At 38.4% G+C, this 72,089-nt stretch overlaps 1 protein-coding gene and 2 long non-coding RNA genes across 3 annotated transcripts in view; 2 read left to right on the top strand and 1 right to left on the bottom strand.

Annotated features, from left to right (window-relative positions):
- The first annotated feature begins 17,987 nt into the window (after positions 1 to 17,987).
- On the top strand, positions 17,988 to 22,132 carry LOC127515011 (uncharacterized). Its single transcript, XR_007930749.1, has 2 exons — positions 17,988 to 18,350; positions 21,037 to 22,132. It is a non-coding gene; the product is annotated as an uncharacterized LOC127515011 (long non-coding RNA).
- A 12,141-nt stretch (positions 22,133 to 34,273) lies between these two features.
- On the bottom strand, positions 34,274 to 38,942 carry LOC127515003 (uncharacterized). The gene is made up of 3 exons (XR_007930747.1): positions 38,357 to 38,942; positions 38,021 to 38,056; positions 34,274 to 36,401 (listed from the first exon to the last, which is right to left on the bottom strand). It is a non-coding gene; the product is annotated as an uncharacterized LOC127515003 (long non-coding RNA).
- A 33,064-nt stretch (positions 38,943 to 72,006) lies between these two features.
- Positions 72,007 to 72,089, top strand: part of her6 (hairy-related 6) — a 1,768-nt gene continuing 1,685 nt past the window's right edge. Inside the window, exon 1 of the mRNA XM_051897797.1 lies at positions 72,007 to 72,089. This exon is cut by the window's right edge and continues 246 nt beyond it. The gene's annotated coding sequence lies outside the window, so the exon portion shown is untranslated.

Genomic DNA, 72,089 nt, shown 5'->3' with positions numbered 1-72,089 from the left:
CTGTTGTAATTGCTCAGTCAATTATTATTCCTAATGGCCTATGGCCTAAACATGCTCGAAAACTAATGAAACTTTGCACATGCATCATGCATGTCACCCACTATTCACTGTTTTCCTAAGGCCACCGGGTGGTGGTGGCCCCGGGTGCGAGGGTCCTTTCATTGCTGCTTGCAGCTTTAATTTAAAATGTAATTCATTTCTGTGATGGAAAAGCTGAATTTTAAGCATAATTACTCCAGTCTTCAGTATCACATGATCATTCAGAAATCATTCTAATATGCTGATATGCTGCTCAAGAAACATTTCTTAGTATTATCAATGTTAAAAATCGTTGTTCTGGTTAATAGTTTTGTGGAAACCATTATATATATATATTTTTTAGGATTCTTTGATAAGTAGAAAGTTCTAAAGAACAGCAATTGTTTGAAATAGAAGACTTTTATAACATTATAAATGCCTTTACTATCACTTTTGTTCACTTTAATGTGTCCTTGCTAAATAAAAGTGTTAGTTTAAAAAAAAAGAAAAAAAAGTAAAATATTTGTTTTCTAAGTGGTTAGACTTTTTGGCTGATTATATATATATAAAAAAAAAAAAAAAAAAAAAAAAAAAATCAGAATATAACGGAGGCTTGAGGGATGGTTATTTTGACTTGGGTCAGTAAGTAACCACTAGTAACAGTCCAGCAACACAACCCTAACACTGTAAAAAAAAAAAAAAAAAAAATAATAATAATAATAAAAAAAATGATATGATCAATAAGTTATGACAACATATGTTTTTACATTAATTTAACTCATCAAAAAAAGTTAAGCAATTTTCATCTTTTTTTTATTAGTTATAAAAGATTCAACTAAGACTAAACTAAGATTCAATAAAGTAATTTAAGTTGATTGTACTTAAAAACTTAAGGCAGCAACATTTTTTTAATGCTTTGGATCTAGTTGTTCGTTGTATTTGCACATTTGGCAGACACTTTTTACACTAACATTGTATTTAATTTATCAAATGCATTTAACATCAATAGTATACAAGTTCATGCATTCTTTGGGAGTTAAACCGACCTTGGTGTTGTTACTGCTACGCTACTGTTATTATACTAAGAGCTACGCAGTGCTGCACTCTTCTTGGTGAAACAGAAGACATATGCTTTGAACTCCTGAAATTCAGACATGTCTGTCTGCCAGTGAACTGCTCTCTGATAAACTCTATTCCTGCTGCTCCAGCAGAGGACAAATGGAGATGAGAAATGTGCATGCTTTTAGATCTAACCCAGGCCCGTGTCCAGAGGGCAAGAGCGAGTGAGTAAAGACACGAATCCCCTAACATGATACAGATGGTGAAGGAGGATAGCCAGGGCTATGAGGGATCTCACCGTCGAGTGTGATCGGTACAACCTGTTGGCCCTGCTGAGATAGCTGTGAAGATCTGGGATTCCACGCTGTCATTCAGGTTCATAGAGCCATCCCTTCTCATAAGCTCTCCATATGTATAGGCCTTTCATCCAAGATAGCACATTTATAATATAGTGACATTTCTGTTTCTCTGCGGTTCAGGAGTGAGCTTCTTATGAAAGCACACTTGTTTTTATCATCTGAACTGATCAATATCTTTAAAAAAAAGTTTAAAATTGTATTTTTTTAGTGTTAAAATATTGTGTCACTTTAAATAATGCTGTTTTTGAGAAGCTAATGAATTCTGTGCATTGACAGAATGGATATAGACAGGTCTTTTGTAATACGACATGACATCATCTGTTTCCCAGCGGTGTGCTTTATTAGGTAGTGAGTCATTTTAGAATAAACTGTGCTTTGCTTTATAGCAGTGTCTAATGGGAGTGAGGGTGGATGTTGGGTGCAGCCAGGCTGCTGCTTCTGGAGCCCCAGATTTAATGAATGGCTGGGAGGAGGAACGAAAGTGAGGCAAACAAGTTGCCTGGATGCCTGGCTCCGGCCCCTGGCTCCTGCAGACAAGATGTGGGATTGTAGCAGACAGCCAAAACTCAGCATGCCGTGTGCCGGGTACCTCAAGAAATTGTAGGAGCATGGAACTGTGATGTATGAGAAAGTACTGTGTGTAAGAGAGAAATTATGCATGGTTGTGTCCAGCACACTCCTCCATTATAATTTGCAGCAGCTGTATTCTCAAGTATAGCCTACTGCTGGGCTGCTAACCCACTGGAACATGAACTCAAAGAGTAAAATGCTGATATCCCACATTGTGTACACATTCTTTTTAAGGCTAAAGTGATAGTTCACTCAAAAATTGTTCATGTTTCAAACCTGTATTACTTCTATGGAACAGACTATATATACTATATTGGATTATTATCGTTAACACAGAATTAAACGGAAAAAGTGAAATAATTTATCTTTTATTTTTATTTATTTTTTGTTTAAGATGAAGTACTAAAATAACTAAAACTAAACAAACAAAAACTAAAACTGTCAACAAAAAACCAATATAGATAAATTACAATACAAAACAAAAATATATAGACTTTTTTTAAAACATAAATTGTTTTAAATATTAACACAAACTTTAATAGTATGTCAATGGTACTAGAATAGTAGAATAACACACTACACCGATCAGGCATAACATTATGACCACCTTCCTAATATTGTGTTGGTCCCCCTTTTGCTGCCAAAACAGCCCTGACCCTCGAGGCATGGACTCCACTAGACCCCTGAAGGTGTGCTGTGGTATTTGGCACCATGATGTTAGCAGCAGATCCTTTAAGTTCTGTGTATTACGAGATGGGGCCTCCATGGATCGGACTTGTTTGTTCAGCACATCCCACAGATGCTCCATTGGATTGAGATCTGGGGAACTTAGAGGCCAAGTCAACACCTCAAACTCGTTGTGCTCCTCAAACCATTCCTGAACCACTTTTGAACCATTCTGTGGCAAGACGCATTATCCTGCTGAAAGAGGCCACAGCCACCATGGAATACTGTTTCCATGAAAGGGTGTACATGGTCTGCAACAATGCTTAGGTAGGTGGTACGTGTCAAAGTGACATCCACATGGATGGCTGGACCCAAGGTTTCCCAGCAGAACCCAAAGCAAAGTAAAAGAAAATGTGATTCATCAGACCAGGCCACCTTCTTCCATTGCTCCATGGTCCAGTTCTGATGCTCACATGACCACTGTTGGCGCTTTTGGCGGTGGACAGGGGTCAGCATGGGCACCCTGACTGGTCTGCTGCTATGGAACCCCATACGCAACAAACTGCGATGCACTGTGTATTCTGACACCTTTCTATCAGAACCAGCATTAACTTCTTGAGCAATTTGAGCTACAGTAGCTCGTCTGTTGGATCGGACCACATGGGCCAGCCTTCGCTCCCCACATGCATAAATGAGCCTCGTCTAGCATCACAATTTGACCCTTGTCAAACTCGCTCAAATCCTTACGCTTGCCCATTTTTCCTGCTTCTAACACATCAACTTTGAGGACAAAATGTTCACTTGCTGCCTAATATATCCCACCCACTAACAGGTGCCGTGATGAAGAGATAATCAGTGTTATTCACTTCACCTGTCAGTGGTCATAATGTTATGCCTGATCGGTGTATATATATCAATGGTTTTTGACCAAATAATAAAAGTCATTGGGGTTTAATGCTGTTTTGGACCCCACTGACTTTCATTGTATGGACAAAAATACACAAACAACAAACAAAATACAAATACTGAGATAACTGTGCATTAAACATCAAATATTTTAACTGACTGGCTCTGATTGTGTCTTGTTGAGTAGCATTTTTGCTTTCATTGCGGATAGACAAATGATTTGCCTGCAAACTTGTCACACACCTGGTTAGGACACCCTGTAACACATTTCTACTTTGCCCTGGCCTGTAAACATGCTATTTAAAGATAAAATAATCCTTTTGTATTGTAATCACATGTGCCTCAAAGTAAAGACTAACTATTTTTTGCTAGCGCATCTTGAGGATAACACGGATCAACACAGAGAGAAAGAGATAGAGAAAGCCTATGTACGTGAGGGGGTCATTTAACTCTTCTTACTTGAGCAAATTGCTGCCTTCCTCTGCCTGACAGCTCTTTTCCCTTTACTTGTTAAAAGGCCTGCCATTGTTAGCCGTAGCTCCTCTGACAAGTCGCTGCTGGTCATGATGTCAGGGGGAGACTAATAAGGGCTAATTCACAAGCTGTCCTAAGAGCTCTGCTGGACTGTTAGCTAGGTTCCCAGGATACTTCCAGCCCACTTGAGATGGAGAGAGAGTGAGAGGAGAGAGTTTGCCCAAAAGAGAACAAAAAGGCACGGGGGGAAGCAGCAGCGGGCAAGACGGTGAAGTCAGTCAGGGACTGCATTCAGAGCCCACGCAGGTAGTCTGACTAAAGGGCCCAATTTGTTATAAATGACACAGACTCATTGAGCAAGGACAGGATGTCGTCTGCTGGAGGCTCCGTCCCTTTCTCTCTCTGCTGTCAGCAGAGGCGAGGTCCCGTCTGCCTTTTGTTGACACAGTGATGGTTATAGGAGGGGGAGCTTTGGATATGTCGAAAGCAATTTTCTGTGTGTCCAGGAAAGCCACGAAACATTTACAACCAAATCCAGTTAGCGAGAATCCAGCAATAAAGCACATGCCAATGGGAACAAAAGACTTCTATTTTAACATGTAAATTACCCCTGATTAATTCCTTAATCTAGACATCTAGACGTATCCTGTCTTCAGTTCATCACATGTCATACCAAGCTTGCTTTCTCAGCCTGAATAAATCAGTAAAAACCCAGAACAAATTTTAATTATTTAATTGAAATTTTATTTAATTTATTTTAAATTTTATTTTATTTAATTGAAATTTTATTTAATTGAAATTATATTTTATTTTATATTTTAACAACAACACAAAAAAATCACATTTTTCTTGAGTGGGACTATATTGTATATTTATGTATTATTTACTGATAATATTTCTCTTTTCCACACCAAGAGCAAATTTCAAAATAAACATAGTGCCTGTGCCACAAGTTTGACATCATAAGAGTTGATTATAAGATCTAATGAAAACAGATAATATGGCCTAATGGTTAGAAAGTCAGACTGGTAACTTGAAGGTTGTGGGTTCGATTTTCAATACCAACAGGAAAAGACTGAGGCGCTCTTGAGCAAGGCATCTAACCCCCAATCGCTCGCCGGGCGCCACAGCAAAAATGGCTGCCCACTGCTCCGTGTGTGTGTGTTCACTACTCACTACTCCGGATAGGTTAAATGCATAGGACAAAATCCGAGTATGTGTTACCATACTTGGCCTTCGTGTGTCACTTTCACTTTCTCATAGAGGTCATATTTTAGAAGACTGTGAATATTATATTTCAGTTCATGCATTCCCTGGATATCAAACCCATGACCTTGGCTTTGCTAACACTATGATCTACTGTTTGAGCTACATGAATGGTGTTATTAAGAAGATAAAAAAATCAAACAATATTATGTGACAGCATCATTATTAATGATCAAAAGCACTGTGATGAATCTGTATCATATGACTGTGAGCGTGTATTACAGAATAGTATTATTTGACAATGTTATTGCTCTTGAGGAGTCCCTGCATTCAGTTAAATTGTATGTCTTGCCTTGTTCCGGAGAAACCTTTTATAATATAAAAAACACAATGGCATCATGTCCCATTCCCCATCTGTGCCTGTGTAACTCCTGCTGAGACACTTGATGAACAGTTTTTATGCTTTATGATGTGACTACTGAGTTATACTTTAGACCTTCCCCTCTTCAGGCCATGAAACATAAAGCATTTCACCTCAGTCCAACCCCTCCCCATTAAAGAAACATACTGTTCCAAGTTCATATTTCAAAGCGCAGGTGGTGAAAGAAGCAACTTTAGTAGATATTCAGTCATGTCCGATATAAAGGCCAGAAGAATGAATTTATGTCATCTAAAATGTGTAAGAAAAAAAAAAGCAAGAGCAGGAATTAGAATTACCATGACAACAAGGATGAAAACATGCACTTCCCTAAGCATAAGCGCCATGTAAGGGTGCATTCAAGTATGGAGAAGTTCACAAAACCTTTAATGTCATACACTGGCGGCTTTCTTTTGTGTTAGCGACTGCGAACTGTGACTTCTACAAAAACTCAAAGAGCAAATGGATTAGAATACCATTAAAAAGATGACTGAATCAAACCCAGTGGATTGTGGAGATTATCAAGGCAAAGGAGATCAAAACGGAAGCCATGCGGTGATTTGAGGAGTCTGAAAGTGGACTTTAATCTATACAACTTTTCTAATTTAAGGCTTTCCCAGAGGGAAATATCTTCTTTTTTTCACCGTTCACGATTCACACGCATGGGTTCTCATTTACAATCATATTCAATGTTTTGTATAAATTAATTTAATGAAAAGTTTTGAATTTTAATGACAAATATTTATTATTATACCACAATCTTTTTAGTATTATATACAGTATATTACAAGTTACACTGCACATTTTAAGATATATGGGTAAACAAAACATGCTTTAAAGAACTCCAGTTTGGAGCTTAGAAAAAATCAGTTGACAAACATCAGCTGTTCATTTCTAAGCCGTTCGTCCAAACATCTAATTAGTATTAAGCACAGGATGTCCACACAAGAATTTCTAAAATAACAAGGAAAAAAGGGTTTTGTGAAGAATGCTCCTTCTAATATCCCCAGAGCAAAACTTTGAGGAGTTTTTTTGTCTGTCACATCTTGGATGGTCACTGTGGAGATCCCCGCTATTTCTCATCACATGCCTCTCTCCCCGCCCCCTCCCGCCCACCATTCATGCTTTCCCTTCTTCCCCGCATAAAACAAAAGCGGGCAGCTGAAAGCACTCTGAGGTAGGTAAATGTATTCAGTGACATCGGCCGGATGATTCTATTCTGCGTCGGCCCTGTAACATTTGTTTCCAGCCTTGTCTGAGGGCTGGGACACCGTGTTGGGCCTTTTGTCCCACGTGCTCTCCACACAGGGCCGCAGTTAATGGTGGCCTTGTCCAAGGCCACTGGAGCAGAAACTTTAGCCAGCCAGAGCAGGGAGGTTGAGCTATGAGGGGGGTTTTACGTAAGACTGAAAAAAAAGTCTGCCGGGCCACCTCAGAGGTTGCCATGGGAAGACAGCAAGACAGCTCTCGGAAAACCCTCTCAAAGGAAGTGGTGCAGGGAAAGAAAGAACGCTGGGCAGCCCTCCCTTCTCTTTTCCTTTTTCTCCTCCATCCTCTGTTTTGCCTGTCGTCACATCTGGTCTATCTGACATATGAGGCTTTTAGCAAGAGATCTAGATGAATTCTTTCTTTGGAATTCTAATGGAGATGGAGGCTATCTCTATCTGATTCACACTGTCTTTTCCTGTGAAACTCTTCTGCATTATTCGGGACAGGGGGCCCATAGGGTGCAGGGAGTTGGCAGGCTCAGAACCAGGTGCGGTTGGAGAGGAAGAACGTGAAGGAAAGGATAACTGTGTTGGGCCTGCTCGGCACCATTCTCCGTAGTTGAGTGGGATCTTCAGAGGAGAGGCTCTCTTCTTTGTTGGCCTCTCATCTGGGCTTGGGTGGCTTGGCCACGCTGATCTCTCTCATGACCAGGGCTGAGCTTTTTTACTTGCTTTGAATAATCGTAACACTTTGGTATGGGGAACACATATTCACTATTAACTACGACTTTTGCCTCAATAAACTCTTAATTTACTGCTTATTAATAGTTATAAGGTAGTTGTTGTAGCGTTTAAGTTTAGGTATGGGGTAGGGATGTAGAATATGGTCATGCAGAATAAGGCATTAATATGTGCTTTATAAGTAAGCAATAAGGTACGAGAGGCTGTGCTGTATCGTGAATAAGTCACGGCTGAAGGGTGTTGTAGGCACGACGTGAAGCGGAGGCCACACAATACAAATAATAAAGCCAAAAATATGTATCAATGCAACTTTCATGAAGTAAACTTTCACTAAAAGCCTTCCTTCCGCCGGAAATAAATAGTCCCTGAAACAGCAACAGAAGTTACATTATTATGCCATTAGATGGCGGCAAAGACTGTCTTTATGAGTGTGTCAGTCAGTAGCTAAGACTTTTACATTGAAAAGACTGAATTGTTGTGAAGACGGAACAAGACGCAACCAGGACGCAACTGAAATGTTTTGGCTAGCGCTGTCAGTCACGGAAAACCCCTTAACTGTTAAAAGGTAATACATCGGACATTTAACCAGATTTTTTATTATGAACATAGGACTGACCTGAAGGAAAATGCTAAATCTGAATGCAGGTAATAAACTCGCTCACTCAATCTCTTTCTCACAACACTCTTCTACATAATACAGTAAGCTTCAATGAACAATATAAATTGAGAACATACAGTTTATGTTGCTAAGAGTGGTTGCTAAGTGTGTTGTGTAGTGATACACAGAACCATTGGGTGAAGCGGTCATAGCCGTGTTTTATCGTGAATAAAACACAGCTACTGACCAATCAGAATCAAGGACAGGAACGAACTGTTTTAAGTACTAATAAGCTGCCAATATGCAAGCTAATAAGCAACTAGTGATAATTGCTCCCCATACTAATGTATTAAGTGGCTTCAATGAATCTCTTCCATTCTGTGGGAATTTCACGTAATACTTATAGTACATTTATTAAATTAAAAATGTTAATATGAAAAATGTCTGAGATTTTGAGATCTGAAGGAAGAACCCAACTTCACAAACAACAAGAAGAATAGTAATGGTAGCAGTAGTGTTAAAGAGCAGACACTCTTCATTATAAAACTACATTATACCACCAAACTAACCCGACTTTCATAGGAAAATGAATTATAAATGTGTATATGCTGACTCAAATATGTTACATCTGCATTCTCTGAATGGCCAAAAGTAGTACTTTTTGTGGGGGGAAAACTTACATTTTTAAAGTTTTTACTGATATGATGCTATTTACACATAAAGGCAGCAGTTGTTAAAAGCAAAAAACAAACCAAAAACCACCCATTGTTATACCCATGCACAATACCTGCATTTGTCAAGGTTATAACTCTTGACGCTTATTAACTTACTGTGAGAGCTAAATAAGCACAATTTAAGCATGTGGATTTTTATCTTTTGTTATAGATCATACATGTTTCTGCAGTAGTACTCTAGGCCAACATGTGACACTGAATCTATAATGAAGTTATAATGAAAGAGGCTGGCCTTTGGAAAATCCAGACCTATTTAACTCAAAGGGGTTTTGCTTACAATTATTCACTCGTGAAAATTTGCCAAAGAAATGCTCTTCATCTATCATGCTGTGTTTCCCGGGATCAAATTCTCACAAGACTTTAGTGAAGCTGGAATGGCAGTCTAATGTGCCGTCAGTGAAGAATAGAGGAGCCCCAGTTAACATCACGGCTTTCCCTTTTATTTTGCGGGATCCAAGACTGTGAGGGGGTTGCCGTGGAATCAAAAATGAACCCCTCTCTCTTTTTTTGTCTTTCTGTGTATTTGTCTCTCTCAAGCACACACACACACACACACACACACACACACACACACACACACACACACACACACACACACACACACAAAATGCCATGAGAAGCTTCGGTATGGGGCACCTTTATTGGATAGGTATTGAGGGATTAGAGATTCTCAGTGGCCTACAGAATAGCACACACAGCATGGCCACTATGATTATGACACTTAGATACTCCAGAAATACAGAAAGAAAGAAGGGAGAGGGATGTGGAGTCTACTGAGGAACCAACCACATGTTCTTCAAGGATGAAATGAGTCTGTAACCTAAAGCAAAGGGGTATCCATTAGGGGGAATTTTGGAACGCATGCTGAGGGCAGCATTTTGGACAACTATTTCAAAAACACAGCTTTAGATTCAGAGTGGCAATAATGATTAATAAAGAAGGAGACAATGCTGAATGGAAATAGATGTTGAAGCACAGCTTGAGTTAATCTTCTGGAGTACAGCGACGCGTTTGGGAAATGGCTTATAGAGCAAAGGAGTCTGGGAGAACACTTCAGCTCCATGGTATACCTCTCTTTCCGTATTACAGTTTTCTTTTTCTTTTTTTTTTTCAGTCTTTGGTACCCTCCCAGCCATGTCAGAAAAAAACTAAAATGTGTTCCATTTTACTCATATGATTTAGCATTTATTAGTTTATTACATCAATTCTATTTTATAAGTTTAATAAACAAAAACATGGGACAATTCTGGATAATCACCCTTAATTCAACTTTATTGATTGAGAATTACAAAAATTGAAAATCACTGCCCTATTAGTTTGGTTTGAATCAGTTTAAGAACTGCAAGGATGAGAGGATAAGGAGTTGAAAATATCCTATAAGTATGTTTTATGGTCAGAGCAGAGTAAAACATAGCATAAATCTATTTCATTACCAGCTCCGCGTCTGTCTGCAGGCTGGCACTGTGTCAAAATGTACACAGTCACTGGAAGTAACTTACAATGTAGTATTTCATCTGAGAAAGGGAGAAGGTCAGAGATTACCAGATTTTTTATGTATTCATGTCACTAAGAGAAGCCATTGTAACATGAATACATGTGCTGTCATGTGTAGAGAATAAAAAGTATAAAAAACACATTATGTATTGTGTTGTGTTCACTTTCTGCCACATTTGTATAAATAACAACAGTATGTATTACTGGGAGGCAGTGCTGGTAAGTAAATGATTACATGTAATCTGGATTACGTAATCATATTCCAAAAATTAAGTACTTGTAATTAGATTACATTACATTTTAAAATACTCATATCAGACTACAGTTACTTTTTTTAATGATTACATGATTACGTTATTCTCACAATGGCAGTAGATTATTCATAATTCATTGATTCTCCCTACTACTTCTTTTTTTTATCTTTTAAATTTTCCTTTCTAAAAAAGCCTACTGCTTATATACGTCCAGAAGTTCTTCCAGGTTTGTGGAATTGCACACACACACCAGAAATAGACAGACTAGTTGTGTCTATCACTGAAACTGAGACCCACACAGGATTTGATCAGTTCACTTTTAAGCAGTATTTTCTAAACATTGCAACACTGCATAACTGCATATCAAATCAACTCCTGATGGACACATCAATTATTATTTGAATTATCACTCAGTCAGTCATTGAACCAAGCATTACTGTCTTTGGAAGGCTTTTGTCTTTTGAACACATAAAAATGTACAAATTCACATAATTTCATATTTACATGCAATGCAAAGATTCCCCAACTTTTTTTTGTCAGCTGAACCTCTTTGACTTAATATATTTACTCGAAGTACCTCCTGAGATTTTAAGTTAATGAGATAAATAAAATTAAGTCAATATTAATAATAATAAAAAATAATAAAATTAAGTTCACGGTTCTCTGATGTTGGTTAATGGTCACATGACATGCAGGTAAAAAAAAAAAAAAAAAAATCTATTTTAATAAGTGTAAGACTGTCTCTACTTTAAAATTATTTATTTTACTTTTAAATTTTTATGATTTAATTATTTAATAGCTTTTCATTACACTCACAAAACCCCTGAGGTTCCATCACAAACCCCAGTTTGGAAAACCCTGGCGTAATGTAATATTTAATGCACTTCATGTTGCTGATAACAAAGAATGGAATATATTTTTTTATATTTTTTTCTTTGTATTTTTATATCAACATGGTACAAGATTATCCAATTCAAATCAATGTGATAAATGGGTTAGGTCAAATCTAAAAGTAATCAAAAAGTAGTACATTTAAAATGAACTTAAATGTGTAATGTAATGGATTAATTTACTAACTACAATTTATGTAATGTAATTTGGAATCAGTAACAATTCGTAAGTAATGCACCCAGCACTGTTGGGAGGTTTGTTTTTCGTTTATTGTTCATTCACTTTGTGGTTAGGAATGTAAGATGATCTGTGAAGGTCCCACTTGATTTCACTGGTGAGAGTCACTTTGGTCGATGAAGTGCTTGTTGCTGTTGTTGTGTCAAGTCTTTAAGAGACAGTGTAATTTAAATGCTTTTTGATATTTTTATGTCTATTTATGGTAATCATTATTATTATTATTAACATATTATTATTATTTGATCTCAACTTTTATTGCTCTTGGAATTCTAAAACACTGTTTAATAGCTGCATCCAGTGTAAGGTTACAACTCTTCAGGCCAGTGCTTATGGGTGGCGGACCATAAAGGGTGGTTTTGAAATCGCAGCTGGAACCAGGTTATGAGGCACGTGAACATTAGCAGCCGTATAAGGTCTCTACCCCCAGGGCTACGTATTTTGTGTGAGTACCTGCCTCTGTGTAAGGAGCCAAATAATTTATATGGTATTTCTGCCATTTTTTACATTGTCACACAAGTCTTTTTACGTGCACTGAATAGGCCACACAGAAAAAGGACATTTCAAATCAAAACTGACCTCCTGATGGTTTAGTTGCATGTTGATATTACATAAATGTTGCCTCAGAAAGTAATAAAAATCAATATGTACGGTAAGGGCCAAATATCTTAGGGAACGAGTTCTTTTTTCTAACTGGATACTTTTGTATTGGATGCAATTACTATATTAATTGGTATTCTATAATAATATGATTTTTTTTTTTTTTTTTTTTTTTAGTACTTGATGGTTCTTCCTTTAATTTAATGTTAGCAGTACTCAAACTGCATGAACTCCACAAGTTTGTGAAAACCCTCATGATCATTCAGCATGACTTGAGAATGATCCAAATAGCATCTTGTGTATAAATGTAAGCAAGAACATCTGAGCGTTTATAATAACAACTTCACATAATCTAATTTCTCAAAATCCTAAAAGCCATGGTATATAATAATGCATAATAATGCTAAAAGTCTCTGAAGTTACTCGCAACCCTAAGTGCATTAAACAGTAGAACGGTTTTACACATTTTGACCACTAGAGGGTGGTATTGGCTCTTGAAGTTCGCATCTTTTCCAGGTCCGTGGAAGTGAGTGTCACCAACTGCTGTTTGGGATTTAGTGAGAAGAGGGGGTGAGGGGTCATTTTAATTGGCCACTGGTTTTGTTGATCCCAGCCTGCAACACTATCTTTGTGTAATCTAAAATAACGCTTTCAGCTTTCACATTTCCATTGAAGGACTTGCAGTAGTTAGTCACTAATAATTGTGGACCTCTCTGTATTAAAGCATTGATAACCGAAGCAAACACTGCAGTTTTCATTGCGTCAGTGTATGCTACAACAAGCACCAGCGTGCTATAACTGTTTATTCTTTCAGTCAGCACCTCTTATGCAACCACTCGCTTTGAATGACTCTAAAGTTATCCAGACGTCAACCATCTCTACAAGTGTCTTTGGACTCTTTCAATAACTCCAATTCCTGCTCTTTGCACTGTCATAGTTTCCCTCCACAACAGTCATACAGTATTTGCCATGTGGATTACTATGCTGGAAGTCTGTGGGACAGCCGAGCAAACCTGTTAATGTCAAAGGCACACCCAGCTGAGATCTAATGAGATGAGAGCTACAGGTCCCGGTGCTGTTGTTGACTCAGATGTGCTGGGTAAACAGGACTCTGGGAGCTCCACTAGAATGGGCCACAGACCCAGTGGATTAGGCTAATGCTAACCCGTGAGGAGGCGGAGACTCAAGGTTGCCTTTGACAGAGCATGATGGATTAGAGTGTTTGGGGGGTGGGTGGAGCAGGGATGGTAGATGCAGGGGTTCCCTTAGAAAAGGGCAGGAGCAAGGAGCTTGGCCAGGCCAGGATCAGAGTCTTGTTGACAGGGGATAATCCCGTTTGTCACGTCACTCCAGGGCACAGGTCTGGGCCACGCTGTAGGGATCAGGGCAGTGATGTAGTGATGCGCTCCAGGGCACATGTTCAACCTGAGACTTAAAGGGTGGGACAGGATGTTCAATCTTGAGTTTTTCTTGTTTTTAAGCTTCACAAAGTACAATGACTTCTGCTGCGCCAACACGGAATTTGCAAACCTTTAAAACTGGATAGTCAGAGCATTTATGATACTTTTAAGGTACATTTGCATCCTTTTTGAAGTTTGACAGCCCCAGTCCATATTCTTCAATTTGTATTCCATGAAAAAAAGAAAGAAAAAGAAAGTACTATAGGTGCAGCACAATGAGAGTAGATAATGACAGGGGAACTATTCCTTAAAGGTTCATCCAAAAATGAAAATTATCCCATGATTTACTCACCCTCAAGCCATCCAAGGTGTATGTGACTATCTTCTTACAGACGAACTTAATCGAAGATATATTCAAAAATATCCTTGCTCTCCAAAGATTTATAGCGAAAGGGGGCCTGTTTTGAAGCCCAAAATAAATGCATCCATCCATTACAAATATAATCCATACGGCCCCAAGGGGTTAATATAGGCCCTCTGAAGCGAGGCGATGGGTTTTTGTAAGAAAATATCCATATTTAAAACTTTATAATCTAAAATAACTAGCTTCCGGCAGACGACCGTACGCATACTGCGCAAGTCAACTTGCGCCAAATGAGTAACCCCCTGATGCGATGTATGAGGCAGGATGTAGGAGTACCGTAAGATCCGGCCCACATCTGGTCTGCGTGTAATCCACATGTACCAGATGTGGGCCGGATCTGGGCCACACCATATTGCTGTCTGGGATGCCATTTGCGGTTTAAACAAATGGGGCTGTGCAACGAACTGAAGTTCCTCTTCTCTTATATTGAAATCCTCCGCCATTTTTCTTTAAAATTTCATTGCGCGTGCGTCAGGTCAAAGTTCACTCTTCTGCCGCAAATCGATACGTACGGTTGTCTGCTGGAAGCTAGTTATTTTACTTTAGAAAGTTTTAAATATGGATATTTTTCTTACAAAAACCCATCGCTTCATTTAAGGTCTTTATTAACACCCTGGAGCCGAATGGATTATTTTTATGATTAATGGATGCATTTATTTTGGGCTTCAAAACACACCCCCCATTCACTACCATTATAAATCTTTGGAGAGCCAGGATATTTTTAAATATATCTCTGATTGTGTTCGTCTGAAAGAAGATAGTCATATACACCTAGGATGACTTGAGGGTGAGTAAATCATGGGATAATTTTCATTTTTGGGTGAACTAACCCTTTAACCTCATGCCATCTCACAAACTCTAATAGTTACTGGGTGGGAACATTAATAAATTGATGCAATGAACTCCCAAACTACTGCCAAATTAACTTTTCATACAAAACCATAAAGTCTTCCCTAGCACAGCCATTATGATCAATTATTGCTACAGGCAAATTCAAATAAAGTGGCAGTCGCTCCGGTCTCCAAGAGGAATCTTGAGGTTTGAGGTGGAAAATTCATCAGAGAGGAGGAGGTGACATCGTTAGGCCCTTTGCCCAGCATGCTCTACTCAATGCTCTTGCGTGTGACATGTGGCACGGAGGTTTCGGAATTGGCGGTGGTGCCGGCCGTCACTTCACCTCCTCCCATTTTTCCACAAGACTCGTGTGTCACGCGTGGGCGCCCCCGTCACATCTCTCACTCCGTCTGGCCTGACACTGGCTACCGAGCCTCGTTTTTTGGGAAGCGCCTACATAACACCACTGTCTGCCGCGCCAAGACGAACTGCCTTCGTGGCCAGACGGAGCCTCTGGCAAAAAATAAAATACATTTCAAATCGGCCCTCGTCCTGCTTTTCCTATTGGAAAACTCTCAGAATCTTTTACTGTCAAAATCTGTATATCAGCACAATCATTATGTTTAATGTAATTATACAGGAGTGGGATTTGAGGATAGACCAATGCTTAGGAAAATGTAGTGACGGAAATTACGCGAAGCCTCTTAGCAAGCTCTGCGCGCTAGTCGCATATACCACACACCATGGTGCACATCGCCTTGCTTGCAGCTCGGTAATTGCTTGCTTGTGGGGCAGCTGTAATTTGGACCTGCATTCAAAAGCTCTGTAGTGTTGACAGGCCATTTGCAGCAAGATTTAAAGCCCGCTTATTTTTTTTCACCTAATCATACATGCTTATGAAACTCATTTCATGAGCACAAACAAAAGAGGACTCTTGCGTCTATAGGGTTAGTTCACCCAAAAATGAAAATTCTGTCATTGTTTATTCTTTCTTCTGTTGAACTAAAAAGAAGATATTTTGAAGAAAGTTGGTAACCAGATTGTTGAAAAAGTTGGTAACAGTTGACGGTAGCCATTGACTTCCATAGTAGGAAAAAAAACATACTATGGAAGTCAAGTCAATGGCTACCATCAACAATCTCATACAGGTTTGGAACAACATAAGGGTGAGTAAATGATGACAGAATTTTCATTTTTGGGCAGTCGTACCTTAGATTTTTTTTTATGGGCAAGAAGATTTTTTATATTAGCAAGAAATTCAACTCTTCAAGTTGAAGTTTGGTTAGTTGACGCTTAGTGAATGGAAATTCACTGGACAACTACTGAGCCACTCTGCACTGCATATATATTTGTTCTGTGCGTGTTGCATTATTTTTAACATTGGGTTCTGGTAACTCACAGAGATAGAGATACGAGTCGTGTGTTATCCATAGGTGTCAGATCTAGTTGCTGTTTTCTTTGGTGGCCTGGGTGCAAGTTTTATTTATGCTTTTGGCATTTACACATTGCCCAAAGCAACTTAAAGTGTATTCAACTAAAGTGCACACTATAAGTACATTTAGATTACATTTCAATCAAAGGGCACCATTTTGTAGCACTGTTTCGCCACAGAAAGAAGGCACCTGGTTTGAATCCCATTTGACTGAGGCTTTTCTGTGTTTTCCCTGTGTTGGCTTGGGTTTCCTTCTGGTGCTCCGGTTTCTCCCACAATCCAAAGGCATACATGTGAGTGGCAGTATGAATGTGTGAGTGTGTATCATTCCTGTAATGGACCGGCCATTCTTCCAGGTTGTTTCCCTGCCTACGGCCTGACATGCTGGGATAGGCTCCAGCATAAGACTCTACATACTGTAGGAATAGCGGTTTGGAAGACAGATTGATGAAGTTATGACCAAAATTTGTCTCTTACTCAATTTCTTTTCTAGGTGGCAGCTTCCATTACCAGTTAAAATCATTTGTAGATATTATTCATGTTGCTTTCATGATACTAAATTTATGTAGCAATCACTTTGAGTTAGCAAACTAATAGGATACAGTACATCATAACTCGGACAGATGGGTCCTAAGCTGCATGGTAAACATCAGTTTAGTTGGTGAATGGACAAAATCATGAGATTGTGTTGTCAATTATGTTAGTGTTTCAACATTTTTCTTTTTAACAGTCAGTGTCTTTGGCTGAAAAGGTCTTTGACGCTTATTTGCAATAGCAGATTCAACATCTGTTTTGGAGTTTTTGTTATGCTCAGGGTATTGTAGTACCTTTGGGGATTCAACCCCAAAAACAATGATGGGAATTTTTGCATTGAACATTTGTGTGTCCCACTCAATATGCAGGTGTGTGTAGGCGTTAGACCCCCAGGATTCGCCCACTCAGCAGAGTGGGTTGGGTCCTAGAGAAGAGGGGAGGGGACGCTGAAAGTGTGGGGACAATGACCCCATCCAGTCTTTCTCCGTGGGTGTGGGTGGGAGGCAGTTATGCGTCATTCAGCCCCCACTGAGAGCTCCCAAGCCGCCCCCGCATTCTGGAGATGCCTACCTGCCCAGGATCCCTCCTCTCTCCATCTGTCCAGTTTGAGGAAGCAACTGTAAGGAGAGAAAGAGATAAAATGATAAAACAGGCAAATGGCAAAACGCAAGCAAGCGAAAATTTTTAAAAACAGCATTTAAGAATAGAAAACAACCGATAAGACAACTTTAAACTTTAACAAGAACTGCTTTATCATTGTGAATCATCTTAACTTACAATCCGGGTGTTAACACAAAATACCGCAGCAAAGTTTGGCTATATTGCTTATCAGAAATGACCCAGTACTGCACACTGCCTAAGATAACATATACTCCTCTGTAAAGCTGTTAAACTGCTCTACACCCAGAGTGGGAGAGATGGGAGGAGGTAACGGTTCATTTCAACACCCTAGACTGTGTCAGTTGATTCAGAGCTTAGACGTGGGAAAGGCCCCAGTCTGACAATATGCAGCCGTGCTCCGGCAAGCTTTGCGGTACCCATCCCATAATCTCAAGGGTTTGAAAGGAGGGAGATGGCTGCGGTTTTGGGGGAGCTCTCGACAGCTGCTGTACTACCATTTATTTTGTTAACGCAAACCCAAATAATTCCTGTCAGTATCTGCTCCAGAGTATCTTGACTCAGCCCTTTTTAAATTCACACCGGGAAGTATGAATTGCAAAAGTGGGAGTAACTATTGAAACAGCTGCATTTCTAGTAGAAATGAGTGCAAAAATCAAGAGGGGATTGCTCATTGTGGTGAGCACAATTTTTTTATAATTTTTAAATGTTTTTTTTTTTTTTTTGTCATTTTGCCCCATTGCAGATCAAGAAACATTCTAGTCTTCTTGTTTTAACATGCTGGTGTTGATAAATGGTTTCCTGTGTAGATGAGACACACTTATGAAGCAATGTTAATGTTCTCAGATTTTGCCAAACACCTTTCCCAAAATGTAATGTATCATGCATTCATATACTTTTACTTATTTTCTGGGTTCCATGGGGATCAAACCCATGACTTTGGCATTGTTAGCCTCATGTGCTACTGTTTGAGCTACAGGATTGCTGTGCTGTATTGCTTTTGCAATATGGCAACTTGAATGAATGAGTGTATTTATTTAAAGACTATAATCAGGAATGCTAATCATGGACCGAATTAGCTGTCTTTGCAGGTATTTAGGTAAGCTGTAAAGATGTAACCAGCCCAGCCACTGGTTGTTTAATCACAATCTCTTGATCTCGTATTATGGAGTAATTGCATACATATTACACCCATGCAAATTCTGAGGCCTTTGAAGAGGCTACATTGACAGTAGTACCGTCATTCTTCTACCTCCACCTGGCAATTACTCACTACTCTTAGTAAACTCCCATCCTTGGAGCTACACTCATCTGTTGAGGGTTATAAAGCGGGCAGGTAACTTTTAACTTTGCTGATAGCAACAGTTCAATCAGTCTTCAAAATGTTCCCCACTGTCACTTAATAAGGTTCCCTTGTTTCTTTTACCTCCGATCTTACACTGATTATACTTATGATTGTGTATGGTAGGGATGTGCCTAAAGCCGAATACTTGATTCATAAAGGCACCGGTAATAGCTTCAAAACGAATAGCGAATTCTACCGAATAATAGGAAAAGTATTCAGCAGACACATTCGCTCCTCATGTTTGCTGGATAAAAAGTGAGCCAGGGGATAGCATGATATTATAGCTACATAAACCTCTAAAAATTACTACAATAATGAGTGTGAAGTGACTGAGTGTAAATTCTATGAATGAAATGAGCACTGCACGATCACAAATTAAATAGTCACATTGCCTTTTCTGCACGTCTCTCAAAAATCAGATCCTGCCAAGATTACTAAGATACTGAATCATACACATTTTCATATACATTTCATTTGTCTTAAAAGTTTTAAACCTTGTACGATATAATACAATTTTTTGTTCTTTTTATATAACATTTAGTATTAGTTTTAATTAGAGGATATTTAAAAAATGTTAATTAATAAAAATAATTTCATGAGTTATTGGCCATATTTGTTAAATAAAAATTACGAAGGGAACTTTTATTGGTTAAATATTCTTAATGAGAAAGGAAAAATAAAACATTTTTTCTTGCATTTTCAGATTTTTTAATTAAGCTGATATATATATATATATATATATATATATATATATATATATATATGAGGCAAATGTTTATAATATATAGCATATTAGCATTTTGTAAACACAAATCATTGTACAGTATGTCTCAAAGTCTTTTAAAGTCCCCCTGTAGTCAATAATTGTATCCCTTAAAACTCATCTTTGATCACCAAAATTACATATTTAAAAGTTTTTTAATGTGAAAAAAATTCTTAATGCCCTATAATAGCTTGAATGCAACTCTAAACCTTTGCCTCATTTAATATACACGAATCTATGAATATGATAATTAGCCCCGCCTCCACTCACTCGCACAAACTCAGACGAGATCCACTCGGTCAACCTACTGAGGTAAACGCTGCACAATGGTATCGCTCTTTACAACGACACATAACGGTAATTAATATGATTAGAGTTTTGCTTGACTATGTTATCAAACAGCTAATAATGTGTTGCTAATGTTACACAAACCATGCTCACATTCACGAGTCAGACAGCTGCCTTCTAACAATCAGCATCCTTAGAAACGCTTTGAACAACTCAGAACGTCAGTGGAGAAAGGCATATAGTTCATCATAACATCGTAATATGCGTCATACACCCACTATATTGCTAAATTTACACAATTTTTCATACCAACAGAAAAATATACCGGGATAACCTTCTTATGAGACTCCCTTGCGCGGTCAGTTAATAATATGCTAAATCCCGCGGCACACTGATGTGATTGGTTACAAGGTAGTTTGTGACGTCAGAAGCACCAGCGATTTCAAACGGCGGGTTTGAGACTGTCTTTGGTTTACTGCAGTTTTAAAGAGAAAATACTCAGCAGTGGTGTTGACTTATGAATTTGCACATGGTTTGTCTTAAAGCATGTTAAAAACACCAGATAGACATATGAACAACATTAGGAACTTGATTTTCACCACAGGGGGACTTTAAAAAAATCATTAAACAATGCATAAAATAATACGTAACAAGTACTTTTAAAATTATACCTTAATACTAAATCATACAGATCATACGTTATTGTACATGTATATAATTATATAAATAAAAAAAGCTACTTTTTCGTAGTGTTTTTATGATCCCAGTTTGTGTTAATGACAGCAGCACTCAGGGCTGCACTCCACAAGTTTAATTGTGTAAAACATCATATTATCCAGCAGGATTAGTGACATGGAAATAGTCCAGAATCTTAAAGTATTTCCTTATTTAACGTCTTTTCTTTAAAATGCTCATACTTTCCTCTGACCAGACACATTTATCCATCCTCTGTCCCTCTTTCCTCACAGATCAGCAGCACTATGCAGAAGCGTCACTCACTCCTCCTGCTGATCTCATCAGAAGAGCACACTCATGGATAGACTTTCCTGGGTAGGAGCACAAAAGGGTACACATGTCACTAACCTCTTGCTACAAAGCAGGTGCCACTATCAGAGGTCTTCTGGGAGGGTCAGCTGTCCATCACAGAGTGATAAACACTTACACAATGGCCATGTCAGCGACATTTCATTCATGGGTATCTACACATTCAGCTCTGGGACAGTTGGTACGCCACATCTATTTAAATAATAATCTATGGAGTAAGTCGTCAATGGATTTTGTGAATCAATGAATTACTTTAAGCCTATGCATCTGACGTTCACTTGAAAAAACATTGCAACTGGCATGAAATTGACATTGACATCTTTTTATTTCATTCTGGAAGGGGGCAGGCAAGCCAGATGCCCACATTAGTATTTGTCACTCCCTCTCTTTGGTTTTGTTTGGCGATCTGCCTACAGCTACCTGTAGAGTGCCTCTACACCTCATGCTGGGGAACTGTATACTCCCATCTCCACCCTAAATGCATATCCAGCCCCTCGGAAAGTCCCCTAATTTCACCCAGCCCTGTCTTGTTTGACCTCCCCGTCATTTGGGTTTCGACAGCATGAGGGCTATCCTGACTGTTTGTGTTTAGCTCAGCTGCTTAGAAGGGGTCTTCTTGGATATTAGAGGACATGTGTCCACATCCAGGCAAGTCCTTACATGTCTAACCTCTCATCTGGAGGTATCCTGCAAGGGAAATGTGGTGCGGAATAATTATAAAGCAAGAACTTATGCCCAGTGTTTATTCACTGAGATTTTCCATGACTATACTCATATTTCTTGCATGCATAGAACTTATTTGATCATGCAACCAAAACAGTTTGACTGAAGATTCGGGTGGCATTTCACATCATGCTGTTTCCCATTTTCACATCAACACATATTTTGCTTGGTGCTTGAAAGGATTTTCACAGGATTTTCATATATATGTGCTTTTAAATTAGTAAATCCACCCTGACATTGCCTATCAAGATGTAGCAAACATGTGGTGCTAGCAATAAATGTCTTATCAAAATTCAATCTGTATTGAAAACTTAGTAGTTTTTAAAACGTTTTAAGCCCCCGTAGGGCTACTCAAACGAGAAATCTGTCAGTGGCCTGTCTTTTATTTGCTTGCTTGGCAGCATTCTCATGACTTCCATGTGAACATTAGATTTCACCATGCCCACTTCTAAAAACGCTTTGATAAATGATATGGACAGCTAAATATATTACAGCTTTGCTGTAAAATGTCTCAACATGGCTTTATTAATTTGCCCCATTGGGGGAATACCATTCGTTTGAAACTGTACCACTGTGTTCAAGTCAATTTACCCTTTGAAACTGTGTAATTGTTTAAATATATCTAATTCAATAGACGTAATATGTGTTGCCTTTTCGTGACCATATTAGAAGTATTACAGGTCAGCACTCTCTCTTTTTCTTCTCCTAGAGCATATAGCCTTTTCAGTGTTTGCTTTAAATGAGTTTCTTTGATGATTAGTCAATATAACTTAATAGTTTCAGTCTAAGATCATTCTTTTTTGTTTGATGACTGACTGAAAGGATGTTTTGTTGCTGTGCTTAGTTGAGTTTAGGCAGCCGGTCCACAGAAGTAGCGGTCCAATTTTTCAAGGACTATTTATTATAAAGCTTGGAATAAGTAATCATCTTCAGCTTGCCCATTTCCTGCACATAATTAAAGGAGTGGTTGATTATGATTTCACTTTTTTAACTTTAGTTAATGTGCAATGTTGCTGTTTGAGCATAAAAAACATCTGCAAAGTTAGGACGCTCAAAGTTCAAAGCAAAGGGAGATATTTTCTTTTAAAGAAATCGCTTTTTAAGGACTACAACAAACGGCTGGTAGGGACTAAAACAAGCTTCTTCCCGGGTTAGTGACATCACTAACCCTAAAATTTACATAAACCCTGCCCCTGAGAACACAACAAAGGGGTGAGGCCATGTTATTGCGATACAGTACGTAACACAAATGCAATAGCATGTCATAAAAGCAAGATGACAACATAAGTTATAACCGTAATTAAACTATTCTCTGGCTCTGTAGGCATCTTACAACAGTTCCCACACAAGCGATTTATAGATATCATGACAGAATATGCTAATCAATGACTTTAAGATAGTTAACTCCACATCAGCTACATAAATTCATCCACTAACCATTCAGAAACGTCCTGTTGCATTCTACATGTTGTCACTTCTTCTTGAGTCTCTCCATAATTGTCCGACTCCGAGTTGAACATAAAAGGCTGAACAGTTTCTGACATTTTCAGTGTGTCTGAGGTAACATTAATCAGAGCTGCTAACATGAGCTCTTGAAACTCTTCTTGGGAGCATCAGCTCATTTGCATTCAAAGGGACACACAAAAACAGAGCATTTTTACTCACCCTCAAAAAGTGACAAATTTAACATGCTATAAAAAATTATCTGTGGGGTATTTTGAGCTAAAACTTCACATACACACTCTGGGGACATCGGAGACTTATTTTATATCTTGTAAAATTGGCATTGTATGACCCCTTTAATATCATTTTTAAAGTCCTAAGTTAATAGTGCCACATAATTTTTTTTTTTTTTTTTTTTTTGGAGGAGTGCTACACTCAAAAAAATAGTTTGTTCATTCAGCGTAATTGAATTAAGGAAAACCTTTCCACACAATTAAGTTAGGTTCATACAACAAGACTACAACGTCAATTTAAACAAATAATAGTTTGTTGAACAAACTTAATCAATTTAGGTTCTTGTGTCAGAAAAAGAATGTGTTGAGTGAACTTAATAAATTAAGGAAAACTTTTCCATGAAATTGAATTATATTTTTCCAACAAAAAATAATTAGTTTGGACTGATTAATTGTAGTCTTGTTGTATGAACTTAAATTCATCAAGTTGTTGTGGTTACCATTGTGGTGAAGAGTGAAGCTTGTGCTTAGGTTGTGGGTAGCTGTTGTGCACATGAGAGCTCCATGATTGTCTGATGGGGTGCGGGGCCACAGACCATACGCAGATGGCTTAATCTGGTATGAAGAAGAACAGCCCTGTAATCAACTAATCTTACTTCAAGTTACAATAAATAGCTAGTCTGGAACATGTTCATACATAACTTTTTATAGCTATAGCATGTGAACATAATGAACAAGCCTTTCCCTTTACTAAAAAAACATATTAAACAGCACTTAATTTCAACATTTACTCTCCTTATCTATCCCTATGCAAAGCATGCTGGGAACTAGAAATCCACTGCCCAGTTTCATTCAATGCAACAGAAATGATTCATGTAGTCCCAACACAAATGGTTTAAGTTAACTTAACATTTTACAAATTTAATTTCAGTTAACATAATTAAATTGAGTGCAAATGACAATTAAGTAAAAAACTAGAGATTTGTGTAGTGAAAATTCTTTGGGAAAGCCATAACATGGACACTCAGCTTGGCCAGCCCAGCAAAGGAGTGCATTGTACATTCAATTGCTACAGTAAAAGCAATAGAGATAATACATTTAAAATTGAAAGACCATCCTGCTGTTGTGCTGCATTAAATCAGTCACCTGAAAATCTAGCATCACTAACAGAGCTGAAAAGGTTCCTGCTGTTAAACTGTGCTCCTTGCGTGATCTTGCACATATCTTTAAGCCTTTGAACAGGATACCTCAACCAGCCCGCTGCTTTCCCCTGAACCAGGGAGACCGTACAACACTTGGCTCATTGAATACCTCCCCCTGTTCAACTCACTTTCTGAAAAACAACAGTGTCTTTTAGTCTCCTTCAGTTCAGGCATTCCCACCTGCAGCCCGCGTGGCACACAAGTGTAAAATATCAGTATGCAGAAGCTGGGTCTGTTGTACAGGGCAGCTGTTTATCTACTACCACCCATAGGTCATGGGAAAAGGTGGGTGTAATATGATGGACATGTGCTACATCCTGTCTGGAGCTGCTGAGTTTTGGCATATGTTCGACTCAGGACAGTGAGAGGCCGTAGGGTCGAGCTAGCATGTGTGTGTGTTGTGACAGCTGGAACATGGCCTCATGCCCTGTGTGTGCTGGAAGATACATGACAGACATTACGGATAGTTTGGATGAAAGTGCAGGTCAGAGAAAAGTTCTGAAGGAATGACACTGCACTTTGGTTCTTAAAGTGGAATACAAACCTCAGAATGAAATAACTATAGGTATGTAAAAACTGCTTCAAGTTATGGTACAGTGGTTGATTTCTTCACCCATAGTGGGGCCAAACAGAACTGCAAACATAATGACTGTTTTCAAACAAGTTTCACTTGTCTCGTCTTCCATTAGTCAGACAAATAAACTAGCTCAAACAAAGAGATTGCAATTCAATGGAAATCACACACTCAAAGATATTATTAAATAATTCAATGTGAAAAGTATTAATATTAACTTATATTCATATTAGTAATCACTTCAAATGTATGTATGCATTTATATTTTAATTTGTCAAGTTTATCATTTTATATATAATATATATAAATTTATATCATATATCATAATTTATATCATATTTATATCATAACACTTTATTTTGATAGACATTCTACTAACCATAACTTTGCAACTACATGTCAACTAACTGTCATTAGAGTATTAGTATCTGCAAAAACTTTATTTTGATGGTCCCACAACAGACATTCTACTGATTATAAGTATATAACTCAACTTATGTTAACTTATTCTACTTACCTGAACTCTAACACCTAACCCTTACCTATGGTAAGTCTACTACAGTCTACTAATATTCTAATGAGAGTTAGTTTACATGTAGTTGCAAATTATAGTTAGTAGAATGTCTAAAGTGGACCATTGAAATAACGTGTAACTTATTCTATTATATATAAGGGTTTTTTCCCCAAAAAAGAGTAATAGTTGTTTTCAAAAACTGCAGTTCAGTCAATGTGAGATTGATGACTAGCTCATTTATGATGGTTTGATTGCATGGGAAAGTGAGAGACATGTTAAAAGCTTTCCTGCTCTATAATTAATGCCCAAGTGAATTGCGATTGACCCTGCAATAACCGTCTAAATGCACTGGTGCATTTCAAGTAGGATCTAGTCTTTTGATATAAATCCATCCTGAGACTCTACTTTAATGAGTAGAATAAGAGTGGAGAATGCAACTCACTCCTAACACTAGAAAAAACGGATTACCATAGAGAACTGAACTCACTAAACTATTCATGGTGAATTAGTAAATAATACCTCTTCCGCTACCTGGGATCAGGACTACTCTAAACTAATATGAAACTGCCTTTGAAGGATCCAAATTAATTAAGCCATTTTGCGCTACCTTTAATTAGGCCCTTAGACTCTAAAAGCAGGCCATTGGTATGAAGAGTTTTATTAAGCTCATTACCAAGTCTAGGTGTTGTGGAAGTTAATTGTCAAACTTTCTGTGAAACTTTTACAAACCCTGTCCGCTCATAATACTACATGCCTTTAAGCAGCTTAAAATAAGGCTTTTAAGTTTACCCTTAACTTAGATATAAAATGGGTTCATGCAATGTCAAAAATCAATCATAAACCAGCCTCAACTTTGTTAATTGTGGCACTTTCAGGCTGATGACAACCAGTCATAAATCTAAATCCAAGGTATGTAGCGGCTCAGGGTCAAAGGTCACATTTAACTTCATGGTTCAGAAAGGTGGTTTAAATGATACAAGTGAAGATGGAGAGTCACCACCATGTGCTTTCCAGCCACCGTACCCTAAAATAAGCCAGTCTAATCAAGTTATCAAATCAACAAATCTCTCATCAGGGGCCCACGCTTGACACCAGTAGAAAGAGAGGCCTGTTGACGACTAATTTCCAGCAGCGGGATATGGCCAAGGAGGATACCACCGTCCCACAGTGCGGGTCAGTCACCTCAGGACCCATGCTGCCTTTCTATGTCCTTTGACCAGAACAGGCTCCATATCTGGTGAGGGGGGCTATTATTTCCTGCAACACACAATAGGAAAAGGATACAATGCCGGCAGTTTATCACGCAAATGCCAATAAATTTCAGGGCCAGCCCACGGCCAATTAGTTGAAAGGGTGAGGAGCTTTCCAGACCCGTCTCCCTGGTCCGATGCAGACAAACAGTCCACCCACACACGCTGGCAGCTGCTGGGGCTTTTCAGCAAGCTAAGAAACATCGCTGCGCCTTTGATTCAGCCTTGAATAGGTTGCACAATTCAAAACTGTGACTCACTAAATTCCTATCTATTTAATGTATTAATATTCATGTGCAATAATATAAAACACAACTGTCTCGGTTGCTAAGATTGCTCACAAAGACGCCATCGATCTTATTTTCAGCGACGCACGCAGCTATAATGACTCATTAGAGCCTCATGAATGGCGTGAGTAATGGCGAAGAATTTTAAAATGAGTTTTTCATGTGAGATAATTTAAAAAAGGTTTGCTTTGTAGTTTGCATGTAGTTTTGACATCTACATCCAACATAGAAAATGTAAGAAGAAGCCCATCTGTTCATAATCGCTTAACAAGAACAAAAGGGCAATGAAAATATGCCTGTCGCCTTATTCCGTTGAGCAAAAGTGCCATGGATTCACTTAACTGGTTTGGCATTAGATAAACTACTGTCAGAGGGATGAGTGACAATGCCATTTCTTGATTTCGCCTTTGGAGAGATGGTCACCACAACTAATGAAAATGTGATCTTCAAACATCGAAAATCATATAAAAGCCTCAAGCTTTTGGCATGCAAATACGAGAACAATCCACAAAGGCCATCTGAAAATGTCTGCCGTATTTCATCCACCAAAGCAGCGACTTCAGGCATGCAAACTTCAAGAAGAACGTCACAATGCAGGTTGTGCATGGGGAACAGGGAGAATGGCATCTGACAAAGGCCTTGCTGTTTGAGCTTGATGCCCAGCGGGTGTGTTGTAGTGTGGTTCGGCCTGTAATCTGAACAGCCATTAATCACTTCGCTAGCCACCCCAAACCACATTTGTCATGAGCATCGCTTGTGTCCGGCCAGGCCAGTGACCCATGAACTGGTTAGAGAGCCTCGGCCAATGGGAGGAGATGGTCAGAGCAGTGGCTGTAGCATGTGGGCTACCTGCTGCTCTGGATGAATGCGATTGGACACAGCTTTCAGGATGATGGAGAGCTGTAGATTTGCTACGCTGACCGTTCCTCTGGTCGACCCACTGACCAGAGCATGGCAAAAAGAGATGGTTTTGTATCAAACTTTTGATGCTCTTTTGTTTTTTGTCATGGTCCACATTGCTTTTTCATTTTTGGTGATTGTGTAGAGGGATTTCTAACCTTAAAGGCCACAAGGATCACATCTTTTGTGTCTGAGCACACATGTCCTTTTTTGATAGTTTCTGTTGCACCAAATCTGAAGCATCTAATGTGCAATGACAATAAAATAGTAAAGAAAGAGGAGATTACTCTGGATTTTACATCAACATTAAATATGTGGTGTGGAAACAAATAAATAGGTGTGGAAACAAGCTGGAGATGTTTTCCTAAAGATTCCAAATCCACAATCATCAGATTTTAACAAATTTTGTCTCACAGTAGGATAGCTAGAGACAATCCATCTGTGCTTTATTTGTCTACTCTACTTAATGGTCAATTCTGTTGTGCTCCTCGCTCATGAGCTGCAGTGTTGAGTGTTGTTAAAAGCTTTTAGATGTTGGCAGCATAATTACTAACTTACTCTATTTGTGAATAGCCCAATAGGAACCTGGCACCATACAGTTCGCCCCCTACCTCTCAGCCCTGAGGTGTGTGTATGTCGTCATTGCAGGTGTTTCCCTCCAAACCAACCTGAAGAACCCCTGCTATGGCATCACAATCACACACTATGTGGTCAACACAGGAAATGCAAATACCTGAGTGAATACCTCGATGAACAATTAATCCAAGGTTTAGCATTCGTGAAGTAATGTTCTGCTTGCTTGTTTAAGATCAACAAATAACCAGCATCTTGACTGTGTACATTTTATTTCTCATAGTTTGAATTACTCCTATTTTTTTTTTAATTATTCAAGAATCATATAGGTTATTTTAACATCTTAATGTTCTTTGTACTGAGCATTTGTACTTGTGGCTGTAAAAATGACATGTTATGTTCAAAGATAATATGGAGATCTGAATAGTGGCCTAAACTGAACTGCCTCAAGCAGAATGCTGATAACAGCATCTGTTGTCTTTGTTTGTTGAGGAGCGTTTGATAGAGGAATCAACCAGTGAGTGCCTTGTGAGAGAGTCAGGGGACAAAGATTGATGGAAGTAGGGTTATGTGCGTTGGCCAGCACAAACTAGTACTACCTTATCTCTGGACCCCAGTGGCCAATTGATTTGCTGTGGAATATAACTCATAACACACTGAAATGCCAGTCACTACCTTAAAGACAACAGGCCAAGCAATTGTTCAAGAATACCTGTTTGTGTTTTAGTTATTCCCTGATAACCTTTTTCCAAATTTGAATTTAGGGAATTATGGGTTTGAAACATGAGGGTGAGTAAATAATGACAGAATTTTCATTACTTGGTGAACTGTCGCTTTATTATTTACAAGTTAAGCTATATTTCACCACACATTCAGTCCTAATTATCAACTCATGAGAAAGAATTTGGTTTTGAGTACCCATGAGAAATGCCAAAGAGTGAGGTAAAATGGGGGAGGGACAGATCTTCTTAGGTTTAAGTGTAGCTGTAGGGTTGTGGATATAGGACATGATATCCTGTGGGGTGGCTTTTAAGAGAAGGAAGCCTGGAGGATGTCTGCGCTACAGGCGCCTAATCTAGACCCCTGAGTTGTCCATCGGAAGAGAGGAGTTCCTGAACCGGCAGGTGCTTTAATAGGCCCAAGAATATTGGCTGACTCTCTCAGAGGCTGGATACTTTTGTTACTCGCTAAGCCTGTTGAGGCATTAGCTTCTTGCTACATTGACTGTCATGTAAAAGTCAGCAGGGGCATCGTTTTCAGCATGGGTAACTATATTGTCCCTTTTTTGTGAGAAAGAATTTCCTCTACTCCCCAGTACCTGGATTTAGACCCAGGAAATCCAAATCATGTCAACAAAACATTTTCAACAAAAGTGACATCATTACGCTACATGCATATATTGTATAGGTTTGTTAACAACTTTGGGAACACCACTGATAAATCTCTACTATCCAGCTCATTAGGGTGTGCTGATAAGCTTAAACTACTAACACAAATATTGCAATATTAACCACAAAAAGTACAAAAGAAACTAACATTTGCAATATGAAACCTACGGAGCCCCGCACATGACATGCAAGAAGAAAAAACTAAATTGTGCACACGATCTACTAATTCGTTCCCTCGATTTACAAAATCGTGCAAACGACTTATTAATACGAAACGAAAATAGTAATTAGTAAATAGAAAATTATGCGCACAATTTAGCCTACTATTTTTTTCCTGCATGTCATGTCCGGGGCTCCGTAGAAACCAGCTACACAGAATCAAAATGTTATACTTTAGGTAATAGTCACATATATACCAACAACAGCTTGGTTGAACTACCTACTATATATATATATATATATATATATATATAAGTTGAATATATATAGTTAATTACCATAATGTGGCACAAAATTAAGTTTAAAGGGAAAATGTATATATAATTTTGGAAGGCTTTGTGTTGTTCTTAGGCCTTTTTTTTTTTTTTTGTCTTGTGACATCTGTTCAACACTTATTTCCACTGTTTGATCACTTAAGATGGAGTTGAAAGTCTCTGGACTCATTTGGACCAAGGCTACATTGGCAGAAAGAGAAATTAATTGTGTGCTAAGCAGAGTGGAATTAGTGGCTCGTGCTCAAATCTCCGAACAGGACCGCAGCTTATCTCCCACCGATCCCCCCTTATCCTCGCTTGTTCTTAGAAACTTGTCATTGTCGACAGGAGATGATTTGGGCGATCTTTCGGGCCTTGTGTCTGTCTCCTTTGTCTTTGTAACCAAGGGGATTCCATCTTTTGTTCTCCCCTCGTCCCTTTTCACGGATCACCACAGATGCCCTCTTCATTCAATGGATGACCCCTCACCCAAGAGTCTACTGTAAAGGGAAGGGGGGTTAGAAAACAGAAACACTGACAGATAACAAGGCAATTTCATCAGACCATGAACAATGCTGGTGTCCAGGCTTGTACGTGTTGATGTGACCCTGGGTACTGGTTGTGATATCCTTTGGGAAATGCTGATGTTAATGGGACTGTTGCAGATGTTTCTGTAAAGCTTCACGCTTCGTTCACACCTAAACCTGTTTTGTTTTGAAATCTGATCTGTTTGTTCAGACAGTGTAGCTGTCATTTGTAAAAAGAGGGGACAGAAAATGTGAAAGTTTGCTTTTGCTCATATCCATCATGACATCTCGCTGCTGTGGTGGTGCCATTGACAAAATGCGTATTGGAAGCATTACTGTACTATTTTCTCTACATATTCATGTATATGCTATGTCCAAATCTGCTTAAAAAATCTGATTTTAATCGGATTTCAAACCAGATTTGTTATAATTTTAGGTTTCCTGTTCTTTCATGCTGTTCAATCAAATAAACAGAGATGAGTCAAATAAACCAAAAATCTAATTTTGTGCTTCCTAAGATTGGGCTTATCCAATAAAACGTTTAAATCTGATTTACTATTTCCCAAGTGGTAAACTTACCTTAGCATCTCACATACATTTTTCATTTTATATATTTTTGTAGAAATGGTTTCAAAATTGTAGGATTTTTAATTAGGATGTCAATTCGCAAGCATGTGCCATCTAGTCTTTATAGCACATTTATGTGGTAGCTACTTTAGATTTTACTTTGATTTCAGCTTCATCTTCAGCATATTAGTCAGTGTGGGGCTAAAGTCGGGTACTAAAGTTAGCTTGTGTTGTCTGGCCATCTGTCTCCTCAAATGTTACAGACTCACTGAAGTCTGCAGAAACAGAATTAAAATGGCTAAACAATTACCCCTCAACAGCTTGTTAATGATTTTATTGCTCAGGGAATGACACCCTCAGAAATAAAACTACAGGATCCCCACAAAAACCTTACATGGCTGTAAATATGTATTAACCGCAAAATGGGCCTTGTTTAGGATCATTTAAAGGAAACAAAAGCTGACATTATCACAAAAGACGGAGATGCAATAAGAAAAGAGGAGTTTCTACTTAGCTAATGAGTTGCCCCATAGAGATGTAAAGAGGTGGGTCTTTAGGGAAAGCGAGTACTACTCTGGTTTGGCCTGATAGACTGTAAAGTGTGTGAAGCTTGAGCTGTACATGGACTGGCTATTGTCTGAATGCTAATTTAGCCCAGAATAGTCATGTTTCTATGTGAGTTTATTGTAGTAGGGGAAACTTTTCGATCAGGCAATTGAGAGAATAAGCCTTTGTTACTTTTTCCCTCCATTTTGGTTTCAAAGAGGTGCCCCTTTACTCAAGAAACGTTCAGAGGCAAGCAATGGGGAAAGTGGGGAAACTTTGCCCTCACAGACCCTCTATGGGCTAAAGGACCTCTCAAGCACTTTACTCATTTCAGGATAGCACTTTTACCTCATTTTACAAAGAAGTGGCCAACTATATTGTGAAAGTGCACTTCAGTACACATAAATGAGCAAATATACTCATTTAAAAAAGATGCAAGACTAATCCTAGTAAAAGGATGGGTTGAAAGGTTTGCACATTCAAATATATTTATTGATTTTGTAAACATACTTTATTTTTGTACACTTAAGTCTCTTTAAGTATCAAACCAACATTTGACTGCTATATTTAAAATATTTGTAATTGCATAATTGATACCTGCAATGTTTGAAGAAAATTGTGAACTGGTAATTGGTTGCAGTGATGCATATATTTTTAAATCTTGTTTATTTTCTTGTGATTTTGCTTTAAGCAACCCATATTTCTTATTAACTTTATAATAAAAGATATTAACAATAATTCTCCATGAGGATTCTCTCTGAGGATAAGGATGTAAGGATGCAAGGATATGTGAATGCCTTCCTCTAGGAATGATATTTATCAAAAGATATTATTTTATTCAAGTGCAAAACAGTGGCTGAAATTATGCATAACCTTACTACAAACCTCGCCTCAAACAACAGAGCTGTATTAAAAGACAATGTTACCATTTTAAGAAGCCCTGTAAAGTAGGAAAATAAAACAAAGATCCTAAAATACAGAGACTTACTAGATGACATTAAAAAGTTTGTCTTGTCACTGGTGTAATAAATTGTTAGCCCTATGTCCAAACACAGTCTACATGGCTCCACAGTAAATATATTTGCATATCATGTTTTCTTATAACAATGTATCCCTTATTACGATGCCATTTGAAATGGGGGCTTTGAGATTTTAGACTATTATTGTTTATAAATCTCAAACAGGCTGTTCAGACCCCTCATTGATCACGAGCAACATGGCAGGTGTTTCCTAACTCAGTGTTTCTTGGTACAAAATGCTACTGATATTAGCATTTTAATACTGTGAAACTATAAGGATCAGAGTGGGAGGTCAAAGAGCAGTTACTTTACAGACCCACCCACCCATCACTATTCTGGGGTATATGTGTGTTTGTCTCTGTATTTCGGATTAGTTCAGAGATTTTAGCTATAGGGTGATGGGGCAAACACACAGACCTGTTATACCCCAAATGGCCAATGTTTCACTGCGCTCAGCTCAGGTTTTTATGTTTGCTGTACTGCTAATTACAACCTTTTATCACATTGTGTTGGCTGGAGATAAAGACTGGCTTCAGCCCTCTTGAGAGAGGACAATCCCTCAAATCTTGCAGCCCAATAGGCAGTGCACGCGAGACAGATGTGGGACAGGGTCCAAGCTGCTCTGTCTGTTTGCTGTCCCGATCCCCTCGGTCAACAAACCTCTCTATTTCTCTCTATCGTGCCAACAATGATACTGGAACATGTCTTTGTTGCTGATGAAGACTGTGTAGCTTGTCTCACAAGATTTGACTTTAGGTTTGTGTTTGCTCATCAGTTGTATGTGTACTCTGCTTTGGTCTTTTACACGGGCTCCACTTCAAGACTGTTGCAATGTTTGGACTGGCTGATTAGCATCAACAAAAAACAGAGAAATTCCTTCTTTTTTTGCAACAAATCAAAGAAACCTGATACTACAAGCTGAAAGGTGCCAATAAAGTTTATTTCATTGAACAATACTGGATAATCAGCCATTGTTATATATTCTCAACTAGGGCTGATCTATTATAAAAATACTTGAAGCAAATGACGTTCGGTTACATTAATGGTTGATGCGAATGAAATACTAAAATACTCAGATATAAGTAACTTTGCAACTACATTCTACTTACTCAAACCATAACACCTAACCCTAACCTATCAGTCTACTAACAGTCTATTACAGTCTACTAATACTCTAATGAGAGTTGACATGTAGTTGCAAAGTTACTTTATAGTTAGTAGAATGTCAAAAGTGAATCATGGAAAAAACTGTAACCATATTGCTATTTAAAATAGTTAAGGCCGATTACTGAATTTCATTATGCAGCCTTGAAAAAGTATGCGGAAACACACTTTTGCAAGAACAGTTTTAATTATAATTGAAATCATAATTTTTCAGTGGAGTAGATTTTTCTTTGTTCAAATGTTTATTACTAAAAGAACCATTAATGGTACCATTAGGGTATCTGAATTGTTAGGGAACAAGAAATTCTTTACAATTCCCATACACATAACACTATACCTAACAGCAAAAAGATAATATACTTTTGTTCTCATAAGCCAATGTTTTATTATTTTAACCTAAAATACTGTTCGATAAACGATACTGTTGGGATCTGTAAGATTTTTTAAAAGTTTTCCCTTGAAATAAGTCTATTGTGCTCACTGACTTGATCAAAAATACAGTAAAAAAAAAAAAAAAAAAAAAAAAAAAAAGTGAAATTTAATTATTATAAAAAAGACTGTTTCCTATTTTAATATATTTTAGATGTAATTTATTTCTGTGATGGCAAAGCTGAATTTTCAGCATCCATTATTCCAGTCGTCAGTGTCACATGATCCTTAGAAATCATTTTGAACTGATTTGGTGCTCAAGAAACATTTCTTATTATTATCAATGTTGAAAACAGTTGTGCTGCTTAATTTTTTGTGGAAATGGTGATACATTTTCCCCCAGGATTCTTTAATTCAGAATAACATTTTAAAAAATATTTTAATTTGTCCTTGCTGAATAAAAGTATTAAAGATATGGCAAATATAATATACAAAATATACAAATACATAAAAATGAGTCCAAATAAAAAAAAACAACTGTAATTATTTCATACATAACCATAAAGGGCAATTCAAAGCTAGATACTGATTTTTATGAGTGTCCTTTGAGGCCAATAAGAATCTGATTTACTTTCAACCAAAGTCAGGCATTACCAGCCCAGGTTTAAAACCGGCCATAGATAACTGCATCTTGGATACATTTACTGAGAGGGAAAAAAAAGCCTACTGATTTGCAGATTTAAAACACGACTTGGGTCTCAGGATTTTACCATGTATATGGCCAGAAATCAAAACTGAAGGACCAACCAACCAACGAACCACAATCTTGTTGGGAAATATGAAAGCCAAGGGTCTTTAAAAAAAAATCTTGAGTAACACTCACCAGGGGAGATGGGTGTGAGTGTTTGCAAAAGGAAGCTGTTTCATTACAGGCTCTTGGCCTCAAGGTGTGAAACATTAACACCCTCTAAAGTGGATGTTGTCAGTTAGAATGTAGATTTACTGCACACTTGCGTAGGCCCGGGCCTCATTACTTCTGGTTTACTCAGCATTTGCAAAGTCGGGTGACAGTTTGTATGCTTTTTCCTGGTCACGCAAGAGGAACATAATAGCCTTTGACCAGTAAAATTACATACACATTTCAACCGCCTACCATTTTAAAATGAATTTTCAAGGCAGAACATTGTTACTTTCTTAGCATGCTGCCTAAGATTGCAGCTGACAGGCAAGAACAGCACAGGCCTTGTTGAGCGGAATGGTCTGCAGTTTGCGGTCAGGGTGTGTCCACCTCAGGCCTGTGCCTCTCCCTATCATATATTCTGATGGAGCCCCAGGAGGTGAGCTCTCCTGACAAGGCAGCCCATGACAGATCAGTCCTGCCATTGTCATGCAGCTTTGTCACTGGTTGAGCTGGTGGGAGGTCTCCGTACTCTGCCTTAAGCAACAGCACTCGGCATATGCAGATCCAACAGCTTATTTTGTAATATTTACATGTCTTCTGCTTCCTCACAGAGAATTTCAAAATGCAACTGACGTCCTGTATGGGGTAACAAAACGAACACACATTTCGGTTAGGGGTTCATGTATGGATGGCTAAAATGTGAAGATAATGGAGTAGACCAATGTTTCTGAAGACTTTTTGTTATACAACACTGCAGTGTAATCGAATTGGCGATACTTACAACAGTGTTATTTTAGTATCCTTGATATACTATTATAGTTTTTGTTAATATTTTGAATTAGATTTTATTTTCACTTTTCATATTAATTTTAGTTAAAGTTTAGTAAAGTTTAGTTTTTGTCATTTTTATTAGTTTTAATAGTTTTTATAAAATTTTAGTTTTTAGTTTTAGTTATTTTATTACTTCATCTAAACTAAATGAAAATGAGAAATATTGCCTTGGCAAGTAGCTGAAATCAAACAAAGTTTTTATTTATTTCATTTTATTTCAGTTAATGTTTATTATATTTCAAGTATTGAAAATGTTTTTTATTTTTATGGATTTAGTTTTAGTTAATGATAATAAATTGATTTTTTGATACATATCGATACTTAAATATATGAACCGCTTCCAATACTCATTTTTGGCAGAATAGATACACGATATCAGCTGCACTTTCTTGCTTTCTCCGACAGCGAGTTGAATATTGTTGGTATTACAGGGCTTGAATTTCGTTGTGGGATTGCACGCACATAAAGCCACCTCTCAGTACTAAATAGAGTTCTTTTTCCCTGCTTATTGCGCTTAAACAGTCAAATACACACAAAATAATGTCAAAATGCCTGTCTTGGTCATTTAAACAGAGTCAGTTATGTTTTAAGTGAACATAAACAGTTGAGAAAGAAAATGCATGTGTAACAGTACAATGGATCCATGCGTCAGGTCTTAAAGTGACAGCAGCCTAATATACCTGCTGTCAAATTGTGAAATAATATTAAAAATATATATGTGATACTGGACCAAAAAAACAGTCATAAGGGTCAATTTTTTTGAAAATGAGATTTATACATAATCTGATAGCTGATTCCATTGATGTATGGTTTGTTAGGATAGGACTATATTTAGCCGAGATACAACTATTTGAATATCTGGAATCTGAGGATTTCTTCTCTATTGAGAAAATCCCCTTTAAAGTTGTCCAGATGAAGTCCTTAGCAATACATATCTACTCACAAAAATACATTTTTGATATATTTACGGTAGGAAATTTACAAAATATCTTCATGGAACATGATCTTTACTTAATATACTAATGATTTTTGGCATAAAAGAAAAATCGATAATTTTGACCCATACAATGTATTGTTGGCTATTGCTACACATATACCCGTGCGACTTATGACTGGTTTTGTGGTCCAGAGTCACATATATGGCAGTTTTTCCCCTTAGTATCAATGTCAAAATTGTGGCCTGTGAAAATGCTGAGTGGATAGTAACTTTGGAAAACCACTAGCCACAGTGGCTGGTCAGCAAAAAAGTTAATGTCAAGCCCTGCTAATGACCCTGCTTTATATTTAGGTTCTTTAGGGCAACATTAGTTAATGCACTAGCTGACATCAACTAACACTGACTACATTTTACAGCATTTATTAATCGTGATTAATGGTAAAGAGACATTAACCCAAAAATGAAAATTCTGTCATCATTTACTCACCCTCATGTCATTTCACACCTGCATAACTTCTTTCTTCTGTGGAAAACAAAAGAAGATATTTCATTTTATTCATATTTCAGAGTTTTAATTTTTCGGCAAACTATTCCTACATATACTAATACATTTTTAACATTTCAAGTTGTATAAATTGACATTGTGTATCATGAATGAACATGAGTAACAATGAACAACAGTATATTTATAAATAACATTAGTCCAGATGAATAAAAAATCAGTTCATGTTACAAAATGCATTAACTAAAGTTAACAAATGGAATCTAAACAGTAAATTATTACATCACGTTTGTTCAGACAGGAAGATGTTGTAGTATTTACACTTGAAAAGGTAATAATCTTCTCTTTCATAAATCCATGTGAGCCAAATTTACGCTCTCACTCCATCTGAGGTTAACTTTTGCTCCGGGAACATAAGATCTATAAAAGTCTTGGTCTTCCATTGCTGTTTGACATGACAAATTTTATTTTCTGATCGTTCCTCTCATCGCAGCTCACACATCATTGTAAATTCTTTTCATCTGTCCAGCGTGGGTCCCTTGAGTATCATTTAAAAGTCTGAATACAGCAAGAACAACTGTATGAGCATAGGTGCCAACCCCCATAACACATCACAATAGAGCCTTCAACAACCCAGGCTGTCTACGACTTCAGACCTGCTACTCCATGCAGGTTAAAGTTCAGCTCACTTATACTTGGTCTCCAGAGCCCTGACGGTTTTGTGGCCCTATCCTTTTATTTTCAAATACAGGTGACATCACTGGTGCCAGTGCGGCCTTATTCATTTATTGCATGTCTAACGTGGTTGGCTGGGTGACTCATTAGGTCTTTAATTGAGTGCATGGGGTACTGAGGTCATGTGAGTGAGGGGTAATTTACCCTCACTCTCTGACAGCACCTGCATGAACTCATTTATGACTCAGCTAACAGCCCAACCTTCTACAGATTGCCAGATGACCTCACGGTCACAGACGGCTCATGTTTATGGTTTGGAAGGAGAATGGTCAGCCTCCCTGTCTGGGCACATTGGCTTTCAACTGCTAAAAAGCAAAGCAAAATCAAAAATAAAAATCAATTTGGTACTAATTATCTCACTTTCGTTTCCCACAGGCCACTCAGAATTTTAAGATGGACGATACTAAGAGGTCGAAGGTCGAGTACTGGATCCAAAACATTGTCAATATTTAATTCGAAAAAAATGTGAGGTTATTTTTCAGCCGCACAGAGATGCAAATTGAATCGAATGTATTATTTTTGTAGCATCCCCTTTTTTGAGCACTTTCAAAAAACAAACAAACAAACAAAAAACCCTAGTTGGCTGCAAAACTCATTAACAAAACTTATTACCTCAGCAAACTTATTACCTCAAAACACTATCAAAGAGAATGTCATTATATACTTGCATGTATATAATCAAACAACATATAGTATATGTGGTCTTAAAAGTTTTGCAGCCCATCCTCAACCTAACAACATGCTCTACTCTTCACCAGAATGGTAACCGTACAAAACTAACATAACAGAATCCCCTGTAAATCCAAACATAACACAGCAATAGACACTATCTTATGTCTCCCTATGTTAATCTTGTGCAAAAACACACAAAATAACACTTAATTTCAACATTTATTTTCCTTATACAGTCTGATGCAAAGCATGCTGGGAATTTGAAATCTGCTGCTACTCAATCATATTAAGTTCAGCTTACTACAATCAAATTCTGAGTTCACACAACTTTTTTCTTTTAAGTACAATGAACTTTCATTATTATTTGAGTTAAATGAACTCATTTCATTTCATTAATTTCACTGTTCAGTTTTACAGTGCTCATGCCATCCTAGAGGTATATGACTTTTTTTCTTCAGATGAACACAAATGAAGACTTTTAGAAAAATAATCCATCTCTGTGAGTCCAAGTGTACAGGTCCTCCAAAGTTGCCGCTTTAAAAATGTAAAAAAGTGAACACAACAGTAATCCCTACGACCCCAGTTGATCAATCAATGTCTTCTGAAGCCAAGCAATAGGTGTGTGTGAGATAAATACTGATATTTTAAACTTTTTTATCTACAAAGCATCGCTTCCAGACAAATGTCAAACGCGAGATCATGAGTTCACGCTTGATGTAAATATGAGCACATTGTGAAGCATGACGTGAGCGCATAGTGAAACCCGTGCAAGAAGTGAGGCGTAAGCACAGAGGAAGTTTTTGTCAAACGTGAACTCATGAACCTGTGTATGTCAGTTAAGTATTAAAGAGTTTGAAATATTTGTATTTTTCATACACACACCTATTGTTTTGCTTCAGAAGTCATTGATTCATCAATAGGGTTATATGGATTATCGTTGTGTTCACTTTGTGTGTTTTTTTTAACCATCAACTTTGGAGGTCCCACACACAGATATGGATTATTTTTTTTTTAAATCTTCATTTGCGTTCACCTGAGTATCCCTTTAAAATATATTTAGTGAACAAATAATTTATTTTATTATTGCAAGTTATTAACATAATTTCATTCACGTGACAATGCAAATTTATTTGCACTTGATATCATATGATGTTCACAATACAGATGACAAGATAAACATAGTTTAGTTTGCCTCTGTCATATATTGCCTATAATGGGTCGTTATACCTCATGACTTCATTGATGTCTGTGTTGTTAGTGTGACTGGTGAACCGAGAGGTCAAAGTTCACTCTTATCATTTGCCTGCGTCCCTGCAGCTGGCTGGGAGCTTCTTTACGAGCAATATCAGCAGCGGCAGGCCCTGCGATAGTTGTCGGAGAGTCAAAGGCAGAGGTTGTTCAGTTGATCACACATAAACACACACACACACCCTCCCTGGACCTTCTTTCTGTCTTTCCCACAGTGATAGTGATCTAGAGCATGCCATAAAGGCCGGTCGTAGATCAGAGAAAACAACAAAGGGACTCCTCGCTCCCTCCCCGACCATCTCTCGGGAGTGGTGACTGGGCCGTAGGGGCTGATAAGGGCAGCCTGGCGCCTTGCCACTCCCACCAGTCCCACACATACTGGCCCATGGTACCTGATATACAGTATGCTGTTTCCTCATATTTGTACAGGTGATCTGTTAGACAATGCTATGACATTCAGATTAATCAGAAAACAATAACAACACAGCTGAAGTGAACTAAAAAATGTCACGCTTCTTCTATAATACTGCATTTTCGTAGATACTCTCTACACTGAACATGTAGGTGTGTGTGTGTGTTGATGTGTGTAGGAGTATATGTTCATTTAAGGCAGGATGTTTTGAGGAACTGGTAATTACAGACAATAATCTCTGTGATTGTCTTGATTGACTAACTTGGTTGTCTAATTGGTTGTAAACTACCCATGACAATCATACCAGGATAAACATCCCTCTCTCTCATGGTTTTGCGTCAGTATGAGTATTAAGCATTTTGAGCATTTTGAGCATTTTGCTGTAACACGTTTTGCAAGTTATTATCGTAAACAAACTATTATTTTTATATATTATTTTTATATAATACTGCTAGTCATATATATTATATATATATATATATATATATATATATATATATATATGACTAGCAGTAAAAACAAGAATTTGCAAACGAAAGTAAATCTATAAATACTAATGCATCAGATTTAGCAAGATGGCAGTAAATTGATCAAACATGACATTAAAGACTTTTCATTATTACAGAAAAAAACTATTTTAAATAAATGCTGTTCTTTTGAACTTTTTATTCATTAAAGAGTCCTGAAAAATATATCATGCTTTCCACAAAAATATTAAGCAGCACAACCAGTGTTCACAACAAAACTTGCCCAATTGCTACTCAAAACTAACCCAAAAATAGCCCAATCGCGTTTCTTGTTCCCCGGTAAATATCATGTTCCAGGGGGTAAAATTTTTGGTGGGATTTTCCTTGTAAAATTCACATTTCAGGGGCTAAATATCATGTTATTTGGGGTCACTTCAACCTGCTGCAACAGTGTTAAAGTAGCCCAATTCCACAGGAAAACCGCAGACTTGGCAACACTGAGCACAACTGTCTTGATAATACACTGATATTAAGAAATGTTTCTTAAGCACCAAATCAGCATATTAGAATAATTTCTGAAGAATCATGTGACACTGAAGACTGGAGTTATGATGCTGAAAATTCAGCTTTGCCATCACAGAAATGAATTACATTTTATAATAGAAAATAATTATTTCGAATTGTCATAATATGTTACAATATTACTTTTTTTACTGTATTTCTGACCGAATACATTCTCAGTGAGCATAAGATACTTCTTCAAAAACATCAAAAACATTCTTTTTGACCCCAAAACTTTTGAACAGGAGTGTACAAATGAAAATAATAACAGATTACAAATGAAAAATGAATCATTACAAATAAAAGATAATTACAGATTGAATTACTTCAGTTTTCATATTTTCAATCAAGGTTAGATTAATTAATTGAATCTCCTAAGCCAAAAAACAGGTCAATTTGACAGGAAGGGGGCATTTATGCAAATAGAAGACAAAAAAAGTTAAATTGTCAAAACTATAATTACGTAAAAATAAATAACATTTAAAAAATATAATGGTTTATTAAATTACTGTTCCTTTAAAGGTCTATATATGATTTAAATAGGATATGATGTAATCAAGATTATATCTAGATTATCTAGATGAAACATAAGATTCATTAAAGCTGCAAGCAGCGATGAAAGGGCCCTCGCACCCAGGGTCAGCGCCACCTCGTGACCTTAGGAAAACAGTGAACAGTGGGCGACATGCATGTAAGTGAGTAAATACAGGAGAAATATGGCAAAGTCATTTTGACGTGCCACACTTCCTGCTTCCAACAGGTGGCGCTTTGACTATAACTGAATATTGCCATGTAGATGTCTTCAGGCCAGGACTATTATCAAACACGTGAAGTTTGGAGCAAATCGGACATTGTATGCCTGAGTTACAACAACTTCCTGTTTTGTGGCGTTAATCGCATACTTTAGCACTTAGCCATGTGTTGGATGATTTAACGTGTTTCTAGCATGTTTGGTACTTCATGGAATATACAAATGTGTTTCTGGGAGTGAATTACAGTGCAAAGCATGCCATTTCCTGTTGCCAGCAGGTGGCGCTATGACTGAATATTGGCATATAGATGTCTTTAGGCTAGGACTCTTATCACACATGTGAAGTTTGGGGCAGATCGGACACTGTATACCTGAGTTACAACAGCTTCCTCCTTCATGGCAAAACATCAGACTTTGTCGGGCCACCACGGACACGCTGTTTAACGAAAACTCAAGGTCTTCGCAATTTAACATCACTAAGGCCTTAAGATTAGACTGACCAAATATGATGTTGATCTGATTAAATCTCTAGGAGGAGTTAATCACAGTGTAAAACATGTCATTTCCTGTTGCCCACAGGTGGCGCTATGACTGTAACTGAATATTGCATTGTAGATGTCTTCAGGCCAGGACTCTAATAAAACATGTGAAGTTTGGGGCAGATCGGACATTGTATGCCCAAGTTACAACGACTTCCTGTTTCATGGCGAAACATCGAACTTTGTCAGGCCGCCACGGACACGCCCTTCATTGAAAACTCAAGATCTTCGCAATTTAACGTCACAAAGTCCTTTAGATTAGACTGACCAAATATGACCTTGATCTGATTAAAGCTCAAGGAGGAGTTTGTTAAAGTACAACGTCTGGAAATGGCAAAAATTCAAAATATCTCACTTCCTGTTGGGTTTTCAGATTTTGCACCCGGGGACTTTTTTGTAGGTATTGGGCTGTTACATGTTTCTACCAAATTTCATACTTGTCCGTGAAACATAGCGCGAAGGGCGCTTTATTCAAATTGTATAGGTGGCGCTATCAAGGAATGTTGTTTCAAACGGTGTTATGATTGGTTAGATCGCTTGTCAATCAAACTCCTGGCAAAGGGTCAATTACAATAGGGTCCTCACACTAGGGTCCTCACACCATCGGTGCTCGGGCCCTAATCAAACTAAACTATACCTGTTCTATCTTCATGCAGCATATATTCTCTGGCTCTGTAGGCATCTTACAACAGTTTCCACATTAGCGATTTATAGATTATCATGACAGAATATACAATCAATAACTTTTAGATAGATAACTCCACATCAGCTACATAAATTCATCAACTAACCATTCAGAAACATCCTGTTACATTCTACATGTTGTCACTTCTTCTTGAGTCTCTCCCTCATTATCCGACTCTGGTTTGAACATAAAAGGCTGAACAGTTTCTGACATTTTCAGTGAGTCTGAGGTAATTGGCGCTGCTAACACGAGCTCCTGAAACTCCGCCCCTTTTGTAGGAGCAGCAGCTCATTTGCATTTAAAGGGACACACAAATATGGAGCGTTTTTGCTCACCCTCAAAAACTGACAAATTTAACATGCTATAAAAAATTATCTGTGGCGTATTTTGAGCTAAAACTTCACATACACACTCTGGGGACATCAGAGACTTATATGGCATTATATGACTCCTTTAACACTTTCAAATGCCCAGAAATGTACTAAAGACATATTTAAAACAGTCACGTGAACCATTGAAATTTCGAAACATTCCCTTAACGTTATTATAACATTAGTTTTTTGGTTATTCTAACATTCCCTTAATGTTATTATAATGTTAGTTTTTGGTTTGTGGAACGTTATTCTAACATTATTTTCGCTGCAAAAATTTTGAAAAAAAAAATTCAAAATATCTCACTTCCTGTTGGGTTTTCAGATTTTGCACTGAGGGAATTTTTTGTAGGTAATGGGCTATTACATGTGTCTACAGAATTTCATACTTGTCCGTAAAACGTAGCGCGAAGGGCGTTTAATTGAAATTTTGTAGGTGGTGCTATCGAGCCATTTTGCCACACCTAATTCTGAAACCCATATCAGAAGTAAATTTTCACCACTTCTGACGCGTGTGCAAAGTTTCATGAGTTTTCAAGCATGTTTAGGACCACAAAAATGCAATTCATTTCAGAGAAGAAGAATAATTGACCGAGCAATTACAATAGGGTCCTCACGACACCATCGGTGCTAAAAATTCCATTTACTCATCAATTATACTGGTGTTACTGTGCAGTTAAAGGTGGCACTTTTAACTACCATCCTGAGTGAAGATGTGTGCGAAAGAGGGGGCAAGCTCGTGCTCCGCCAGCGTGTCTCCTCACGGATGACACACCGCTTCAGAAAAGCTGTCAGCATGCTGACACACACACATACACACACTCACTCTCACATTGTATCCTCACCAGGTCTCACCAACTGAAGGCTGACGGCGACAGACAAGCGTTTCATTCCTCTTTTTTTTCAGCCATTGTATGACGGGCGCAAGCGTTTGGGCCACAGAGGGTTCAATACACAGGCGCCCGGTCCCATGTCTCCGGCCCAGCCCGGTCTTTTTTGTGAGCCAGTCATTGGGATTGAATTGAGCCTGGTCGTGGGTGCCAAGGAGGATTACGCCAGGAGGCTGGGGGTGAGGAGGTGGCTAGTGGCAGACCAGGCAGGCGACCCATGGGAAAGCCCAATGGCCTTTCTCCTGGGGTAGAGTGTGGGAAAAGTGGCTGAAAGCTGGCAAAATGCTCAGAGGCCAGAGTTGATGGGAGAATGCCAGGCCAATGTGGGGCATATGGTGGTTATTCAACTTCCCGGGTGCAAGAAGAGGGTTCACGCTGTGCCTCAGCGTGCCCCAAAGTTACCCCTTCACCGCCCCTCTATTCGCTTGCTCTCTCACTGGCACTGGCTCAGCACAGCAGATGGCAGTTTAGAGTGGAGGTTAGCTACAGGTAACCAAGAACAAGAATAGGTTATGGTTAGAACAATGGCACTTTAGTTGGCACTGGATAAGCTATTGCATAATTATTTTAATTAACTAAATGAATAATTTATTATATTCATTCTCTTCAGAGTATGAGCAGGAGTAGTTATAGATAAAGTTAGAATGCATAGCTAGCCGTGGATTATCCGCAAAAACAAAATATATAATGACTTTATTTAACAATTTGGACTATCAAATTAAAAAAGTAGCAGAATATCAAAAGTAGAAAGCAGCAAATATCAAAAGTAGCAGTCAGTATCTGGTGTGTCCACCAGCTGCTTTCAAGGGTTAGTTCACCCAAAAATGAAATTTCTGTTATTAAGTACTCACCCTCATGTCGTTCCACACCTGTAAGACCTTCGTTCATCTTCAGAAAACAAATTAAGATATCTTTGATGAAATCTAAGGGTATCTGAAGCACACATAGGCAGCAACGTTATTGCACCTTTTGAGGTCCAGAAAGGTATTAAAGACATCATTTAAAAAGTCCATGTGACTACATTGGTTCAACCTTAATGTTATGAAACGACGAGAATACTTTTTGTGTACAAATACAAAACAAAAAGGCTTCCGTGTGTCAGAACGCTGGCTCAGTATTGGCTGATGCTGTACACGTGAGCAGCACAACGCATGCGTGTGATGCTGACGCAGGAGCCGACCAATAATGATTCGGCGTTCTGACGGAGAACACGGAAGCGCTGAACTGCGTTCACTACGTCAACTGCGTATGTCAACAGTTCAAATTGTTAAATAAAGTCCTTATTTTTGTTTTGTTTTTGCGCACAAAAAGTATTTTCGTTGCTTCATAACATTAAGGTTGAACCACTGTAGTCACATGGACTTTTTTAACAATGTCTTTAATACCTTTCTGGACCTCAAAAGGTGCAATAACGTTGCTGCCTATGTGTGCTTTAGATACCCTCGGATTTCATCAAAAATATCTTAATCTGTGTTCCGAAGATGAACGAAGGTCTTACGGGTTTGGGACGACATGAGGGTGAGTAAATAATAACAGACATTTCATTTTTGGGTGAGCTAACCCTTTAAAGCAGCTGGTGGACACACCAGATACTGACCGCTACTTTTGATATTGACTCAGGGACTCATTATTCCATTTCTGTTCATCAAATGTCTGTGAAATTTGTTCAGTGTATGTATCATATGTATACTATGTGACCATAACTTAATAGCAAAAATCCAAAATCCAAAAAACAAAAAACAAAAAAACAAAGTGATTCAAAAAGACATCTTTACAGAATATTCAAAACATCATGTGTGCCATCACACAAGGACTGTAGTTTGTTTGTATAGAGGATACTTAGTTTCCACATGGCACACCAGGCCTGCATTTAGCCACATTGCTGCAAAAAGACATAAACTATTAGGGACATTTGTATTGCATGTTCTTGAGGTCAGGACAGCTGTTCCCAGTTGAATCACAAATTCCCCACTAAATACTACCACCCTGCAGAAAGACCTCCAACATTCAAATCCCCTTCAGTTGGACTCTGTGCCCATCCAAGTGTGGTCATCTAATCTTTAACATGATTTTCTAAAGCATAACCCTGATATATTAGGCTTGGTGTGAAGTTCTGAGAGGAGATGATGGTGGGTGAGAGTGGGGAGAAATCTGCTTTTATATAAGCTGGTTTGGGATCAGTTATTTAGAAAAACGGGAATGTCAATTTAACATGTTAATTAAAAAATATTATACATCATATTATTTGTCATTATATTAAAAACAACAGTGAAGAACATTTTCACTTGTGAACTATGCCTACACAGTTTGAGTCCATCATTTATATTTCAGCTTGCCTATCAGAATCGGATCAAATAAATATAGTGCAGAGATTGAATGTCTAACTTTTGAAAAGCCTGTGAAAAAACTGTGGCAGGTGGCACTGGCCCATAAAATAAACAGAGGTAAATATAGTCTTTGAGTTTTTCCCACGGTTAGGAGTGGTGTTGGAGTTACCAGTGAGAACTCTAGGTCCAGTGACTGACGTTAGACTGCTGTGACTGTGTTCAAACATTACACAGAGAACTGATTCTTATTGTGCCAATTCAGCAGCCTTTGAAATGCCACACTGCCAAACAGGAAGGTGGATGCTATCCAAAACACTTCACTGTCACGGCTGTCCCCCCAAAATTGACAAGACTCATGCACCTCTGTTCATTCAGAACTGAGCCTATAGGCTTTTAAACCCATAAGCGCATTGAAATGCCATGAGTGAGCTGTCCAAGATAGTAGTTAACGGCGTTTTTGAGTGAGTGCTGCCACTTGCACTTGTTATTGTTTGTCACGGAGTGAGCAGGATCAGTTGGCCCCTTTTGACCTCTGCCCTCCCACACACTTACTGGGAGAATCATTAGAAGTCCCTCTACATGAACAGCGGCTGTTGATATCATTAGCTTTAAATGTGTGTGTGAGTATTCATAAGGCATAGTTTATGACGGGTGTGTGGCTGGTCTGTGGCAGGTGTACAGTGGTATTTTTAGAAAGATTTCTACAAGGGAAAGGCAAACACTCTTCTTGTTCATTTGCTGCATTTGTCAGCAGTTCTGTGGACAAGTGACCTGGTAACAATAACCTACTCTCACATGTGTGACATGTTGTCCAAGTCAGGTTTCTGTAACGAGACCTTTCATATGACAAGACCTTTGCATATTTCATCATCCTGTCTATCTATAAACAGTATTTATATTTTATATATTATACAGTCTCTGTTCAAATGACACTGTTCTGTTCCCCATTTGTGGTTAGAGAAGATAAGCTTTTTATTATTCTATTATAATTTTATTCATTCTTTTAAGTTATTGTAATTTGTTTCACCTTCAATAACTGTCTTTTGTTTTTGCAAGTCACTCTTGCAATGTAGATTTTTAAATCTCAATCTGTCAATGAGTCTGTGTAGCTGACTAATATAGCAAGAATTCACAATCTTATAACATAGCATCCTTCAAAGACCACAAATGAAATATACCTTTTATAAAATATGCTCTTATAGGAAAAAATAAATAAACCAAGATCCTTGTTGCTAAAAGAAGAATACTTTTTTCTTTTTTTTTCTTTTTTTTTTTTAAGTAAGCATACTATAAACGAATGAACGAACAAATAAATTAATAAATAAATCTTAAAGGGATAGTTCACCCAAAAATGAAAATTCTGTCATCATCTACTCACCCTTATGTTGTTCCAAACCTGTACGAGTTTCTTTCTTCTGTTGAACTAAATAGAAGATATTTTGAAGAATGTTGGTAACCAGACAGTTGACGGTATAGCCATTGACTTCCATAGTAGGAAAAAAAAAATAAAGTCAATGGCTACCGTCATAAGGGTGAGTAAATGATGACAGAATTTTCATTTTTTTGGTTAACTATCCCTTTAAAGATCAAAATACTGGTGATAAAAACATTTTACTTTTGTTAAAATCAATCAATCGATCAATCAATCAATCAATCAATCAATCCATGAACCTGGTGTTAAATGAAGAAGACTTTTTAAAAAAATAAAATAAAATAAATAAATAACCAACCAAAATCCTGGTGCTAAAAAAAGATTCTCTATTTTTTTAAGAGCATACAATACATGAATACACTTCACTGTGTGCAACAGAAAGCGATAAAGAAACACAGCTCTACTCCTTAGGCCCGGTTCACGTCCCCACCAAAAAGACTGAGTAGGAGGGTGGGAGAGAAGAGAGGAGGAGGGGAGGGGGGGAGGGGGTTATTGGCGTGAAAACGTTCTTCGGAAGTCATAGTTCCAGGCGACGCGCTTTTGGCAGCCCCCTCCATTTCCTGTGTGCGGCCGACGTGGGGCAGGGCGGTCGCCGGGAGAGTGCCAGAGGAGAAAGCGATGGAGAGAGAGAGCGAGGGAGGGAGGAGAGGGGGAGAGTTCAGCAGAGAGCAGCACTTTCCCACAGTCTGGGGATTTGACACATGGCTCTCACACATTCCACAGCCTGTGGCCGGTGGGGCCTGAGCCAGTACTGAGCGTCAGAAGCACAGCCTGGCGGAGGAGAGGAGAAAAGAGAGGGAAGGGGGGTGGCAAGGGTACATGTGTGTATGTGTGTGTATTTATGTGTGTGTGTGTTTGGAGGGGTGGTGTTCCGCCCTTGGCACTCGCACCGGTGTGGAGATATGGAGGGAGGGGTGTGTGTGTAACCCACGTTGCGCCCTTAACCCTCTCTCGTCCAGGGTGAGTGTACAAGTGTGTGCGGGCGTGTCTGAGCATATTTTTAGACCTGCTGAAGTGGATTGAGTCTGTCTGGTGTGTAGGAGTGAAACTATAGCTGTCTTGTTTATTTGTACTGAGAGGAAGTGTGTTTAAATGTAGTAAATGACTTTCTAATGACACTTAACAAAATGTCATGTATTCAACTTTTGTATTGAGTAAATGAACATGTGATGGCCCAAAAATAAAGACTGTAAGTGGCTAAAAGTTAGTGCGTTTATTTACGCAGTTATAATCAAACAGGATGTTTGCGTACAATCTTTATCTGTCTTTTAAAGAATATGACAGATAGGTAATTGGTCTGTTAGTCCAACTTCGCAAAATCACAGTTTCAGTCAAACTAAAGCATCAGAAAAGGGTAATTATTGCCTTAGTCCAACTGAAATTGTACTTGCATGTAAACACACTTAGAAATAGTCTGATTAAAGGGGGCCTATTATGCCCCTTTTCACAAGTCTCCGGTGTCCCCAGAATGTGTCTGTGAAGTTTCAGCTCAAAATACCCCACAGATCATTTATTATAGTTTGTCAAATTTGCAACTATTTGAGTGTGATCAAAAACATGCCATTTTTGTATGTGTCCCTTTAAATGCAAATGAGCTGCTGCTCCCTGCCCGCTTTCCAAAAGAGGGCGGAGCTTTAACAGCTCGCGCTTTGGTTGCTCAACAACAACAAAGCTGGAGAATCTCACGCAGCCAAAATGATGATTGTCAGTAAAAGTGTTCAGACCAGTGTTCAGTACATTGTTCAAACCGGAATCAGACACTGATGGAGAGACTCAGAAAGAAGTTACAACTTTTAGAATGCAACTGGACGTTTCTGAATAGTTAGTGGATAAATTTACGCAGTTGCTGTGGAGCTGATTCATCGACTAGCATGTTAATCTTTTGTGCAAAACCCGTATAGACGCCCACTATACATAGCGTACCTGTTTGCCAAACAGAGCCATACACACCAGGCTAACGTTTATGATTGCTATTAAATGCTGTGAATGGTCTAATATTTTTTCCAAAATATCGCTCGGACAGAAACGCTCCTTTTTTAGCAATCGAGCTTGCCAGGGTCAACCAAGTTAACAAGACTGTTCTGTGCTCATCTGTGCAGCCAATAACAGAACAGTTAGCATGCTTTGCTCGAACTTTTGCCATGGCCTTAGAACTGGTACACCATTTTCGCTTGCGAAAACAAAATGATGGCACGGAAATACAAAATGGTGGGTGGAAACGTGCAGATTAAGGGGCGGTAATATTATAATAAGATCCCCTTCCTACATCACAAGGGGAGCGAAATCTGAGCGGCTCATTTTTTACACATGCTTGCAGAGAAAGGCTTGCCAAAACAAAGTTACTGGGTTGTCCTTTTTCACGTTTTCTGGGTTGGTAGATGCACCGGGGACCAGATTATAGCACCTAAACCTGGAAAAAAGTCAGATTTTTATGATATGTCTCCTTTAAGTTTTCTGTAAAGGACTAATCAAATCTGTGTGTTAAAAAAACAAAAAAAAACAAAAAAACAAAACAAAAAAACTCTAAATATAAACGCTACAGCTCAAAAGTTTGAGTTCAGTAAGTTTTTTAAAATAAATGAATACTTTTATTCAGCAAGAATACAATAAACTGATTGAAAGTGCACAGTTATAATGTTACAAAAGATTTATATTTCAAATAAATGCTGTTCTTTTGAACTTTCCATCCATCAAAGAATCCTAAAAAAAGATGTATCATGGTTTCCAAAAATATTAAATCTCAATATCTTAAAGCAAGTTTTCAACATTAATAATAATAATAATAATAATAAAAGAAGAGAACCAAATCAGCATATTAGAATGATTTCTGAATGATGATGTGACACTGCAGACTGGAGTGACAACATTAAAAAAATCTTACCGACCCCAAACTTTTGAACGGTAGTGTACTTATCACATGACCTGGCTTTAAGATATTGAGATTGTACCATTTCATTTCTATCCAGACAAAAATATTCATATCCGACAAAAATGAGTCACGCAACGCCCACTTTTGACAATTGATCAGTGAGTACAACATCCTGTGCCGTTTCCCCCTCTCCATCTGTTAGACTCATCTGGGATAAACATCAAGGAGGTCTTCACTCCACTGTGACTGTGAAAGTCCATGAAACAGGTGGCTGTCTGGCACTATCATTAAGAACACTTGCTCATTTTTTGACAGATTTTTAAAAATAAATCTAAACAAATTATGTGCTTTTGGTGTTTATGTGCGGTGGAGCGGGATTGCTGATCTGGTCATGCCACTGTTGTGCTTTTTCGGTTTCTCCCAAGCAATCATTGTACATTGCCTCTTCCCTCCTCCTCTCTGCGACCGGGCTTTGAAGTGGCGGCCAAGGCCACGTGGCCCTGCCTCTTCCTCTCCCCTGTGCCTCCTAAATAAACGTTCTGCATGGTGTGATTTTAAAGGAACGAGGAGGTCACCCTCTTGGCAATTAGAATCTCAGCACGGAAAAGCAGGGCTTGGGAAACCAAAAACTGCCTTCGCAGACGACAGACCACCCATTAGCTTTGATTTAAAACACGGGTTAGGAGACGACAAGAGCAAGAAAAAGAGAAACTGGGAAGAGACACCCGAGGAGGAAGGGAGGAAAAAGTTGGACGGGTGGCAGGGTGGGGCGGCTGATGAAAAGGGGCCGAATCATTTCTTACTTGAGTGCCCATCTGCAATGGGACTCAACTGAATCACAAATTGGCAATTAAGCAAGGCTCCTGAACCTTTCTCTTCCCCCCCGGTCAGGGTCAAGATGAAAACATCTCCAGATGACCGGGCAAGCCTGGCCCTGGGAGAAAAACGTAAAAGAGGGCTGGAAATCAGCTTGGTGCTAATTCCGTGTGCCCCAAAACAGCAACAAAGGCAGGAAACGGAGGAAGGGGCTGTAGCCCTCTCTTACCTCTGACATAGTAACTTCTGGGATAATTAGGAGCCATTTTTGGAGTCAGACCTCCTGTCATCACACTCCTCACTTCTTCATTGCGACTTTGCTTTCTGCCTCCTTTAGGATCAAAGAGCATGAGTGAAGAAACAAACCTTCAGCATTACAGTACTATTACAGTAGAATGAGTAGGAATTTACTAGCCGTAAGTCCCCGGCTCGTCTATAAGCACGAGGTGGATTACCTTGTGCCAGTCACAAGAAGTACTAGTTGTCCCTGCTTTTCTTCTCCTTTTTTTTTCTCCTAGGATGGCTCAGAGATGTTGAGGGTCTTTGATCTATGGGTGAGATGCTTTGCTCGCCGAGGCGGGCGCCAGGCGGTGCACCTCCTTTGCACACTTACACCCTCATCAACCCCATCCGTTCTGTTCTCCTGGTGTGTGTGAACATGTTGGATTAGTGGCCCCTTGAGTTCTGCTAATGAAGGTTCCCGTTTGATCTGCGGGGCCCCAATTACCCTGCACAGGATCACCCATTAGAGCAGACCTTCCACTGACCCCACGTTTCTCAAACCAAGCCTCACTGTGACAGTCGGTGAGGAGTCTTCAATTTTTGGTCTAATTTATTGTTGTTTTTTTTGTTAGTTAATTCAATTATTTTACTATTTGTACCTAACATGCTGTTTTGTCTTAAAGGGGTAGTTCACCCAAAAATGAAATTGCCATTATTTACTCGCCTTCATGTTGCTCCAAACTCATATGCCATTTTTGCTTCTGTGGAACACAAAAGAAAATATTTTAATGAATGTTTCGGCTGTTTTTGTCTATACTATGAAAGTCATTGTTACCAAAACTTTTAAGCTCAAAAAAGGACAAAATTTAACCCATACAAATCGATATTTAAAGGGACAAGTTCACCCAAAAATTAAAGTTCTGTTATCATTTACTTAACCGCATGCCATTCCAAACCTTTATGACTTTCTTTTTTCTGTGGAACACAGAAGAAGATATTTTTGTCTTTTCAGTGAAAGTCAGAGGGGTTCAAGATTGTTTTTTTCCAACATTGCCGAAAAACAAAATTCATATAAATTTGGAACAACATGAGAGTAAGTAAATAATGTCAGGATTGTCCTTTTTAAATGAGCTATACCTTTAATGTCTATACAAACATACAGATGCCTTAAAGATCTTGCTATGTGGGCAGCTGTCTTCCAAGGGAAAAAATTGTCTATTTTGTTTTCACCAATCTGACCCCTGTCCAAACCTATGTAAATATTTAGTTAAAGGGAAGGAAATCTATTCTGACATGCCGGCAAGAATCAAGCGTGTGAATGCTCAAATTGTGTGTGCCCTGAATAAGCTTTCACATTCGATAATACGTAACTCCCTGTATATGTGCCTGTCAGTCTGTGTGTTGGTCTTTATTTTGGCCTGTGTGTATCTTTGCAAGTAGGCGTGTGTGTGGGAGTGCAGTGTTTGCCATAAGGAGAAAGTACCTGGGAGAATAGCTTCTCAAACTCCCTTTGTATGAGTGAGCTCCTTGTCTGTGTGAAAAAGAGAGGGAGAAAGATAGTGCGTAGCTCTGGGATAAGAGTATCTCTCTTGACCTCTGCCTCCTAATTCTGTTTTGGAGGAGTGTTTAGACATTCACAAAGAGACACCAGGGAAACATTTACCAACACGCACATTTTATGGCTGCTTCTCAAACAGATGCCTAAAAACATACTCAGTAGCATTTACAAGCTGCATAAATATGAATTACATAAATCAGACAAAATGGCTTTTTAAAATGTAGCAGTAACTGTGTTTCTCGTGTTTTGAGGAGGATGGTGAGGCAGCGTAACACAACACATAGCTTGATAGAAAGGGTGAAAATATATGAGTTGTGAGACTGTGGATGAGAAGAGATGGAAGAATACGACAGGCAGATGGATTGATTTCTTCCCCTGTCAAGTTTACGCATCATACTATAACGCATACTATAACAGTGAATCCTTGAATATAGTTCTCTTTCAAAACCCAGCGAGCATCCCTGCTGACTCTCTACAAAGGAATCTTAACCATCATAGAACCTCAGAACACTCTACATTGGCAGCAACTTCACATTTTTCACAGATGACTCCACTCCACATTTCAATACAATTTGACATTAGCATGTTGCTAAGCTAACACATAAAATACATAACACACAAATATTTGTTATAATTACATTACTTTTCAGTATTGAATAGAATACATGTTACCACTTATTTATTTATAACAGTTTTTCTACCCCTCTACACCTCAGTATATTTATTTTTATAGATTTATCGTAAGTGCTCTAAGAACCAAACAAAACAAAGGTGCTTAGCATCTTTTTAATGAGTGAATGAACCACAGTCCTATGAAACGTTGTGAATTACGTAAAAACCATGGAAAAATATAAAACCATTGATTTTTTATAAATATAGAAGCAATAGATTTTAAGTTTATTGCAAAATAATCAGATGTATAGAAATTTATAAGCAGTTGTTGAATGTAGGGAGACTTGTTTGCCGCATTACTCTGATTGGATGGATATTTCTCTGCAGGATCATGGGTAGTGTAGTTCTTCACAATGAATTGTGGCACTAAAAATGGTTTTCATAAAATCAACTAGAAATAATAAATATTGACAGATTCAGCATAAGAATATACTATCAATTAACAATGTTGGAGCTCCAGATGGTTTTTAAAGGCTAAAATCACTACGCCTATGGAAAAAATTATCAATTTTTGAAAAATGAACAATCTTCAGGCATGAGTTTTTTTTTTTTTTTTTTTTTTAAGTGAAGCCATTCTTGAAGTCTTGGGAAAAAAAACAGATGAAGAGTACAAGAAAAGGAAACCAATTTGAATAGATCAGGACAGGAAGTCAGATGAGAGGTCCACGGATGGCAACAAACAGAACAACACAGTCAAAAGAACCATTCAAAGATAAACAGTGAATGAAAAATGCTTGGACTTGCTAACCAAAATGACTCACACTGAGAAGGGGGGAAATGGAGGGTGAGTGGACGGGAAATGACATACTCGTCCTTCTTCTCAAGGGCCCCTACAACAGCGAGTCAGTGTATGTGCGTGTGTGTCCAGGCCCTGGGGGGGCCCTCTCTACGTGCCAGCGGGAGCCTGTTTGCCTCTGAAAGCATGCGCGGCACTCCCTGGAGAGGCCCCGGCAGTTTGTTGTGTGATCTTATCTGGCGCGTGCCTGGGCCGCCCTTTCCCACACTCTGCACGCTGCGCTGTCAAGCATGGGGTGGGGGGGGAGGAGGGGGGAGAGAGGTAAAAAGGCCCCGGCCTGTCAACATTACATGGACTTGACAGCCATGACATAAGCCCCACACCCAAACCTTTTCAATCATCAGTACACTTTATATAACAGAATCTCTGTTGCGAGGCTCTTCTCCACAATCTGGCATCCCCTGCTCTCCACAGGAGAAGCTCCCCTCCAATCAGTCTGTCCATTACCCATTCCTTTCCCTCTTTACAGAAAGCAGCTTTTCACCTCCTTTTGCTTTTCAATTTAATTCCATATCTTATAGGATTAGGTCCACCCTGGTACTGCTGCCATCACAGGGGAGTATGGAAACATTTCTGACATATTTGAGAGATCAAACGGTCTAACTGAGGAGGGTTGGGGGGTTTATAGTATTGTGATGTACTGATGTGCCACTGCAGAAGAACCAGATTGCTATATTGAATAGAACAGAGATCCCAGAGACCTCAAGCTTCTCCAAAATGATCATTTTATCCATGTTTTACTGTATAAATAGGTGCATATTTAATTTGTTCTCATTGTACCTAGCCTTACATGGTAGAATTAAGAATTGAGTAATTGTGCTCTCTATTCAACTACACTGTAATGAGTCTGGAGTGAGGTTAGAGGAAGATGAGTGTGGGAACATGACAGGTTGTCTTGATAGTGCCGAGGGCTGCAGCAGAGTGCAGGTGAATACATGGAGAGCTGAGGAGACTCTGGGTCAAGCTCTGCCCTTCAGTCTCCTCCAGGGGCTATGGTTGCCTCCGCTGCTAGGGAGGATCGATACTCTTCGTTCTCCTTTCACTGTCAAACCCACTTACATAATGAAAAAGAAATGAGGGATTGAAAGAGCGATGAGAAAGAAAGAAAGAAAGAAAGAAAGAAAGAAAGAAGCAAGTAAGGAAGGAAGGACAATCAGACAAAAGAAAGAAAGAAAGAACAAATAAACAAAGAAACAGATGTAAAGAGAGAAAAAGCAAGGAAGGAATGAATGAAGAAAGAAAACAGAAGGAAGAAATGAATGAAGGAATGAACAAATAAATAAAGGAATCAAAGAAAAGGTGAACAAACTAATGAACACATGACCAAATGAATGAATGAATGTCATAAAGGAAGGAAGGAAAGAAGGAAGGAAGGAAGGAAGGAAAAGTAAAGAAGGCAGACAGCAGTGAGAGAGAAAGAAAGAAAGAAAGAAAGAAAGAAAGAAAGAACAAATAATAAACAAACAAAGAAACAGATGTAAAGAAATAAAAAGCAAGAAAGGAATGAAGAAAAAACAGAAGTAAGGAATGTAGGAACACATAAACAAAAAGGAATAAAAAAAAATGTGAACAAACTAATGAACACATGACCAAATGAATGAATGAATGTCATAAAGGAAGGAAGGAAGGAAAAGTAAAGAAGCAAGCATTGGACAGGTAGACAGCAAAGAAAGAAAGAAAGAAAGAAATGAATGAATGAAAGGAAGAATGTAGGAAGAATGTAGGAAGAAGGCAGGATGAATGAATGAAAGGAAGAATGTAGGAAGAATGTAGGAAGAAGGCAGGATGAATGAATGAATGAATGATAAACAATAAAGAAAAAATAATTAACAGACAGAAGGACGGTGAACGAATAGATGAATGAATGAACAAACAAAAGAAAGAAAGAAAGGAATGAATGAATGAATGAATGAATGAAAAAAAAAAATGAAGAAAGGCAGGAATGAATGAAAGAAAGAAATGTAGGAAGAATGAATGAATGAATGAATGAAAAACAAACAAAGAAAAACAATTAATAGACAGAAGGAAGGTGAACAAATGGATGAAGGAATGAACAAACAAAAGAACAAACAAAAGAACACAAAGAAAGAAAGAAAGAAAGAAAAAGAAAGAAAAAAAGAAAGAACTAATTAGCAAAGGAAGGAACAAATAATTAAAGGAACAAATGAACAAACTAACAAGCAAAGAAAAAAAGGAAGATGCCTGTATACACATCACAGATGTTACAGTCCCTTACATTGGCAACTTGAAGACAATTTAACCACATCACACACACACACGCTTATAGTACTACCCACACACATTGTTGCATGCTGCTTGGCTGTGCACCTAATTTCTTCCTTTCTCTCTCTATCCTTCTCTTACACACACACAAACACACACACACACACACACACACAGAGCTGTGCTCCTGCTTGTCTGCGTGGGGGGCCCTGCAGGCTGTCTGGAGCCCAGTGCAGAACAGGATGCAGAGAGCACGATGGAATGGAGCTTTTGCTCATGGCTGATCTCTGCTCTGATCCGACTAGCTGCTGAAGAACACTTTTCTCCTTCTTCACACTATTTCTTCTGCTCTCTCACTGTCTTACTTTTCATTTCTTTCTAGTCTCCACTTTCTTCCAGACATGAACTCAGGCCACATCTGATCCCTCCAGTAACCCTCGAAGGCATTGAACATACACACATGCTCACAAACATTGTAAATACATAGAGACAGATAGCTGACATGTTTTGAAGGAGCTGACATGTGATTGTGTAGAGAAATGCTCTGTAAAAGACTTTTAAGCAAATCACTATGCACATCTGATCAGGATCGGGTGCCAAACACGCAATACCTCCTCAATTATCTAAAAGCGAATGTCAAAGTTACAGTGAAGTGTATGAAAGAAGTGAATGTTTATACAATAAGTCTCTTATGATCACCAAGACTGCATTGATCAAAAATAAAAAGAGTAATATTGTGAAATATTAGTACAGAAAGAAAGTTTATTTGAAAGTTATTTGAAAAAGAAATCTTCTGTAACATTATAAATGTCTTTACTTTACTTTTAATCAATTTCATTTGTTCTTGCTGGATATATAATAAATAAGATATTGCTATCAAGTGCTAACAATGCAAAGGTTGTGGATTTGATTCCCAAAAAACAAACCTCAAGGGATATAATCTATAAATCCAAATAAAAGCAGTGCATCGACCAAACACAAAACAAATTAAAATCACTGATCTTGATGTTTTCATATTTCTACCCTTTCACTCAAATCAGAATGGAGAATCATGCCCTTTCTGTCACAACATCTTACATCACGGGTGCCAATGGCTGCTCATAATCCCCTCGCTGGAACATTCATTAGAAACCATGCATAGCTTTGTGCCCTGGGGGCCAACCATGACTTTCCCAGGACAATTAAAGTTACTTAGGAGGAGGGAAAAAAACTGGGTTTGCTGAGGAGTAAAATGAAGGAAGGATAGAAAAAGAGAGCAATGGATGCAGGGAATGAAGGATGAAGAGATCCTTCACAATCTAGCAAGAGACAGTCAGACTGGATCGGACCAGGATTACCCATTTTCTTAAAGGGTATAATTGGCCAATCTGTGGGAAAAATCAACCCCAGTTGCGCATTTACTTCTCTCTATAATTTATGCAAAGCTCTTGCGCTGGCTTCTTTTTAATAAGCGACTGAGTGATTAAATGTCCAGTTGGCTCCTTGCTTCCTGCAAAGCATGAAATAGACTCAGGAGGCTCAACATCATGTGGAGCACAACTTCTTGTTTCCCAAAAATAAATAATTCACCAAGCAACCTGTAGGGAAAGGGGGTGCATTCTATGTATGACTGGAAGGGGGATTTGTGATGGTCTTTGAGATAGGGAACACTTCCTTATCTATAGAAGAACCCAATTTGACAGATGTTGTTATCTAGACTGATCTGTCAGAGATGCGCTTTAATCTAGTTATATCTTGCTTCAGGACATGGGATGAGAAAGCAGAGGTTACTACTAGCAGCATACTGAACCTTTGACCTCATGCTGACCTCACAAGCCTTAGCTGCATTTTAATTTGCGGTAACACCAAATGATAGACAGCTAAGAGCTCTGTGTTCTGTATGTGAATGTACTGTATGTTTGTGTATCACATGCAGTCTACAAAGGCTGTTTTGAGCAAGATATGCAGGTAAATTTGTTTTAAACTTTCTGCAAAGTTGCTTTTGAGAGCAATGTACTGTACTAATAATCATGGAAGACAATATATGAATATGAATATGCCAACTTCCCTAATATATAGTATGCAAAATATATTGTGTATCAGAATACACAAAACTTTTTTAACGGTGGAGGAGTTTGGTAACACTTTATTTTACAGTGTGCCCGTTACACATCTTACATGTACACTGTAAAAAAGAATTGTTGGTTTAACTTAAAAAAGTAAGTTGGTTGCCTTAAAATTTTGAGTTCATTGAAATTAAAATTTGAGTTAATACAACAAAGGCGATTGGTTTAATCAACAGAAACTCAAAATATTATGTTATCTGAACCACATTAATTATCTAAGTTGATTGGACAAAAGAAAAAAATGTTGTGATAACAAATCATGAAAATATTTTTTTAGTGTACTTACTATAGTAATAACAATAAATTATGTATAATTACAAGCCCAAACCCTAATTATATAGTAAGTACATGTTGTTAATTAATATTACCCAGTACTTATTTGTATAATTACGCTGTAACAAGGGCATCTTAAAATAAAGGGTTGCACTTTATTTTACAGTACGTGCACTTACATGTACTTACAGTGTACTTACCTAAGAAAGTACTGGGTAATGTAACTACATTGGTTAAGGTTAGGTTTAGGGGTAGGTTCAAGGTTAGTACCTAGTTATTACCCAGTTATTGCAATTACTATAATAAGTACATAGTATGTACATGGGGAACAGGACTGTAAAATAAAGTGCTACCAAATACAGTGTAAGCGTAAATGTCACATTAAATGTGATACACACTTTGACATACTTCAGAAAAAACATAAACCGGAAAAGCAAAAAAAAAAAAAAATCATACCAGGGTGCTTGGGGCAAAATCAGTACAACAAATGATTATATTTATACAAAGAAGAAGGGAGAGACGGGGAATGTGATGCATGTAACACCGGTAGTGTGCTTGTTTTAACAAAAAGCACAACAAAAAGGTTTAGAGTAACAGGTATCTCACCTTAAGGGGTGAATTCCATTCATGACATAAATTATGCAATGTAAATTAAAAAACAGGCCAGTGATGGAAGAACTTCTAATGCCTTGTGTATTAGCAAACATGCCTTCTACTTTATATAAAATGTACATTTCAGGTCAGAATGAATACATCACAGTTGCTTCTGATAATCTGTATTCTTGCAAGTCAGATCGTTTTAGGCTTAAACCCACTTATGGGTGAAACTACAATTGAAACCAATTATAAGCTCCCAGGCATCAGTCTAGCACCAGCAATGGGACTGTAAGTTCTGAGGGTGAAAGTTGATGCTTCAGCAGGGCTAAGCTAGCCACTTTGTCCAGGGGGAGACAATGGACCCTGAATGGGTGGAGTGAGACTAAGAGGCCAGATTCAGTGTTAATACGGCCAGAGGGAAAAGGGAATGTGATTGGGAGGTGCAAGGTGAAACCTGGGGAGAATGTGCCAGCGATGAGGTCATGTGTGTGTGAGTGTTTCTGTGCGAGACGCAATGAATAGCCTAGGCTACAATGAGCAACAGGCCAGGAACTCAAAGGCGGCATATGATGTCATGGGAACTTGTGAGTGGCTACTGGATGGATAGAGAGAGAGAGCAGCGAGATGTTTTGAAAGACTTTGTGTCCATGGCAGTGTATCAACATGGATCAAAGATGAATCATTTGCAGCACCTGCTTTAAAAAAATACAGTAAAAAAAATCAAACAATTTATTTCCATGACTTTTATGGAATAAGGAAGTTTTGACTCAGACTGATTTGAATGACTAATTTAGACCATTTTGTGATCAAATCGAAACTGACTCAAAAGAACAATCTATAACAAATCAACACTTTAAATAATCTTTTTTTTTTTTTTTTTTTTTTTTAAATAAATTTGTACGTTTCCAGGGAGACTTTTTTCAGTTATTTTGAACTGAGATGAACTTTTAGACATTTTGAAATTTCTCAATGATACAAACAATCCTCTTATATTCTCATTTCAAAAATGACTCAGTCTTCAGCTAACTTTGAAGTACTTTTAATAAAAATGCTTTAAAATCTTAAAAAGAAATGGAAAAACTTAAAAGAAATGAAAATATGTAAACCTGTGGTGACAAGAACGGGGCGGAGAAGGAGACGCTGAGTCGATTCCAGTTCCTCAGATCTTTCAGACAGTGGCACTTGACCTTCTCCAGTACTAAAGAATATGACAGCCGTGAAGCTGGGAGAAAAAAGCAGAGAGAGACAAAAGCCACACAAAGTGCAGCCTGGCACCAAATAGTTAGTTTGCAATCAACGTCAGTCATCCCTCCTGTAGAGACAGTTTGATTTCTACTTTTCAAATGAGGCGTTTATTTCAAGGCCTGATAATAGGGCGGCGAAATTGAAATTGGCAGCTCGACAATCTACAGATAATAGTGCACTGCACAGGAGATCATGTGAATGGTGCTTTTTTACCCCCTTTTTTGTCCAAGACTTGATAGAGAGAGAAAGAGAGAGAGCATTTTGTGTGAGAGTGTGTGTATGAGAGGGAAAAAGAGAGAGATGTTTCACAGTCAGGTTTCAAAAAAGAAAACTCTAAAAAAGTCCAAGAAAAGGTAAAACTAGACAAAAAGCATAGAAATGTTAGAAATGGGGTAGAAATGCACTGGGTGGGCATGCTTGGAGGGGGTTAGAGCTCTTTAATGTTCCTGGCAGAGACCCAGCGGAGGTCTCAAGGTTATCCTGGCTTTGCAAACTCCCACGGGAAAGGTGGTGGAGTGAGGGGAGGTGGCTGGGTTGGATGGAGGTGGAGGGAAGGGGGGGACAAAACTACAATCTTCCGCAGGAGCAAAGCTCATGAACCAGGGGGCTGTTATCTAGGGACCTGGCCTTGCTTGAGGTGGAGGTGCAACTGTGACCCTTTAACATTTTCAGCATCTGCTTCGATACAAGGAGGCCAAGTAAGAGTCTGATATGGGAATAACTCATTTATGCAGATTCAATCAATACAGGACACAAAAAAACGTATTCAATCTTTATTGCAAGGACATTAAAAATAGCTTTCATAATCAGTTATTAGTTTATAATAATATAAGAACATATAATGTGTGCATTTTGGGATCTTTTAAAGCTGATGCCAAGTTAGAAAAAAAATACAAAATATGTGCACATCCAAATCCAAGAATTAGGCACATGTGCAAGAAAAAAAAAAGGAAAGAAATAAATGGAAAAAAAGAATAGATGTCCACACACTGAACTTAAGCTGCAGAAAGTTTATTAATAAACATTGCAACATTTCAAACAGTCAGGATTTCATCAGACACAATCCCCATGTAGAATGAGACACAACTCCCTATATAAATACAGGTGATGAGACTGATGACAATATCCAATGATTAGCAGCACATAGAGAATTTATATATATATATTAGATACGAAAAATAACATTGAACTTAAACGCGATTATCGCTTACACACAATTCTTAGTGCGATTATGAAATCGCAAAGGCTGCGATTATTTTTGTATGCGCAGCTTGTCAATGAAGTATGGCTCTAAATGCTAATCCATCTGAAAGCACTGCGAGTTTGAGTCACTTATAATGTACATTTGAAAAAGCAACACGAGTCAAACCTCTTTCCAGACATGAGAAGCATTTATTAACATCTTGTCCAACAAAAGACAACATTTAATAACATGTTTTTACTCCAAACTCACTTCATAACGACAGTTTAGCATCCTTCTGTGAGATGATGTGGCTTTTCAAAGCGTTTCAATCTTCTGTTTATTCAGCTACAGCGATATGATGCGTGTTATCTTCTTCTGCGGCAGGGCATATTTGGAGTTTCTGCGCGAGATCGCCCTCTGGCTTTCACATGGAGAAGCATATACTACTGATCACAGAGCTGGTTTAATCGCGATAAATCGTGTAGCCCTAATATATATATATATATATATACACGCACACACACACATCGCTCATGCAAATATGTACCTTTCAATACCAGTGTATTGGAAAGCAGTAACATTATGTCCGGTTTGTTTAAAATGTAACGCTATAGGAAAACATATTCAGCATATGAACATATAAAGAAATGGACAAATACATTGTGTGTTTTATAGAAAAGTGAACGAATCATTAAAAAAGGCTGAGGCTTTGATATGTAAATTGAGAGGTGAAGGTAAAGGTAAGTTCAACAATTCATGCTGTTTATTTACACTCTCCCAGTGCCTGTTAAAGATAATTATGCAAGACAACTAAAGTGGGCCTATGCCTCCAACAGTTTATCTACTGTAAACAACAGGACTCCCTGAAGAGGAAACAGGCCGGTTTATTCACCTTTAATTTAAATGCTGCAAGATCAAGATCCTTTTCGTAAACAAAAACCCATTGCTTGGCCATTGTGTGCAGAATGCTTCTTTATCTCTAAGGTTCAGATACCATCAACAGTGAGAGAAAGACAGCTATCAGTTATCAGCTATCTTAAACTTAAAGAATGCTTTCAATGTTTGTGGTCTGGGAAAGTCTCAATTGAAAGACTAAATTAAGTTAAGCGACACGTACACCGAATGTTACATGGTACGTTAATGCACAATGCAGTGCTTCATGCATTTATTTGAGCTTGGAAGTGTATTGTCTCTATTGGAAGGATTGTCATTAGCAATAACGCCCCAGGCTTGTTAATTCACTCACCACCCAAACCAGTCGAGCCTGGCAGCCAGATACTCATGCTCACGTAGTGACCCATGACCCAGTCTCTACTGCCTCCTCCACACAAGCACACAGCCCCTGGTACGCTGCTCCATGGGAGAGAAAACTTGGCTAAGCTTTACTAAAGATCCCCCCTAAGGCACACGCTTCTCCCCTGCCACAGAAGAAGAAGAAGCAGCAGCAGCAGGAGCCGAAGCGAGCCCAGAAAGGCTTGAATCACCACTGCGCTAGGCATCTGTTTGAAAAACTCCCCAGCCCCTGCTAAATACAAAACACAGAGCGCTAATGTCTGCGAGGCTGGTGGTGACCCCGAATGATCTGTGTGTGTGTGCGTGCGTGAGTGAAGGTGTGTTTTAGTCTCTGGGAATTTACATGTAGGTGTGCGCATGTGTGCGTATGCATGTGCGTGAAGAGCACCGTGAATCGACTCTTTTATCACGCCCCTGCCTCTGATCCCCTCAGGCCCTGGAGGCTGTGCTGTTCAGAGCCTTGCTGCAGTGTGTGAGTATGTGGCGCCTATGTTCCAGCACTCGCTCTGGCTGCTGCGTCTTCTCCGTGGGAAGACTGCTGGAGGGTCTCCAAAGCAACACTCATTCCCCTCTCTCATCTCTCCCACCTCTTATTTCGTTTCCTTTCTCTCTGTCTCTCTGTACTTGAAGGGTCTTGGTGCTGGAAGAAACTTCAGCACCCTCTCACATTTTTACTTCAGCAAGTGGTTGTCTACTTATATCTTGGTTACAGGCTATATTAATCATTCTCGATAAACAGAATACACATACACAAGTGAATATACAAAGGCACTGTAAAAAGTGATGTGGTCCAAGAACTTAAACAATGAAGGCAACTGTTTGCATGGCTTTTTTTTTGGTTGAATTCATTTACTTAAAGGTACAATATGTACGATTTTTGGATGAAAATATCCAAAAAACACTAGAACAGTGTTATATAAACAATAAATAAACAATTTTAACCAGGACACGGGTTGTGTCCGTGCGTCGCCTATCAATGACATTATATTATATAATTATACATAATATGATATTCTAATATCGCAGTGTCTCATAGCAGCCACCAAGTGAATGCACAGAGTAAAGTTATAACATAATTTTTAACACACTCAAATGTATCTAATATGATAAAACAGCACTGCGTTACCCCACATACGCTTGCCCGGAAGTAGTGAAGGTGGTGACTGTGGCATAATAAAAGCTCCACTGCTCTTCCTTCAGTATACTGTATACTCTGCTTCATACTACAATAACGTGTAATAATCTCATCCATGAACATGATTTCTGCCTGAGTCCCGTTGCATTCTTTTCCCCTGGCTGTGAGGTGAAGACGACATCTCCCATGATCCCGGGCTCAATCTCGGCATCATCAAGCTACGCCTTTGTTTTGAACAGGCGACCTCTAGCGGCAAAAACTACATATTGTGCCTTTAATTCTTTGATAATAATACTGCACTTAAAATGTGACTTTAAACTGACTTTATATCTGCCATCACTGTAACAATAACCAACTTAAAGAGAAAGTTAGTTTACACAAAAATTAAACTTCTGTCATCAGGTCATTCCAAACCTGTATGACTTTATTTCATGACAACTCTCTGAGTGTTTGGCATGGTAATGGATATGACAATATTGATATGTTTGGTCTTGGCGGAATAGATCTGCTATACTGCTGCTGCTGCTACAGAGCAAGAACGAGACTTGCTACTGCCAATATATACACGACACACTGCTGTGAGCAAGTAAGACATGCTGCTGCTATACAAAATAGCATACATGAATTACCCATAGCAGATCTATACAGGTGGAGCTGGGGAAGGTGAAGGGTTTCTGAAAGCACGCTGCACTGCTACAGCAAATGCTGACCAAGTATTTAAAGGTTGAGCAGCGAGCTCATTGGCTACTGATACATCAGGAACCAATCAGTTGTGCCCTATGACATGATGCAAGCAGATTGAGTTTAAGGGTTAGTTCACCCAAAAATGAAAATTCCGTCAATAATTACTCACCCTCATGTCGTTGCAAACCCACAAGACTTTCATTCATCTTCAGAACACAAATGAAGATCTTTTTGATGAAATCTGAGAGCTTTCTGTCCCTCCCTAGACAGCTACACAACTGACATTTTGACGCTTCAGAAAGTTCATAAAGAGATCATAAAACTAATTCATATGAATTGAGTGGTTTAGTCCAAGTTTTCTGAAAAGACTCGATCGCTTTATATGATGAACAGATTTAATTTAGGCTTTTATTCACATATAAACATTGATCAGCGAACATAAACAGAAGCTCAACTGAAACTGCTTGACATGCTAGAACAAATCTCTTGCAGAAGCTCAAACGTGCTGCGTAACACACAAGAATGAACCTCATTGGTTCTCGCACACGTTAAAGCAAACATGCTTGAGCTTCTGTTTACCATAAATGATGTGTGAGTTGATGAATGTTTATATGTGAATAAAAGCCTAAATTAAATCTGTTCATCATATAAAACTATCATGTCTCTTCAGAAAATTTGGACTAAACCGCTCAATTCATATGGATTCATTTTTAGGATCTCTTTGTTAACTTTTTGAAGCGTCAAAGTGTCAGTTGCGTAGCTGTCTATGGAGGGACAGAAAGCTCTCAGATTTCATCAAAAAGATCTTTATTTGTGTTCTGAAGATGAACAAAAGTCTAATGGGTTTGAAACGACATGAGGGTGAGTAATTACTGACAGAATTTTCATTTTTGGGTGAACTAACCCTTTAAGGGCCTATCAGCCTGCGTCGTCTAGAGTTTCATGACTGAATTTTGTATTTCTTGTGTGGAATACAAATTATTTGAAAAACGTGTCAGCATTTTTTTGTCCATACAAGGCAAAAACAGTTCTTTTGTGTTCCGCAGAAGAAAGAAAGTCATATTGATCTTAGTCAGGGTAGCGCCATATTTAATTTTTGACAGGAATGAAAACAAGGCTGTGAGGGATAAAAGTACAGTGCGTTCAGTGGATTGTACTGTAGTTTAACAACTTACCATTTACAAACTCTTTTGAAAAAAAAAAAAAAAAAAACTGTTTTGAAAGTTGTGAGTTGTAAAAATGACGTGATAAAATTACATACAACGCGGCCCATTGTAAAGACTGTAAGTCTATCCTTCACAGCCTTGTTTTCATCTGTGTTAAATTCAATATGGCGTCTGACCTGACTAGGTATATAGGTTTGGAACAACATTAGAGCAAGTAAATAATGACAGAATTATCAGATTTTCAGATGTAACATCCTAAAAAGAGTTCTGTGCAAACTGTTCTCTTCATTTACGTTTAAATATACATAATTTCATGTTTTTATCAGAAATATACGTGGAGAGACAAGTGCTTGTTGGCTTAAACTATTAAAAACATCACATACTCATCACAAAACAATGAACGTGACGGCAATCAACCAATGGCTATGTAAAGAAAACCTGGCAAACAGTCATGTGCAAGCAATTCATACCACAGTGCATGCTGGGAATAACGTAAATGGGACAGAATGTTGTAATTTCTCAAAACTTTTTAACTGTAAGTAAACTTATTTTTAAGCATTATTTACCTGATCTAACAATCATTTTTCTACGGACTAAAGACACTAGTCTAAAATTCATCTGCTTGTTCACACATATGGATTTCTATCAAAGGTGACTGACAGATCCTTGAGCAAGGCTGACACCATGACACCCTCACTGCCGGCTGCCCGACCCCTTCAAGAGATCCCTATGAGCCGTCAACAGCAACTTTCCTTTGGCAGCTGGCATTCATCACTGGCTTACACATTAACTTTACACTGGCTCTGTGATTGCAGCTCAGCTTGTTTGGGAGCATGCTATCTCCCACTTTCTCACGTACTTTAGTCCTGATTACATTATTGCTGTGTGTGGATAGCCATGGTTGAGAGACCTTGATAAAGATATGATTCTGAGAGAGAGAGAAGTGTGGGGTGGAAGGGGGCTGCAGAGGGAAGTGTATGAGTGTGCTTACGTGAGTGAGCGAGATAGAGAGATAGAGCGAGAAGAGGTGACATAAAGACTTTGCTAAAGTGAGTACATGTTGCTTTAACCATACTTATGTCAATAAAAGTGACAATAAAACCGAGTGAACACAGGGCCATAATGAACTTAATTGCACACATGTATGCTGTTCTTCATTGTTGCAATTAATACACACTGTAACAATGAGCCTATTTTTTTCCCATATAGATACAATAACGACATGATCTCACAAAAGGTAACACTGCAGGAAAACGCACACGGGACTGGCAGCGTCCAGGTGCTTGGGGGGTGGGTAAGGGGGGTAAAGGGAGGGACAACGCAACCTGCCCGTAATTCAATGCACCCTCTAGATCCCTCATGCAACACGAGCATGAGAAAGTTACTCATGCGGAGACTAAAGGTTTCTGAATCTACCGGTCTTTGTCTACTTGACATCAATACATTTGTTTTGCGAGTCCTTTACAAGTGTGAGAAAGAGCGATGAATCTGTTTCGCAGTGTAAACAAATGGGACATTGAGTACTTTGAGTAGTAAGTTTTTCTTAAAAATCTGTGGAGCTTGAATATTATTTTCCTGTCTCAAACATTGATATTTTCCCATATTTATCTGCTTCAAATTGACATTGTTTAGAAATCTACTACTTAACACTAAACTGTGTAAATTAGTGTGAAGCACAAAGAGTTCTGTTTGTTACAACCTTCCCCCACTTCCGGGATGGGTTGTAACAGTAGGTGGGGTGGGTTGTAACACTAATTTACTTGTTCAAAATAATTGTTATGCCACCCCTCCATCACCTCCCCCATTTCATAAGCATTTTAATTCAAAGCCGTATATATGCATTGCAAATAGAAAACATTTTCATTCATAACAGCTAATAAAACGTCTAGTCAGCCATTATATTAGCTGTTTTTTTAACATGTAGCCAAGATGAAGTGCATGTAGATGTTAAATATTTAATTAAACAAGAATATTCTCATTAAGTTCTCTCAAATTATAGTCATTAACATTAATTTTCTTACCTCAGAATTTTTAATTGGTTAAACTGATGCTGTTACAACTCACCCTGGTGTTACAACAGCAGTCTTTCCTACAAAAATAAAAAATAAAAAAAATAATAAAAATGAATAATAAATAAATAAATAAGTAAAGTCACACACTGTACAAAACAATGTTCATTACTGTACAAAAGTAAATTAAAACGGATCATGAACAAGGTGTAATTGCTTTATGGATCTGCTTGAAAGTGTTTTTTTATTTATTTATTTTTTTTATTTTTTATTGCCATAGCAGTTTAACATCAACATGTATGTTACATACATGCACGCTACAGTGTCGTCAATACGAATTTTATAGCAAAAACTGAGGAAATGTGATTAGAAACGCATATAATAGCAACACAGACAGTTTAGCAGCCTGCCACTATGATATATCACAGTCATGAACTGAAGGCGAACCCCCGGCGCTCTGTCCCGCAGACGCGCGCAAAGCCGGCAGGAGCAGCGCCTTCCCCCGCCGCTTGCGCGCCACGTGTCGCGGGGTCTGCAGCAGCTGGAGACTCTCACCCCTGTAAATGTGCCTATCAGAGGGCTGGCAACACACTCCACACACTCCAACCAGTGTCTTTACTGTTAGTGGATTATGACACCACTAAATGACAAGTCTGATAGTTTATGATAGATGGCAAATATATACAATATGTTAACGTCATCGTTTAAACGTCAATACATTCGACAATCTCTTCACTTTAGCGCACCGTTCACAAGGTTTTGTCCAAAATGTGTTTGGACTTTGTGTTTTCATGGCAGTACAGGCAGAAAACCATGAATGAATCTTAGTGTTTTGTGGCGTTTGTTTGCGACCTTGTCCGAGGATCATAAAATCATGACCTAAATTAGAGCTGCTTCTGTCAGACACAGTCAAGGACACTATCCGCGCTGTACGCGCTTTCGGTCTGAAATATCTTCACACTGGCTCGCATTCCGATAAGCCCGATCGAGCTCTCAGTGGGCGTGGTTTTCCCAGGCTTTTAGAACAGCAGCTGCTATTTACCTTCCCTCTAATGTAAACCACCACCGCCACCCCTAGCCCGCCAGCCAAACCTCAACCACCGAGGTAATAAAACATCCTGGCACGTGCTCCACATTCACAATAGCGCTCGTGAGCCGACAGATGTCAAAATGCCAACAGCAGCGACGCGCTTAAAGAAATACAGCGCTGCCTTGACAAATGAACTTGTACACTGTAAAAATGTACAGCACACTAAAATTAAAAAGCCTAAATTTAATCGCTACCTTTTTTTTTTTTTTTTTTTTTAAGTTAAATCAAAGTGGTGGGAAAACAGCCTGCAGTGATTAGGTTATGCACCTTTTCAGCCACTTTAAATCGAATGACAGTAATTATTGTGAGAAGTTAAAGTTGACTTTCTTCAGTGTAACTTGCCAGAGAAAATGTTGTAAGTTAAACAGATGAACATTCCTTCTTTTTTCAGATTTAAACATGCTGGTTTTATTTTTAATGATTTATCATTTGGAATATTGTAACAGCCTACATATTGCGGTCTTCACAACAGGCAGTTTATTTCAATTTATTTAGTAAACGGCAAACTCAGCTGCATTTTATTTTACTTTTTTATATAGCCCTATTACAATAGTAAACAACTTTTTCACGTGTTAAGCTTTCTATAACGAGCGGGACGTAAGTAGCCTATTTTTTAGTTTAGTTTCCTTACTTAGTTTCAGTGGATCTATATGTGTATTGAAACGTAATTACAAAGTTTCTTTACGGAGACTGGCTCTTAAGTGTTAATATGTAAACTGAATGATTGAAGGCAGTCCCGGTTGTGCCCTAAACCCGGCCGCGCGCCATTGGCCACCCGCTCAAACGCTAAACAACCAATGGAGGGGCGCCGACCACGAGCCATCCTCCCCTCGGGCCGCGTGTCCCTCACGCTGATTGGTAGAAAGTTACTGTGGGAAAGAAAGTTTGGGAAGTTTCACACGAGCCGTTCGCGTGCAGTCGGAGATATAAATAAGACCAACACGACGCTGAGGCAGGCAGTTGCTACGACCGCTGGCAAACGGTGAAATCAGAGACTGTGACATCATTGCCGCACTAGTTGATCTCGG

This window comes from Ctenopharyngodon idella, chromosome 6 (genome assembly GCF_019924925.1).
Source record: "Ctenopharyngodon idella isolate HZGC_01 chromosome 6, HZGC01, whole genome shotgun sequence".
NCBI lineage: Eukaryota > Metazoa > Chordata > Actinopteri > Cypriniformes > Xenocyprididae > Ctenopharyngodon > Ctenopharyngodon idella.
Note: the sequence above shows the minus strand (reverse complement) of the source record. Positions and strands in the feature narration are given on the sequence as shown.